The sequence below is a fragment of the Desmodus rotundus genome, chromosome 13, assembly GCF_022682495.2.
Source record: "Desmodus rotundus isolate HL8 chromosome 13, HLdesRot8A.1, whole genome shotgun sequence".
NCBI classification, from domain to species: domain Eukaryota; kingdom Metazoa; phylum Chordata; class Mammalia; order Chiroptera; family Phyllostomidae; genus Desmodus; species Desmodus rotundus.
In genome coordinates this window covers 59,139,909-59,211,997 of record NC_071399.1, presented here as the reverse complement: position 1 = coordinate 59,211,997, position 72,089 = coordinate 59,139,909, and the positions used below count along the sequence as shown (strand labels likewise).

Below are 72,089 nucleotides of genomic sequence, written 5' to 3'. Positions count from 1 at the left end.
ATGATTGTATGGTATATATATATTTATATATGTATATATTTAAATATATGTGTGTGTGATATGCATGTGTATATATGTATATATGCATGACATGCATATATACATATATGTGCATATATATATACGTGTGTGTGTGTGTGTATGACATGGGGCACTCATGTTCCCATAGGATTATATGATTTAAAAACACTTAATCAAAGTTAATCAAATTTACTGCCGAAATTCTCCTTGCTTGTAATATGCTACTTGAATTATGAAATTAAAAGAGGGATATAGAATTTAAGATCTACAACTCATTTTAATCAAGTATTTATCTTCATATGTGGTTCATAAACTGAGAAAAATTGAAAATTCAATATGATTAAATAAAACAACTTCTTTTGGAGCACTGGAAAAGATTTCATAAACTGTGTAAACTATGAAAGGAAGGCACCTAAGGGATCATGGAATCACATTTTCTCATTCAACTGCTGAGGTCACTGAGAATCAGATACAATAAGAATTGCACCAAAAGGCATGTAATGTCAGAAAGAAAACTGCAAGTAATTTAATAACATGAACTTGCATTAGTGCTTTGCTATTAAACATCTTTTGTTGTTTGCTTATTAACTTGACTGAAAGTTCCCAGATGACAGGAATGGCATCTTTCACTTCCTCTATGTTCCTCTGTGATTGAATTAATCCCAGGCCCAGAAAAAGCATTGAATAAAAACTTGTTCATTGATTGCTGGATGCATGTCAGAACAAACTGAGCAAAGAGAGCCTGAGCAAAAATTCTCTGAGTGTTCCATTGTAGCAGCAGGTAAGGCTCGCCCAGGAAGTTCAACTGTCAACCTGAGCCTGATTTCCTGTAGGGATTCTTCACTGCAGTCACAACCATGTCATGGATTCCATTCTCTCATGCTCTTGTTTAGTAACAAGTTGTGTTTTAATAATTGTATTCCCTGTGCCAATATTTGAAATCTGCTCTCAGCCATTCATCCTCCAAAGCACCCAGATATTGACTCAGGGATTTCCAACAGCTAGATGGACCTATGTGTTTCTCTGGTCACACACACAGAAGATGCATCAAGGGAAGAGTGGATGGCCATGGCTGGCATAGCCCAGCTGGTTGGCCTAGGTTGCAGGTATAGTCACTGGTCGAGATGCATAAGAGAGGCAACCTATTGATGTTTCTCTCTCATATCAATGTTTCTCTCTCACTCTTTCTTCCTCCCATTCCCTCTCTTTAAATGAGAGAGAGAGAGAGAGAGAGAGAGAGAGAGAGAGAGAGAGAGAGAATGTAAAGTTGTACCTATTATAATATCCCCCAATGTTCTAAGGGATCATGAACTGCAGGTGGAAATGCTTTATAACTTATATGAAGAGAGAACAACTTGCATTCCGATTATACATCTTTGTATTCTCTGTAATATTCAATTTTCTCCCTTGCATTATCTTTGACATCTTCATCACCTTCATCATTCACAGTCCAGATTCTGATATAAGTTGATAGGCACATAAAAATGAGCTTATTTTCATTTTACTCATGTTTTCATTATGCATGCATTTATGTCTTGTATTTGGTTTGGATTATTATTTCAATAGCTGAAAGTTTCCAGCCTTCGCCAGGCCATGAGTACAAATGAGATCAATTTAATAAGGTATCACTTTCTTATAAGACCCCCACTATGGAAAGATAGTAGCTCGGATTCCTGTTTAAGATACCTTCTCTGCTTGAAATGTCTGTGTGTGTCCCAGAATATGGATCACCCACTTTTGTTCGTCAATCCCAGTTGTTTCTTACGATACTGACTCCTGCTGGATGCTCTCTCTTGATGCTTGCTCTGCCTGGACTGCTCTGCTACAGTGGTGCCACCCTGCCTGGAGCTCTTCTCCAAACTCACATCAGCTTTCGCTGTAGTTACGTCAAGCACCATCACTCAAACCCTGAGTAGGATGGCTGCTGAAGCCAACTCTGCCACTAGCGTTCAATAAAGACCATCATTTACTGCATATTGCTTCTGTAATCCTTACAGTGGATGATGGACTCGTGTTTTCCAGTCTCTCATGAGGTTACGACAAAGTCTCTCTGGTTTAGTCAGTCTCCTCTGAACTTCATCTCAACTACGCTTCATCGTTGGGTGTTTGTATCTATCCTTGCAGAGCCCAGTTTTAGCAAGAATCTTGCTGAGTCAGTTTAGAGACAATCCTCCCACTCCCAGTAGATATCTGATCAAATTCTTTATCCCCTCATCTCCCTGTTGTTATCTGATCACCCTGGCCTGTCTCAGCAATAGTTCTGTTAGGTCACTTCAGCAAGAATCCACTACCCTTGATGTCTTGTCTTTGCAATTTTCTATCCATTGACCCGTTGGCTATAAATCCTCATTTTAGTTTGTTGTAGTTAGAATTGAGCTCAATTTCTCTCTCCTGTTGTGAACTTGTGTTACTACTCTACCTATCACAGTAGTCCTGAATAACATTTTCTTGTCATTTTAACATTTGAATATTAGAATATTTTTAACCGTTATGCTCTCTGATAGGTTTACTATGATAATTGTGGGATAACATATAAAGCGCAGAGCTTTCTTGAAAGGGCATCCCAGTTAAATTCTATGGCCTAGAAAGGAATCAGAAGGTGACTCAGAAAGCTCACTAGATCACGAACATACTCTGAATAATTCATGGACTGCTGGTAGTTTTCCTGATATGAGACCTTATTAATAGGCTATATTTATTAATACCTATCTACGCATCTGGCAATAAGCATGCACACATTTCCAGAAATAATTTCTTCCCCGTTTAGATGGATCTCTAAGATAAATCTCTAAAATTCTAAAACAGGGGAGATAATGACAAATATATTGACATTTGCAGTATTGAATCAAACTTTCTTACCAATGAGAGTATACAGAAACATAAACACACACATATATCTGATTCTATGAATACCAACACACTATTTCACAAATACACATTAGGGACATTCATATATGGTTTATATACGTTTGTGTGTGTATACAATGGTCCTGTAATCTTTCTAGAATCAGTGATGCATACAGTATGCAGTATTTGTTTTACTGTGTTCACTTTCATTTCAAAAAGGGCATTCTAAATAAACATTATTTAAAGTAGCAAAGCATTTAAAATTACATCAAAGTAGAATCAGGTATTTTTGCTGTCATAATAAAGCAGAAAAGCTGCATGGATTGAACAAAGGCTGCACAGCAGGAAATTTATGCTGGTGAAGAAACAATTCACATCTGTGAACTACTTTGAATGGAATAAGACACAACACCAACCTCTCCATCTAAATACAATGCTAGTTGCTTTGGTTTACTTTAAAAACCCTATTATCCTAAAGAGTTTTTTTTATCAAAAATAATTCATAAATTTATTGATGCAGTTTCTATAATAATGCAAAAATATACCTAAACAAAGAAAATGTGGCAAGAAGAAATGCAAAGACAGAATAGTGATTAAAATACAGCATGTATTTCAACGGGAATTAAAATGTGAAGAGCCATGTATTCGCCTGCCTTGTTGGAATAAAATTTGTAACATTGAGTTAATGGCTAGATAAAATATACCCCACCCTCAGAATCTAGAGAAGCACACAGTTAAAAATAAAACTCTCTATGCCTATTTAACAAGTGAAAAAATTTCTGTCACTCAACAAGGAAAATGTTTGTCCTGGTGGTATTTTATCTTAACTGTTGTTGAACCAAAATTCCTTACAAATGAATGGTTGCTGAAGCTGCAAGAAAACAACAGAAAGCTTCAAACTCTGAGCATTATTAATCTCATGTGAGTTTTTTGCACTTTCACTTGGCTTTAGTTTATTTTAAAGTTATTACTCAGTCCAGATCCTTGCATGGATATTTGAAACTGGGAGCAGTCATTGTTCACACAGACTGAAGAGTTAAAAGAACAAGGAAGAATGGTACTATTAAAACAAAATAGGTGAGACAGAGAGCTCAGAAACATTCTTATCCAGGATAACAGGGAAAGAAAGGGAAGGGTCATCAAGGAACATGTATAAAGGACACATGGACAAAGCCAAAGGGGGGAAGGATTGAGGGTGGGAAGAGTGGGTGGGGTGGAGAAAGTGGTGGCAGGAAAATGGGGACAACTGTACTTGAACAACAATACACTTTTTTTTCTTTAAAATGCATTTATATTTGACATTAGTCTTCCTGTTATTATTAAGAACTATTGTACTGCACAACGTGTTTCATGATTATGCGGCACAGCCCTTCGCTCAGAAGGTCTCACCATAAGAAAACAGCTATCAGGGAAAGACAAGAAGATGAAGGTTTTCTCCTCTGTCAAGCCTTTTCAACCTCCAAAGATGGGTGATTTACCCTCTCCTTTTAAAAACTAGCCATGGTGTAGAAGAACCAAATTACTCTATCACAGTTTTTTAGGTGATCCTCCTAATTAGCTTCATCTATTTTGCACTCTTTTCGTTTCCCTCAGTCCTTACTGTGACTTTGGATATTTCCATCCTGAAATTGATTCAGTGGGAAGTTATAAAGATATGAGCAGAGTAGAAAAAGTAAGCCAGGTATAAAAGGTTACCAGGACTGAAAGCCCTGGGTGCCAAACAACAGGCAAAACTAGGCTGGGACCTCTCCCCTAGGGTAAACTTTCCCCCACTAGCATATCACTGGCTGTATAGCTTGGACTTCCTGACCTTTCTTTTCATATTGCTGGTCAAGTGGTTCAGACCCCTCCTGTACCTTTTCTCCCTTGGCATGTCACTAGTCATGTGATAGACCCCCTTAGAGGAGGAACAAAGAGGTCAAAGAACAGAATAGCCTCATATGACTGCCATACAAGCCCTTTAACAACCACTCACTGAAGCATTAAGCCTTAGAGAAAACATTTACCCCTCAGTTGTGTTTCAGCTCCAGGCCCAGAATGTCAAGGTCAGGAGGGGTGACCCCATGGCTAATGTCAGGACCAGCTGAGATGCCTAATGATCCCAGGCTCTGGTGCTGACCAATCAGTGGAGACCACCACCCTGCAGAGACACACCTGAGAAGTTGATGAATATTCTATCATGATGCTCCCCTGAAACCTCCAGATAAAAGCCCTTAAGACAAAGGACCCAGTGTCTGTGCTCGCTCTCTCTCTCTGTCTCACGTGTCAGCACCTTTCCCCCTCTCCTTTCCCTCAAGGCACATACATTTGCTTTCTTTCTCTTAAGCTCCAAGGGCCCTTCTTTTGCTTCTGTGTCTTTTTCCTTGAGCCCATGCAGCCCAGCTGGCTCACTTCCTCCATGGCTCAATTCTTCTTCCTCTGTGACTTTCTAAGTAAACCTTTACATGTATATGAGGCTTGTCTCTGAATTCTTTCTTAGCCAAAACTCAAGGACCAAGCTCTAATATCTGGTGCCATTTGCCATCAAAAAAATGATTTCTCTCACAAAAGAAAAAAATGTTTTATTTTTCAAAGTGGATGTCCAGCCCTGGTTGGTGTGCTGACCTGCAAATCAAAGGTTGGCCGGTTCGATTCCCAGTCAGGGCACATGCCTGGGTTGAGGGCCAGGTCCCCAGATGGGAGTCCATGAAAGGCAACTACAGACTGATGTTTCTCTCCCATTCTTTCTTTCCTACTTCCTCTCTAAAAATAAATAAATAAATAATAAATAAATAATCTTAAAAACCATGGATGTCCATACTGCTGAGATACCCTACATTTAATCATTTTAGATGAACCTCGGTAATACTGCAGAAACAAGGAAAAACAATGGCACTGTGAAGGTAAATCTCATGGTCAATATATGTTTTCACATGAGCATCATCATTTTTTTGAAAAACTTAAAAGCCTTGTGTATTTTTGAATCTCCACACAGACTTTCATTACTTCAATTCTAGCTTCTATGTTTCTAAATGCTCAGGAAACATAATAAAGATATAGGGCAACGATCATCCTGGTTTACTTGAAACTGAGGGGTTTTCCAGGATGGGAGATTTTCATTGCTAAAACTGGAAATGACCCAAGCAAATTGTTTACTATACGAAGATGTCTAGTATAAAACAGTAATATATAACATATAGTAATGCAGTAATAGTAACATAAAGTCAGCAAATATTTAGTATCTGCAAAGCACATATTTAAGCATTCTGATAAATGAAAGTTTTATGGAACAGAAGGCAGTTTCTCTCTGATATTTCAGTGGTCCTAAGATATGAATATATAACCCTTTGATTTTTAAGGTTAGATTATTTGATTAATGCTAGAAACTTTGTGAAAATTGTTTTCTGGGGATTGCTGTGGGAGGTTTGGTAGAATCCTGACAAAGGGTGTGTAAGATATAATATGTGAGATGAAACATAACTAATATTGGCACATTAGTACACCAGAGATGTTATTAGTGTTTAATTAATAATACTTTTGTAGTGTCAATAATAGCTTAGTGGAAAATACTGGACACTTTGGTTAAACTGCTTATATTTAAATATTGACTCTGCTACTATAAACATTAATTTCATCTTTTTTATTTTTCTAGCTATACTGAAGTGTAATTGACAAATAAAATTCTATATATTTAAGATGTATATCATAATGATTTAATATATGTATACATCATGAAATAATGACCACAGCCAAGCAAATTAACACATTCATCACCTCACATAGTTACATATTTGTGTGGGGGGAGGCTGTGGTATAAATATTTAAGATTTACTCTCTTACTAAATTTCAAGGGCACAATACTATGGTAGTAACAGTAGTCATCTTAGTATACATTAGATATACAGAACATACTAATTTTACTACTGAAAGTTTGTACCTTTTGAATAACATCCCCCATTTTCCCCACCACTAGCTCCTGGCAAGGACCATTTTACTCGCTACTTCTGTGAGTTCCACCTTTTTAGACTGCACATATAAGTGAGATTATACAATATTTGTCTTTCTGTTTCAGGCTTTGTTTCACAAAGCATAATGTCCTCCAGGCTCTTTCATGTTGTCACAAATGAAAGAATTTCTTCCTTTTAGATGGCTGAAAATATTCCATTTTATATACATATATTTTAAATATATATGCATAAGGATACATATCCTTATATCCATATCTATCTCTCTCTCTATATAGTCACATAGAAATCCACATGAGATTTAATACCCTACTCTTTCTATCTTAAAATTATTAACAATTTTTGAACAAGATCACCACATTTCTGTTTTTCCACTGGGCTCCACAAATTATGCAGCCCATTCTTACTAAATCTTGGGGGTTACCTTTGTGTAGATCCAGGCTGCTGAATTCACTAAAGTGAGAAGACATTGCTACATGGCCTAAAAATGGAGATTGTTTTAGGTAGTATGTGATTTTGCTTCAAAAGTTGAAGCCTTGACTCTCATGACTAATTTAGCTGTCGAAAGTGGTAGATTAAATGAACATTCTGACTGACCTAAGCTCAATATTTTCCAGGCAGTCTTGGTAAAATTTGCTGGTAGACTTGTGGAACTTCACTGGAGTACAATAGGGTTTACTCCAAAAGATATGATGATAATTTCTATTTTAAAATCAAGGATTTTTACTTGGATAGACAAAAAATAATGGCAAAGTTTATGCTGAAAGTTTTATTGACAGTGTCCATGAGATGCAGGGGTGTTGACAGTATACAAGTATCAACCTGGGGTTTATTGCAGGATAGACACAGACAGAGACGACATGGAATTTAATCACACCAAGGACTGTCTGCACTAAAGCTAACAAAATGGATGGCTATGTATAAGTATCTGGAATGGTAGCCAATTCAGATGAATGGGAAACTTACTGTTCTCCCATAGCAGAAATTAAACTTTATTTTGTGTGCATATATTCTTTTAAAGTAACTTTGCCCCCTCTTTTTCTAATTTTCTTTGTTTCATGAAATTTAATTTTCTTCACTGACATAGATCTCTTTTCTTATATTTCAAGACTGCTTTTTTAAGAAAAACTAGAGGTTTATAAGAGTAAGCATGTACATTTCATAGATGATTTTCTAGGGATCTAGAGCCAAATGTATTGTTTATGTTTTTCTTTAATAGAAAGGAGAGGGAAACATTTACCTGCATTATTTTAGTCATCTTTGCATGTTTAAGTATTATATTTACACACACATACACGAGTGGGACTCAAAAAACTTAAATTTTTAATAAAATCGTGTATTTATTCTTGCATGTTTAAACTCAGTCACCTTGAAAGTACTCCCCATTCTATCCAACACACCTATCAAGACATTTTTTTCCACTGCTCTAAACGGTTTTTGAACTTCTCAATTGTGATGCCTTTTAGTGCTTCTGCCATTTTTTGGTTCACTTCTTCCACACTGGCAAAATGTTTCCCTTTGAGGACTTTTTTCATCAGGGAAACAAAACAAAAGTCATTCTGGATGAGACTGGGTGAATAGGAAAGGTGAGGCATAGGGGTCATACCTTTTTTTGGTCAAAAACTCCTCAACACTCAGCGTGGTGTGGGAAGGTGCACTTACCTGTAAATCACCCACCATGAAATGGGCAAATGTGATGAAATAGTCTTCAAAATTTTTTTTCTGAAGCCAAATACATCCTCTCACAACAACACCAGCTTGTACACTGAACCAGGTGGGTTCCTAGAACACTCACCTAGTGGGGGAAGCCCGTACTACAAGGGGCCTGCCCTGCAGAAGATACTTCTGTTTTTTTAGGGGGCATCTCCCCTCATACACATACATGTGTAGTAAGGGAGATGGAGAGACAACAGTAATTTGAAGTGCGGATGGCTCCAACTACTTGTCAAAACCTCCATCCTAGTTCTTCCACTCCTAATTAAATACTATTCCACAGTGGATATTAATCACAAAGAAATTCATGTTAACTATACTTAGATGCCAGGGCGAAGAAGGAAATGAACATAAGTGGAAGACAGCTGGAACAAACAGAAAAAGAATAATTACCCAAGGAAATATGGCATGATTTCAGATAACTAATTCTCCGTATTCCAAATAGGATAGTAGCCAACACAGTCTTGCTTTTCAGAAGCAACCAAAAGGGATACATGGTTTCAAGGATTTGATAGAAATAAAGGAGACTCAAAGTGAGGCTAACCTCAGGAAAGAAAGATAAATACAAATAAAAATATTAGCACATTCCAGAAATATCTACTTCATTAAGTAGAATAAGTAATCATGTCTTAACATGTACTAGAGAAGGGATTTACAGAATAGAATAAATATTCCTGGAACCACTTTAAAGACATGGTGTATGGGACAGAGAAAATAAGAAAATTGAAAATGATAAAGGCAAAAACAAATGTGTTGAACATAAAAGATGTAGAGGGAAAGAGATGTATAATCCATTGGTGTTCTTGAAGAGGTTTGAAGATACAGTATGCCAAATTCTTTTTTTAAAAATACTTCTTAAATTTGGAAGTCTAATTTATCAATTAACATCACTTGGAAAAATAGCAAGTGTAATTTATTTTTTCTTGTTCAGTTAAACTAGAAGTATTTCTAGAGTATTATTTTAAGTATAATCTCAGTTTTATTTTGTGTTAATAAATATAGGATCTTGTTAGAATCTTTTTTTTTCAGTAATGCTTACTTATAGACAGTTGGAGTTTGGATGATTTTAAGCATCCTTTTTTCAGTTTTCTATATTAGTTTAATAGTGAATGGGAATCTAATTTTCTTTAAAGAAGCAAGTAATAATCTCTGCTAATGGCAATTGCCATTGTGGTAAATAATTATTTAAAAGGTAGATAATATCTCTTAAGTTCTCGCAAATATGTTAAGTTTTTGTTTAAATGTCCTAGGTGATTTTGTAGGACCCTCTGACAAAACTTAAGCCTCCTATATTTAGTTGTTTAATATAGTCATATTTACACTCTGCATTGTAAAAACCAAAAGGCGTAATATATTACTAAACAATTTAAAATCTGATTATTTCAATTATTATTATTTTTCTTTATGGTAATATAAAACGATCAAGTATAAGAAAATTTGACTATGCTACATGGGAAAATATATAAAATAAACAAAACCAGTCATTGTTTATATTTTTCACAGTAGAATGGTAAAGAACTTTCACATCTACAAGGTAAAACAGATATTAAGTGCAAAGGTTATATTAGTGAGATTTAAAAATAACCTTTATTAGAAAACTTCCTATAATATATACTTTTGTAAAGACACCCAATTCAAAAAAGATGTTTCTTTTTATTCTCTATTTTAAAAAAATATTTTATTTGTTTATCCATACAAGTTGTTTTGGCTTAGCAATATTGAAATTCCACACATTGTATTTTGCTGCAGTTTTCACAAGTGAACAAAACTCTATGGCAGCCCTTGTTTTATTTCTTCACATCACTTCTGAGCTCACCTCCTATTACAGTATTGTTTCCTTTCTGCCTTCTTTTTTTTTATTTTTTTATTTTTTTTATTTTTTTATTGTTATGCAATTACAGTTGTATGCCTTTTCTCCCCATCCCTCTACCCCACCCCAGGTGAACCCACCTCCCTCCCCCCTCTCCACCCTCCCCCTTGGTTTTGTCCATGTGTCCTTTATAGTAGTTCCTGTAATACCCTCTTCCCACTATCCCCGCCCCCACCCCCCACCCCCGCCCTGGCTATTGTTAGATTGTTCTTAACTTCAATGTCTCTGGTTATATTTTGTTTGCTTTTTTCTTCTATTGCTTATGTTCCAGTTAAAGGTGAGATCATATGGTACTTGTCCCTCACTTTCTGCCTTCTTTTAAAACCAACGTAACTTACTTTCCTTCTGACAATTCTCTTTGAACACAGTTGGTTAAAATGAAACACGTTTATAGGTAATAGAGAATGTAACAAAATCCAGCTCACCGTAATCCTCCATAACCTGGCTTCCCAGAATCTGTCCCTCTCCCCAGCATGCTACGTTATTTCTGTTTTCTCTATATTTACCTCAGACCGGTAGGTGACACTTTGGAAGATTTAAAATTCACTAATGCCATTGAATGGTATTTTGTGAGATGGAATAAATAAATAGACATGTTAATATGTTGTATGCTTACCTAAAAGTAATTAAACATTTTAAAGCTGTAATTCACATACTCCAACCACAAAGTGGTGTATTTCTCAAAACATAATCCTACAATGTGAAAATCATTAAACTTTCTTTGTATTATTTGAACAGCATACTGTAGGAATAGAATGGGTATACAGTTCAGAGAAAAACAACTTTATATCCTTTTCGGTCCCTTTTCCTCAAATATCTCTTTCATAAAAAATATTCCCCAGTACATTTTACCTAACTCTTGCCCCCAAATGCTCTGTTTTTCTATATTGCCACATGTTCTCTCCCATCTGTACTGGGTCTCCTTCTCTTCCTTTTTGACTCCTACAATATAATAACAATCTAGAGAAATCCATAGTGGTAGGTGATAAAATGCTTTTCAGAGACAGACTGAATAGGTGAAGAAAGGAACCTCATTTTGAGGGGACATAAAAAGTCCAATAATTCTACTCTTGCTAACATGGTTCAGCTGGTTGGAGTATTGTCCTGTACACCAAAAGGTTAGTGGTTCAATTCCAAGTCAGGGCACATAGCTAGTTTTTGGGTTCAATCCCCAGTCAAGGCGTGAATGAGAGGCAACCAATCAATGTTTCTCCCTCCCCTTCTCTAAAAATCAATAAACATATTTTAAAAAATTATTACAAATTCCAGGAAGTCTCAAAAGAAATGTTTGCTCCATCACACTTATTAATTTTCCAGTATTATTTTACTTAATAAAATGTTTAGCATATTTTAATTTAAAACTCTTAGACAGAAACGAACAGTAAAATACATGACTTCTTTGTGAACAAAAATGGTGTTAATTACAGGCTCTTAAAGGTATTCAGAGAAAGTGAACATTATGAAACTTCTTTTGTTCTCTTTCTAAGTATAGAACTAAATGAATGAAAAATAAGAACATTATTTCATCATGTTCCTAGTCCATAAAAGCTACTCGCATCAAAAATGTAGACATGTCAGCATGTAAATATGGTTTTCTTCTCCCTGTAGGTGTCCTATGTACAGTGTGTACACGGATGCTATATCAATATGGGCTTGCCTTCTGTTCCCGGAAAAATAGAATCCATTCATTTCTATGAGGATCACAAAGATACATCCTTACCATTATGAAGGCCACAAAGTTTATATACAATTTCCATTCTTTTCATTATGGGTAAGTCTACATTCTAGGTAAAGACTAACCATGATCATTAACATTATGTAGGAAATTGGTTCCAGCTTTGGGGAAAAGGTTTTGGGAGGAATAAGCCACTCAAATTATTTGCAGTTTAGTGCTCATTTTCTTTACTAGTGGGAGCTAGGATTCCCACCAAATGTCCAAGCAGATTTTGAAGACAGGTAATGAAAATATTTACATGGTATACTAACACCTACTGGTCTGAGTGGAATTGGCTAGGCTGCCTTCCCAGAGGGTTTTGGTTAAAAAGAAGGCCTGAATAACAACCAATCAGAAAACAAGAAATATATTGAGTAAAGAAGGCTCCATATTCCCGGGATACCAGAGAATAGAATCCTTCTCCATTTCTCCTCTGTTACAAAATAATGGTGCCCAGCTTCCTGGGCTTCTTCACTACTGAAGACTTTAACTTTTGCCACATGGGCCTGGTTCAATAATTGGGCCATGGTATGACACTTTTGACAGGTCTTTAGTAACAAGAGGAGCAGAAAGCACTCAAGTGGCTGCTGCTTTGGTGCTTCAGAGGGGCACCGCTCTGTTAACATGTGGGTGTGTAGGAAAAGCTTTATTGCGTTTGTTGTAATGCATAAAAGCCTTTGACCAGAAACAAAGGAAAGCTCAAAAGCAACAACAAAGAGATTCAATGGTAATTAAACCCAAAAAGAAAACAATCATTTAAATCATTTTTTCACATTCTAGAACTACATTAAGTCTCTGTTTACTGGTTTTATCAAAGCATTCACTTCTTTATTTGAAGTAAAAAATAATCTCAGAGCTATCCAAGTTATAGTCAGAAATAATGATGCATTACTAGGAAAAGCCTGCTTTGAAATGGCCTCCATTAATCAACATGGAGTTCTAAGAAACTTCAATTTACTACTCATATTTTTGTTTTATTCCATCCACTAAGAATCTCCATATATAGGTTCAGTGAAATTACCTTCCCTTGTGAATACTTCTATTATATGGCATGTGTAGGTATCAATACTGAGTGCTACGGGGTCTGGCAGAAGTAACACCTGCCTGAGTGTGGTTGGTAAGGTAATAATATGGGTGTAATAACTTATGTTTTAATTTGAACATTTCACCTAAAATGTCATGTGATGTGCTTAAGTGTGATATTACATGCTTATAACATTGTAATAAAATATGTTTAATAAAAGGGGTGTTATTTGTGTCAGACCCTGTATTTTGAAAATAATAGAAAATTGCCATAAATATTAAGAATTTGCTTTTTCTTAAAGCTATTTTAAAGATCCCCTATCTATCGATCAGGGGCTGTTCATAATAGTTGTCCATAATAAAATTCAACTTGGGATATGAAAGAATTGAAGAATGTTTTTTACCCACTACAAATCCATCAGTTATGTATATCTCATATATCTTCAGCAAAAATTAGTTGCTAGTAGAAATCATATTAAATAAAACCATACCAATAGAGTAGCACAGTTTCTCAATAGCAAAAATATATTGAAGACACAGGGACACATAATCTAGCCATTTTCAATAGTCACTTTTCTGGCTCTCACTAAAAATTTATAGTAGAGTTAGCTATTCCTCAAGGCTCACCAATGCCATTTGGATAAAACATTCATTAAAGACAGTTCTAAAATGTCACTTGTCTTCAAACGTTAATCCGTATGCTGTGGAGTTACAAGAGATAAGCAACTGCAAAACACCTACTGTAGTACTTACTGCAAATATGATTTGATTGCTAATATTTGCTATATTCTCATTTTTTCAATTCTTATCATTCATAGGCCTGCTGAGAATAATGCATCACAGTTTTATCAATTGTATTTTAATTAAAATATATTTATAAACATGATGGCTATTCAATCAAATTATTATTAACACATGCCCCAAATATGTTAGATTTCAATTAGCCCACTGAAAAAGTTCATTGCTACATTTTAACAAACAAAGTGATAGAAGAGTGTAACAATGAGTCAGAACTAATAGATGTGAGATATACTGATATTTAGCTAGTGTAGAGAAAATGGAATTTTGAAATGCAACTTATTTGAAACATGATTTTTAAAACAAATTATATTAATTCTGAAATAACTTCATATTCTAGTTTGCAAAGCATTGATGCCATCTGAGTGTACCCAGAAGAAACAACCTCTTCTCATTCTATGGATGTATTATTAGACTATTATAATATTAGACTATTTCCTTTTCTTATATTTTAGAGAAATTTAAGGTTATATATGAAGTTTCTTTTCCCATCTACTTCCTAATATAATCTTTCTCTTACGTAACACCTTTCATATGCAACCTGCATCCTGTGGAAGTATCATTTTCAACTACTCCATTAACCTTGATGCCTTCAAATCTATCACCAGGCTCACTTCCAAGGAATTCTTTCACTGGCACACTTGCTGAAATGTCTAAAGTGACACTTAATCACATTTTATAGAGGCTAAACAAAATCTCAACTTTGTATCCACTCAATTATTTTCATCAGGGTAGTCAAGCGAACTGGTTAATTCAAGTCTATAGACATGTATTTGCACATAGGTTATATTGTTTAGTTATTTATACATGTTAGCTGCAACATTACCAAATTACGAAACTTTGCATTGTTACACTTAGCCCCCAATTTTCAAATGGCAATATTAAAAAATATATACATTGCTGAAGCATAAATCTAATTAGCTGTTAATTTCTTCATTAGGAACATGTATAAAGGACACATGGACAAAGCCAAAGGTGGTAGGATCAAGGGTGGGAGGTGGTGATGGCTAGGACTGGGGGGAGTGGACAGGGGAAAATGGAGACCATTGTACTTGAACGACAATAAAAAAATTAAAAAAGTAAAAATTCGTTTTCAATGTTGGCCAGTATAAACACAGTATTTTTTAAGTAATTGACATGAATTTCACCTCAAATTTAGAAACAAGTATTTTATTCATCTACTTATGAGAATACTAGATCTGATAGCCACTTTTGATTTTTATAATTTTAATCCCTTTTTGATGTACCTTTTTTCCCCAATTTAACTTTATGTGTGCAATCACCCACAGTCCTTCATGGATTTTCTTTCATTTTTGCAACAATGTTTGTGTTCAATATATTATTTCAAATAAATCAAAATCACGAAGAAAAGCCCTAGCTTAAAGAGAAATTTCAGTAGCATTGTTACTATGTTTTTCACAAACCAATATTGATTGTGTATGAGATATTTTGCTGTTGCATGTTAATAAAAATAACTGAAGCCAAAATAAGACTGGGAATAAAACGATCCTTAATTATTCCAAATGTTCAAGTTCGGCATTCAGGTAAAACTGAGGCCAGCTCTGCCTAAAAGCAGAGAAAACAAATGCTGTTGTGTTATTTCTGTGTTCTGTGCTTTTCGTGCATGATGTGATTTAGATTCTTTCCGAACCCTTTACACAGACTTACTTCTGTGTTCTTTTAATATCTCTGAAATGAGTGTTTTTCTTGTGAAAAACAAACTCTATCTTTGATGTTAATTCTGGACAATGTTCCTGACAAAGAATTTATTTGTTCCCCGGCCCACATTTGTGAAAAAGTTGACATTATTAAGATGCCATTAAAACAAAATATGTTTAAGATATTTTCAAATTTGAATTTTTATTATGTAAAATAAGTACGGTGAAACATCTAAGAAAATTTATCTTTAGGCACAGTTAAACCATATGTATGAAAATTTTGCTACTGAATACATGTGATTGGAACAGGTCTTGTCAAAAAAAGTTTCTTCCTTTACCTTTAAAACTGTGTTATATGAAAAAATGTGAATTTGGAATTATTGTCGAGATGATGTTCTTTTGAATTATACAGGGAGAGTAGCTGTATCTATGTTATAAACTTCACCAGTGTCAGAGTGACTCTGATGTTCTAGCTTGTCAATTATCCATAAAATAGGACTGGAGGGTCCTGCCTAATTTGGTGTAGTTGAATTTACTGAAGGAGATTACTGAAGGAGGTTCAGTGACCAAAAACAGAGATACAGCTTCCTCAAAGTCTTTACATAACACCAACATGTAGTTTGGTCCCGGAAGAATATGATTTCATATGTTATTTTATTTTCATTTAGTATAGTTGGTTTGTACAGGAAAATTTTACTTCTTCATAACATTTTGTATCATGTCTTTCAATGCAAACCAAATTCTGCTTGGTGTAGATTATATTATAGTATCAATAAAACCATATGTGTTTGAAGTACATTATGACATTGGAATTTCTAAAATTTTTCCTTTTCAAAGTACTATTTCAACTCACTTTACACAGAAAATCTTTTTATTTTATCTTTGTCTGTGAAATGATCAGATGGCCTATTTAAAACAGCAAATGGTAATATTTCTTTAAAATAACAAAGTTTAACTATTATAATATTATATATAAGCAGACCAGTTTTCATGTAGTCTCAAGAAGAGTTATACGTTGTCGTTATACTTAGTAATTATGTTGGAAAAATATAATTACACATTATAAAGCATTTTCAATAGTAGAAGTAATTAAATTGAAAAAAACAATTATTCTATGAATAATTCATTTTCTGTAGAAAAATCTATGTTTTTAGAAAAGAAGCTGATATGAAAGAATTGTTAGAGACTTTAAAAGGAGAAAAATAGTAGGAATTCTATTAAAACTGTAATAGTTTAGTAGTTTTGCATGGGAAATTCAGAATATTATATAAATAATTCAATTTAAGACTATCTAACCTTAACTGCCATGAAAATCTTACTTTCACACCAATAGACTGACTCGGAATATTCTGGGCAGAGAAAAGGATGTATAGAATACACATAAATTGCATTAGCATTGAGAACCATGTGTAGTCAACTTTTTCACTGCCACAGAAAAGATGCTTTCATCTTCCATATCTTCTAACTTTCCCAGATACTTGTATTGAAGCTGAATGATTTGTGAAGAGTATCTAAAAGTTCCACTACACAACTTAATTTCTATACATTTAGATTTGTGACTCAACTATATTTATTATGCCTTGGAATAAGTGATTTGGAATCATTCAGTCTTTGGAATATATCCCAACTCTTTTTTGGCATTGTCTTATACTTTCTATAATATAAATAGAAATTTTAGGAATTTGAATCTTATTTTACCTATAATACCTGATATATATTTTCTGCATCCTATGTCTTGGAGAGTACCTTTTACATGTATGATATCATTTTTATTCTTACAGAAACCCTAAGGGTTAGCTACTATTATAAAGCCTATTTTTCAGATGAGGAAATTTAGGCTTAGAGAGATTAATTTATTGTTGAAATGATGAAATAGAGTTTGAACACAGGTAGTCTAATATAAGAGGATGACATTTGAACTATTTCATTATAGCATAACCTTAGATTCTACCAAGAATTGGTAGAGTTGATTGAGAAATACCCATGTTAGTTCATTATAACTATCATAGAAAGCCAGGCTATAGCTACATTGTTTTTACTGTCATTAATCTGAGCATATATATCCAGTGCAACTAGAGATACATAGACAGATGATAGATACATTTCTTAGCAAACATTCTTATATACCAATCATCTTTAATTATAAATAGTTTCATAAAAACAGATATATTTAGAAGTACTTATTGTCCTGAACTTTTCATCTTGCATACCCTTGGTTCTCTTTCCACTTTATTGACTCCAAATATTGAACCTGATCACTTTGAGGGTTGAATTCAGTGGTCTTCCAATGATCTCGTTAGGGACCAGCCATCTCTGCCTCTCTCACAGTAGAGTAGAAGGGCATAGGCTTGAAACTGGGCAGACACAAGTTCCATTTTGTATTTTGCTACTGCTAACTTTGCAAAGTTGGAACCTTGCTTAAAGCTCTCTGGATTGTAAATGTAAGGCAATCTCCCCCAGATTTAATTAATTTATTTCTAAAACGTTGATAATACTGTCATATTGAACTATGTGTATAAAATCTATATGGGAATACATTGAGCACTCAGTAGATATCACCTAATAAACAAAATAAACACACTATCAGTTGATGTCTTAAAAAGTACTACATATGTCTTCAAATATGTGTTTAAACAGTCACATTCTCTAATAAGAATATATATGTATATATGTGTGTATATATATGTGTGTATGTGTGTGTGTGTGTATATAGAATTCCCTTGCTAGGTGAGTGCTCTAGAAACCAAGCTGTATCAGTGTACCAGCTGGCATTGTTGTGAGAGGCTGCATTTTGCTTCAGTGAATTTTTTTTGAAGACTCTTTCAATGCATTTGCCCATTTCCTGATGGGTGATTTATGAGCATGTTTGTTCACACTCTGCTGAGTGTTCAGCAGTTTTTGACCAAAAATGGCATGAACCCTGTTGTGCAGTCATTCAAGGCCAGGCAAGTTCACCCAGGATTTGAGCAGATAGAAGAAAATTCACGGAGCCAGGGGGATGTCTGACATGCCTTTATTCTGGGGTGGGGCAACCCACGTGTGCAGTGAGCCTTGAGTCGCACCGTGGGAAGTCCAGACTCCCTTAGATACTAAATGCACACAAAGATGTCAGGGTGTCAATACTGACCTCCTAGTTATATTACAGAGCTTCATTCTATGCCCTACTCAAGGCCACGTGAACACAGCCAACCCACAATCGCCTGGATATCTGGGTGAGGAAGCCTGACTGACTCCATTTTCCCTACATTCCACTTATCCCACCCTTCCATTTACTCAATATAGCCCAGAGTGACCTTTTGTTTGTTTGTTTGTTTCCCCGGTTGGAAAAAAGTCCTCAAAGGGAAACACTTCGTCAATGTGAAAGCAGTGAAACAAAAAATGGCAGAAGCACTAAAAGGCACCAAAATTGATGACTTCAAAAACTTTTGAACAGAGGGAAAAAAAAAATATCTCAGTAGGTGTATTGAACCAAATGCAGAGTACTTTGAAGGTGATTGAAGTATAAACATGTAAGAATAAATATGCAATTTTTTATAAACAAATTCCAAGTTTTTTTGGTCCCTCCTCGTGGGAGAAGCCTGTATTGCAAGGGCCCAGTCCTACAGAAGATAATTCTGGGTTCTTTGGAGGTCCTCTATGAGTTCTACAAACAAAATCTGTTCCCCATTGGTCCTTGATCTTCCAGGTAGAATCAGGCAGTCACTATATTCCTTTCCTTCTTCACCCATAGCTGTGTCCCAGGGCGGAGAGGCTATTTCAAAGAATTAGGGCAATTTTCTTGAGATCTGAAGAAGTATTTGCAGCTCTTTAACAGTGTCCTCACTTGGTGCAGACAGAGGTTTGGCAGATATGTTTTGTAATTTTGATTGCACCCATTATTTTTGGTTGCTCAAGACGAAGTTTTCCTTCTATTTTTCATTGTCTTGTTAAAGAATAAATGTGGATTTCAAAGGCTTTACGAGAAGATTCTCCAGAAATAAAATTAATTTAGAAATTCTATAAATATTTAAAATCAGGCATATGGAAATCATACACTATTAAACATTCCTTTCTGAAGAGACTTAACAGAAGATATATTAAGAGTATAATGCGAAAAACCTCTTCCTGTTATTATTCTTTAACTTGGAAGAATTTCATTTTTTACTAGACAAATACTAATTGAGCATCTGTGTTTGCCTTGTCTTGAACTAGCTGCGGTGTAAGTCACAAAGATGAATGAAGCAGGCACCCTTATCTCTAGGGATTTGAAATGTCATTGTGGAGAAATTATTAGTATTCATATGTCTATAGAGGAAGTATTATGTTTTTGGCTTAAGAAATAATAATTTTTATCACAAATGGTTTTGCTTTTGGCTTTAGCTTAAGGAAAAGAGAATTTATATCACAAATGATATTACTAGTGGCACAGACAGATATGAAACAGAGTAAATCAGGATGAAATGGAAACTTGAGAAAACAATAAAGGCATAAGATATTTGTATATACTGGAAATACACTCAGTGTATGAAGACCCAGAACCTGCTGGGAGGGTGTATGAAATCAGAGCAAGAGAGCCACAGAGAGGTGGGCTCATGACGGAAATTGACACGTGAGTGATAGGGCAGAAGAGGATTGGTGGAATGCCCAGGAAAGTTACACCGTAAGTGAAGTAAAATGAAAAATATTCATTGATATCTGAGGAAATAGATGTGTGTTACAGTTATGCAATAAAAAACACAAGTAACCTGTGTAAAACTAGGCTCCTAAAAGTCTTTCAACATGTATTTGTCATGTTTTTTCAAAAAGTATTTGTCATCCTCACTATAGAAAAAAACCCCCAGAATCCTCTCTAAGTAAATAAATATGATAGGAATTTAATTTTGAAACTACTGCAACATTTCTTAACATACTCCCTTTCACTCTCAGTATGTCAGGGCGTCCTCCTCACTTGGACTCTCCAAATCCTTCTGTAGTTTCCTATGCCTTGTGGGTTTTATTTCTCTTTTCTCCTTGTTTCCACATACTCTCCTTTTCTGCTGTGGGTGGCTCTCTCCAATGCAAATGAAGTCTTTCCAGAAACTCTGGTTCTTTGCTCAGTTCATCAGTTTACTGCAGTAAAATAAAGTTCAAAACAGACTCTATTATTAAAGATATTTTAACAGTTGATTGAGGAAAGTATTTCAATGTTATTGGTCCTGCAGCTTAAGTGAGCAATGTTTATGACGCTGGTTTCTCGAAGCCTAGGTTTTGAATAATCCCTTTTTGACACAAATATTAATTATGTGCACATTGTGAATGATTTGATTATCTGATAAACAAATACTGACCAGTGGTTTTATCCAATATTTTCACTTGTGTTGTTAGTGATTAATTTTTAAACTATAATGATAAAAGAAGTAATCTTAAATGAAAAGTGGCACTTTCCTGACACACTGAAGCTAAATGATACCTCTGAGGGGTCCTCAAATTATTCAAAACTGAGAAATATTTGAGTAACCAGTTTTCATGCTTCTTATTGTTATCAGACAAAGCCTGGGTCTGAGTGGATCTGCCTCAGGCCGGCCTGTATAGTGTGGGCTCTGGACTTAGTGTAGAAAAAATTTTGTAACTCTAGCCCAGGTGATTTTGAGAGTACATTTATTAAAGCTGGGGACAGTGAAACAAAGACTTAGCGTAGATGACGCAATGGGCCTAGGCTGTGCTCGACTGTGCTTCTCTAGAAATGTTATAGGAGAGGAGTGTGCCAAGGTGGGGCTGTGCTAGTTCATCACCCCGTGAGCCCAAGACGAGCTGCTGCTGCCTGCTGTTCCCCTGGTTGCAAGTCTTATGGGGACTCTTAGAATTTAGGAGGAAGCAAAAAGTTAATGTTCCAAAAGGGGCAAGGGCATGTTCTAGAGCGAGCCCGCACCGGGTCTTTGTCTTGTGGTTTATTCGTTTGTTTGTTTTTTCCTGAGGACAAGACTCTTAGGGAAGGGTTTCAGTAGAATATTCATCATATTTCTAGGTGTGTATTTTTTCTAATTTTTTTTGTATTTTTTTCCCATTACCAGTTATCCCCCATATACTCTCTTCAATATGCTGACACATTGAAGTGAGTGTATGGGGAGTTTGAGCTTAGTCTTTGGTCTACTTTATTGTTTTATCTTGGGTCTATCTAGCTCTAGTTGGGTCTTATTATTTGTTCCCCAGACTCCATCCATCTGTGGGTTTGGCTGGCACAAGTGGCATTAATTGAGTCTCTGTTCTCTATGTCCTCAACCAGGGTGATTTAAGTTATATATTCTCTGGTTACAGAGGAGAGGTATGAACCCTTCACTTTCAAGTGTCCTTGGTTAGGGGAGATAAGGTCTTCCAACTCACCAGCTGGCATAAGTTTTCAAATTTTTTGACCAAGTTTAATTTTCCTGTCTCGGTTTCCCCATTTCACCTGCCTAGGAATTTTTCTAGCTTCTTACTATCCTAACTCAATATAAGCACCCTTTAGAAATTATTCATGACAATAATATTGATAATATATAAATTTTGAATATAAAATGTTTAGTGTCACTTGCATATTTTCTTATGAAATGGGAAACCACAAAGGAATAAAAGGGAATAAAAGTGTGTCTGAGCACGTACGTGTGTGTGTGTGTCTGTAACCACAAGTGTCCGTGTCTGCTAGTGCTGCGTAAACTTTCATGCATCCTGGCTAAAGAGTCTTCCAATAATCTGACCTTCTCACCTTTTGTATCCTGTCTTTTTCCCCCTTCTCACTTACATAATCTTTTCTCTTTTAGTTAAGAATGGTCTACTAACTGTTTACGTGGCTTTGCTCAGCCTGTGCCTTCCTCTCATCAATTGTTTACTTGCCTAAAATAACCTCTGGCTCCTCTGCACCAAAACAAAACAAGCCAAAATAAAAACTGTAATTATGTTTAAGTCCAATATAGACAAACTTTGTGAACATTTTTTTCTCTCTCTTCATTGTCACTCAATTTCTATGAAAGCGTTTCAAGGGCATCTGGTCTGGATCACAATCACAAACATATAAGAACATAGGGATGGCCTCTGAGCTCATCAAGTATTTATCCTGAAGTTCACTTACTTTAATTGATCGCACTCAAACAGGAGACTACCGACTCGGAACTGTATACATAGTTAAGTTTATTGATTTAACAAGATTGGTTGCCTGGTTTGTTGCACCTGACAGCAGATTAGAGCACTTCCCTGATAGCTTAACACATTGAGCTATAATAAAGAAGTAGGAGATAAGAGAGGCGGACCACCAATTAGAAATTAGTCTCCATTCTGCAAATACTCTTAAATATCTTGCAAACTCCCAGCATATCATTCCATATACACTAATAACATAATTATTGCTAATAATAATAACAAAATATAAATATAAGGTATTTATAATATTGTTAATATCTTATTTAAAAGTACATAACAGATATAAAAATAGAATTATAAAATCATCTGTAGTAATTGGGTAGATCACAATATAACCCACTGCAGCAAAAATTTTTTTAATCACTTCTGAGATTTTTCCTTTTCTTGAATACTTCACAAGTCAGCTTATTCTATTGTCTGGCATGTCCAAACAGATAGGAATTTTTTTTTTCAACTGAACCTTGCCTCTCTAACAAAATAATTGATCTTTGTAATAAAACAATTCTCAAAAATATGTTCTTCTTTTCTAAATAACATTTTAACCTTTAAAACAGTTATCTGTTTTAAGAAATATTTTCAGTAGAATTTATTCATTTGCAGAATAATTATTCCCTGTGCTTTCAGTTGTTTATATTACATAAATCACAGATTCAGTTATCATCCTAGTTACCTACTGTTGTATAAATTCTAGTGTGTTAGGATTTCTTTTTAAGATGTAACAAAATAATCTCAATATTGCAAGTTTGGTTCAAAATGTAAAATGAGTACCCTTTCTTCTGATTAATACAATTGTATAAATGTAAACTTTACCTGGAATCATATGGTTCTATTCACTTAGTTTTTTCAAACATCATCATTTTTACTTCTCAATATAATCATTTTCATATATGAATTTAATAGGATTGATTTTATGTCATAAACTGTTTATTACTCATTTTAAGTATTTGATATACAGTGCTCACTTAAAAATATTGTTTGAGGAATGTATGAATAAATGAACCCTCTAAGAATATGTTAGTTTACTGTAGTAGTTTCTTTTTATTATTATTTTTCATCCTGTCCATACATTTTTTAAATATAGTTTTCAAATGTTTTGGAGTTAATTATATTCTCGCTAATCTTGACTTTGTGAAATTTATTTTTAACCAAAATACAAGTCTACATTTATTCTCAATTAAAACTTCTGAGATTTCAAAGTTATTGAGATTATATAAAAATCTTAATTTGTTGTTACACAGTCTTTAATCAGCTGTTTTCTTGAATAAGTACAGATGTGTCTCTCCAATATTGTATTGACCTGTTAAGCAAAAGTTTAATATAATTGTTCCCCGAATGTATGAGCTGCCTTCTGAACTAGATTGAAGGTCCTAAAACCCTGAGGGTGGGTGGGTTCTGCACTGTGTGTCTTAACTAACATAAATCATATAGTTTAATTAAACTCAATTTTACAACTTATATGTTATGCATTTATTTTTAGGAAAAGATTAATCTCTGCTGCATTTCATATACTTGAGAACCCATCATTTATACCATCAAATAAAATAGCACATTTCAAATAAAAGAGGAGTGTAGGGAAAATGGAGTCAGTCAGGCTCCCTCACTCAGATATCCAGGCAACTAAGAGAAGCAGTATTCCCATTACCTTGAAAAAGGGCTTGCCTGCACAGAATCATGCTCCGTTATACAATATCTTGGCTCTTTGTGGGCTTTGTGTGCATTTAGTATATAAGGGAGTTGGGACTTCCTGTGGTGTGACATGCAGCTTGCAGTGTGTGTGAATCGCCCCGTCCGTGAATAAAGGCATGTCAGACATCCCAAGGCTCCAAGAATTTTCTTCTGTCTGCCTGAATCCGGCATGAACCTGCCCAGCCTTGAAAGGCTGCAAGACAATTGGCATAGTTGACAGAATGTGTTGCAGTAAGGTAAGGAGGAGCCCTCGGCCCTCTTGGAGGGGGGCTAGAAGGGTGGCCGCTCACCCATAGGTGGTATCTGGTGGCAAGTCTCCTAGCAGAGTGGGCTCTGCCCCCAGAATTGGCCCGATGTAAGTGGTGCACCTGAGACAGAAGAGAAAGCCCTGAGAGTAGTAGGGGAGACCCTAGAGAAGCTGAGTGGGGGGTGGCTGCGGGCCGTGGGCTGGGTGTTTCTTGTTTTGCGAGCTGAGATGGAGACTGTACTTCACCACGAAGCAAAGTTATGTGGATACCAAGAAAGAGAGGAAGCCTTGGAGGCGAGGATCTGTGCCCTCCGAATGGTGGAGTCACGGTGCTTTCCCTCACAGGTGGTTGCCGACAAGTAAGAGGAGGATGGAGAGGAAGCAAGTTCCCTGCTGGCTCTCCCAGTAGCGCTACAGAAGATGAAGTCGCAGCAGCCCCTGGCACCTGAGGGAGATCTGGCTGGACCTGCCCAGATGGTTGAACACACAACCTTTCGTCTCTACACACACTCTGAACTGGTCGATCCTGTGAATCAGTTTTGTCAGCCATGTGGAGAGCTCTTAACAGCATGGCTCTTATGCCTTTGAGATTTAAGGGTGGATGGCATCGTGTGCACTGATAATGAGAGGGAAAAGTTAGCTTCCATCACGACCCACCCCTCCCTGGGCCAATACCTGCAGAATGGCTGTGGCATGGATGGGGGTAGGGATCACATTCTCTTTTGGAGTGGGTCATGGCAGCTATTCTACAGTATGGGCGGATGCAGGAGACAGGTGAGACACTGAGCAAATGGCAGTGCTTTGCTGGCTTAGTGCAAATCCTGCCGCAGTTTCAATCCCAATACTAAGGGCCCCGATGATGACTGCTTTACAGCAGGGATGCAGGATCTAGTGTTGCAACATGCCCCTTCCACCTCCTTTGGATCTCTCATGGCGATTCTGGCCCCCTGTGTCTGCAGTCACATTAATGATGTCACATTAACTGCTGGAGTTTTACGTCACATTAAAGTCCTGGACTTTAACTGCTTACCCCACACAGGACTCAGATCAGAAAGGGGTAATCGCTGTGCTGGAGCATTTACGCGCTGCTTATGGACGACGTTTGATCATTGAAAGTGATCAGGAGACACATTTTACTGGGGCCTGGGTGCAACAGTGGGCCTGAGACCTGCAGATTGACTGGAACTTCTACGTGACCTATCATTGCTAAGCTGCTGGAATGACTGAACGCTACAATGGTCTCCTAAAGCAGGGTCTGCATGCCGTAGCTGCTACCCCTATGCTGGGGGATTGGATGAAATGCTTACGGACTGTCCTCCAGACTCTAAATTATAGGAGTCAGAGGGGGTGCCTAGCTCTGGTGGGAGCACTGCTCCACTGGATTGCAGCTCTAGTTTATCTGCAGGTACAGACGAAGGATGGTTTTCGGAAACCAAGCCTGGGAAAACAAGGAAATACTCTCTTACCCACCCCTGAGGGCCTGGAATGAGGGCAAACAGTCACCTGGACATGGCCTTGGGAAATAAAATCACCCCACATGTGTTGGGTGGCTCTTATTGCCCCTTGGAGACAAAGGGTGGTGAGAAATTTGCAAATGGTGCCCTGGGTGATTGGGACAAGGCTCCTAATCTTAAAAGTGACATACCCAGGGCCAGCAGACCACGAAATGCTTCTCTGTGGCACATTTGTGTTGTCCTTATGGCCCATTATGAGTTTTCCACTGTTGTTGCAAGTAGATGCTGAGCCCTCAGTTGAGGCATGAAAGGTATGGTATTCACACCCAGGAAGGCCCCCTCTGCCAGCCCTCTGTTGTATTGGCTGACCAGAAGCTTGCTTGTGTATTGCCTGAGACTCATGACTTGCCCTTACTGGTGCCTATAACTGCTCTTTCTGCCCTTAGGGTACAGAATAACATCTTAGTGGACTAGGTTCATACCTATGCCTCAGTGGCTAACCAATCATCAAGCTGTGTCTTCACTGAAATCCCTCTGAGCATGGCTTCCCACCACTCCTCTCTCCAGCTTCAGTCTCAAATTGGACTTGGCTACAGAACCAGTGGAACAGTGCACATCCCTCATGGAATGAGACCTGGACTGACAGCTATGCTGGGGAACAGCAGTAGCATGAGCGGCCAAGGCCAGTAGTCAGCTATTCCATATGGGATGGCTTGGGGTGCCTCACAGCTGAGACTGTGGAGCTGGCTGAACCAGCCCCCCTCAGTACTGAGAACCTCAAAGGACAAGCCCAGGTGGGCTGGACTCTGACAGGTCTGTGTCAGACTCAGATCCTAAAGCATGCCTGGGAGGAGTGGAATGAGGCATGGAAAGTAGCTCTCACTGGCGCCCTGCGGGTGTGTGGCCCACATGGGTGTCCTTATCTGCCTGGAAAGTGGACTGGGTGTTGTACCTGGGGATGGCCCTATTTGCCTGCTCGAGTTCAGAAAACTCTGCCAATCCGGCCAACCAATTGGGAAGCATGTAAGTCTGGACACTGGGTAAAGCATACCCCCTGCTGCTATTACACATTAGCTATTTTTTTTTCTCCTCAAGCTGCTTCTATAGTCACTGAGACTGAGATAACTGCTTTGGCTTCACACACTGCTCGTGTGTTGAATGCAACACATGACTCCTCGAGCCTCTTAAATGAGGAAGTGTGTCTATTGGGAAAAGTAGCCTTACAAAATCATGCAGCTTTAGATATGCTCACTGCATCACAGGTGGAATATGTGCCCTAGTAGGGGCTGAATGCTGTGTATACATTTCAGATGTCTATCACAATGTTAGCCAAGCTTTAGAGGCATTAGCTTTTGAGACCGTGCTATTGAATGCCTGACAGGTCATCCCCTGCAGGAGTGGTGCGCATCCCTGACTACTGAATGGCGGTGGGATCTTGCTGCTTTGGGCAGCAGCACTTGTGCTTTGGTTTCATGCTGTTGCAGTTTGAACTGCTGTTGCGGCATTTGGGTGCAGGGCTCTGTCCTCCTCGCCAAGGGATCCTTCTGGAAGACACCCTTATGTAGATTGTATGGTGAGGAACCATGAAGGGGTGGATTCTAGAGAAAATGGAGTCAGTCAGGTTCCCCCACCTGGACATCCCGGTACCTAGGAGAAGTAGTATTCACATAACATTGACAATGGGCCCACAAGAGCAGAAACAGGCCTTTTTATGTAATATCTTGACACTCTGCTATACTTGTATGCATTTAGTATGTAAGGGAGTTGGGGCTTCCCTCAGTGCAACACGTGGCGTGGTGTGTGTGGATTGCCCCACCCTCGAATAAGGGCATGTCAGGCATTTCCATGGCTCCACATATATTCTTCTGTCTGCCCAAATCCCATGTGAACCTGCCCGGCCTTGAAAGGCTGCAAGACAAAGAGAGTAAAGAATAATAATTTGTGATGGTAATTCTCACCGGTGAAGCGGTATCTCATTGTGGTTTCAATTTGCATCTCTCTGATGGCTTGTGATGCTGAGCATGTTTTCATAGGTCTCTGGGCCCACTGTAGGTCCCCCTTGGAGAAGTGTCTGTTCAAGTCCTTTGCCCATTTTTTTAATTGGGTTTTTTGTCTTCCTGGAATGGAGTTGTATGAGTTCTTTATATATTGTTAAGATCAAACCCTGGTCTGAGGTATCATTGGCAAAAATGTTTTTCCATATGGTTGGTTCTCTTTTCATTTTAATGCTGTTTTCTTTAGCCATGCAGAAGCTTTTTATTTTGATGAGATCCCATTTGTTTATTCTTTCCTTTATGTCCTTTGCTCTTAGGGACATATTGGTGAAAATATTGCTGCATGGAATATCTGAGATTTTCCTACCTATGTTCTCCTCTAAGACTTTTATGGTATTACAACTTATATTTAAGTCTTTTACCCACGTTGAATTTATTTTTGTGTGTGGTGTAAGTTGGTGATCAACTTTTATTTTTTTGCATGTAGCTGTTCAGCTCTCCCAACACCATTTGTTGAAGAGGCCATTTTACTTCATTTTATGCTTCTGCCCCCTTTTTCAAATATTTATTGACCATAGAGACCTGGGTTTATTTCTGGGCTCTCTATTCTGTTTCATTGGTCTATGTGTCTGTTCTTACACCAGTACTAGGCCTTTTTGATTACAGTGACCTTGAATGGCCATCATAAACAAATCAACAAACAACAAATGTTGGAGAGGGTGTGGAGAAAGCAGAACACTAGTGCACTATTGGTGGGAATGCAGACTGGTGCAGGCACTGTGGAAAATAGTATGAAATTTCCTCAGAAAACTAAAAATGGAACTGCCTTTTGACCCAGCAATTCCACTGCTGGGATTATACCCTATGAACCCTGAAACACCAATCCAAAAGAACTTATGCACCCCAATATTCATAGCAGCACAATTTACAATAGCCAAGTTGGAAGCAACCTAAGTGCCCATCAGTAAATGAATGGATCAAAAAACTATGGTATATTTACACAATGGAATTCTATGCAGCAGAATGAAAGAGGAGTTCCTACCATTTGCGATAGTGTGGATGGAACTGAAGAGCATTATGCTAAGTGAAATACGCCAGGTGGTGAAAGACAAATACATATGATCTCACCTATAAGTGGAATGTAATCAACAAAACAAAGAAGCAAGCGAAATATAACTGGAGACATTAAATAAAGAACAAACTGATTACTATCAGTTACTGATTACCAGAGGGGAGATGGGAGGGGATAATGGGAATAAAAGAGGTAAGGGTTTTTAGGAATATGTATAAAGGACACATGGACAAAGACAGAGGGGATAAGATCAAGGGTGGGAGGTGGGGATAGCTGGGGTAGGGAGAGTTGTGGGGGGAAAACGGAGACAACTGTACTTGAACAACAGTAAAAATAAAAAATAATAATTTAACCACTAATAGTTATAACTTTGTGGGTTTAACATTATACTTACTGAATTAATCTATGAAGTTTCTATTAAGCTTTAGTTCTCAGAATCTGATATAGCCTTGAAATTGCAAACAATTATATTTCCTGTCAAATTTGTTATAGGTTCGATAGACATTTTGATCTAATTTTGAAAAATATGTTGGAAAATGTATCTATTGCTCTTTCTTGGCAAGTGAAATTTTATATTCCATTTTTATAAATATTTTTTACCATATGAAAGATCACTCTACACACAGTTTGATCCTACTATCATAAGGTGTGAATTAGTTACGCTCCTGTTAAAGCCTTTCTTCTTAACGAAATCTATGTACTAAGCTCTGCTGGAATGTTACTAATGGAATGCGTAAAGACTATAAACTAATGCCTTAACACTTTGAGAAATTGTTGTAAATGTTGGTTCAGACTTCAGACAATGAGGAGGTAGACTTTGAATTGTTTTTAAAAACACTCGACAGCAAAGTCTTCCCTGAAATTAGAGGACATAAAAGTTTTCCTGGGAAGCTAAATAGGCTCCATACTGATTTGCCCAGGTTGTCTGTTAACCAATGACCCCTTCCTAATTGAGGGAGGAGCCAAGAACAAAGAAGGGAGAAAGAGAACAGCTGGGCCAGATAAGAGAGAATTGGAAAACACAAAGAAATTAAAAACAGAATTGGAAACCCTTGAACCAGACTCTATTTTCAGGCTAATTTTCATATTCTGTGGAAGTCCTTTCTGTGCCTAGCCTAGAAAAAAAATTTTCCACTTCTATGCCCAATCTTTTTTCTTCCACTCACTGTTACAGAATAGTAGTCATAACAGCTTTTATTCTCTGATCCATCCACAACCTCCCTTCATTTTTTTTCATGTTGTGATTTTACAGAGTATCATTATTCTGACAAAGCAGTGGCCACCAATCCACACAATCATGAATTACCTGCCATCTGCCAGAATTCTCATATCCTAGATAACTATATTTGAATTCATAATTTGACCTTTTAACAATCACCAATTTGGGAATCAAGGTGCATTTGATTAAATGAATGAAAAGTATAAAAATCAATTTAACAAGTACCAAAATGACAAAGACACAATTCAGATTATCTGTTTTATAAGACCTTTAAAATTTTCTATGGAATTTCATACTGAAACAGAAAATGCTTATAATGGAAAATATATTAGCTGGCACCAGGTATTAGAGTCCAGGTATAATTTCAGTTTGTAGAGAGTGGGAATAAAGAAAGGCCACCAATTATAATTCAGTTTTTGCAGAGCCTAAAAATTCCATGCAAGGGAAAATTATAAGATAAAACTAGAAAAGTTGTATTGTAATCACATAGCATTTCTTAAATTCCAGGTTAAAGGATTCTGCAGAAAATGAGCAAATATAGTAAGGAACATTTTCTCAGGGAACTCCTTGTAATACAGGGACATCTTGTTTCACTAACAATACTATGTATGGATTCCATTTCAGGTTTCAGAATCTCAAGATATTCTCATTGTAATTGAGGATTATTACATGGGAATATACAAGTAATTTGAAAGTAAATATGGAAAATTGTGTCTGTCAAGAGAGAAAATAGAATATAAAGTAAAATGGCAACAGGGAGGGACTTTGACCAAAACATACCAAGTTATGGTGCAAATTAAAGATTTAAAATAGAACCCAGAGGATAATAATATGCAAAACGAAGAAGTAATAATAATAAAAATTCTTTTAAGAAGACTGAGTACAGGAAAAAAAAGTAGGAAGGAATATCTTAAGGAAGATGGGGACAGTAGATCTTCCTGTCTTGACCCCTCTACCATCAATATCTGTGTGTCAGAAATTCAGATGAGCTGGGAAAATGAGAGAACTCTCAGGCCTAGAGTTGCTAATCAAAGCAACAAGCCAAAAATGAAAGAATCAAGCCTTTTCCCACATCACTCACTGAGATGGTACAAACAGGAGTCCATAACCAAAGAAAATGCCTGTTCCACTTCCCCTGTGGAAAGACATACTGGTGGAGACCCAAGTGGATCAGTAGAGAAGTGAGGGTCATGTCATTGTTAAGGAAATTTCAAATAAAATGCTCTGTCAGGTTTATAGATCCTGAGGTGAAATGAAAGAGACTGTGGAGTTAGACTAGGAAGGAAAATTACTGGGTTCTGAGTCAGAATGGGGAAAAGTGTCTTCAGGATTATTCCTCCATGCCTGTGATAAGGAGCTTCGGCAAAGGAGCATGAAGACTTCTGTTAAAGTCCTCAAATAAAGACACCTAAGAATAAAAAACACCTAGGCTAAGAACGCATTATGTGAAGAGAATAACCAGTAGTGGGGCCTCAGTGGCTGACTGCCACTGTCTTCAGAGACTGCAATGTCATGGCTGTGCATCAAGTATGCTGTGGGAAGGGCAGCTTTCCCTATGAGGCTGTCAGGAAAAGCCTTGTGTAATAGGTTTTCAACAAAGGTCTGGACTCCTCACAGTTTCATGCATTGGGGGAGAGAGAAAAAATTGGTTTCTGGTCAAGATGGAGGTGTAGGTAAATGCAGCACACACATCCTCCCACAACCGCATGAAAATTACAACTGAACAACTACCATTCAAAACCACCTGAAGCTAGCAGAATGTAATTCCTATAACCAAGGATGTAATAAAGAAGCCACATTGATTTTGGTAGCAAGGGCAGAGACAAGGAACAAACTGGTCCCACACCCACGTGTGGCAGACAAACATCTGGAGGGATATCTGGACAGCAGAGGTATTCCTTGCGGAGCAAGGGATTCCAGCTTCCCATCACTCCCCACAGCCTGGGGTTCTAGTGCCAGGAAGAGAAATCCCCATAACTTCTGGCCATAAAAACCAGTGGGGACTGTGACTGAGAGAGAGAACGAGGGCTTAGGAGTCCCAGACATCTCCTCGTAAAGAGCCAACTTACACAGACTCACTTGCTCTGAGCTCTAGCACTGGGGCAGCAGTTTGGAAGGGACCAGGGACATACAAGGAGGAACTTAACTATCTAGCATTAAGACCAGCACTGGAGGGGCAGCGTTCTCCCAGACAGAAGTACTGACAGGGGCTGTTGTTCCTCTGATGAACCCTGCCCCACAAAGCCAGCAGGCAAATGGCATATTAAAGTCTCTGTCAACCTTGCTATCACTATTATTAGCCCTTCTCTGATGATTCCCTGACATCCGCCCCACCCAGCTTGCAGGCCCACCAAAGCTGTTTCCAATGGCTTTTCCATAGGATTGGCCTGCCTTGGCTCATGCTTCAGACTTCCCAAAAATCTCTTAGACAAACAGCACCTGGCATGCACAAGCTCAGTACCTCTCACTAAGTGGCTGTAGGCCCAGCACTAGTGGTAGCCAGTTTTTGTTTGCAGCTTGGCCTCTCCTGGATACCTCCAGGACCAGCACAAATAGCAGCAATCTACAGATTGCTTCGTAACTCATGCCAGGTGGTGCTGAGCAGAACACAAGCAGCAGCTGACCTTGGACTGCAACTTCCAGGTAACCCAAAGCCAGCATACACAGTGGACAGACCACCACAGCTTCAGACCATGTCAGAGAACCACCCAATTACCTCCACAAGTGACACACTCAAATGGTGGACTTGGAGGATACCAGAACCCTACTGAAGTAAGTCCTGCTCTGTGGGGTGGGTCCCTGCACAAATGATCCTCCATGGTAGTCAGAGCTAGTCCTTAAAGCTGGTCAACCTGGAGTTAAAGTCCTCCCATTGATGTGCCAAACACAATCAAGTCTCAACTACAATAGGAGGGTGTACACAATTCATACAGAGGGAGCAGGCACACCTGGAGTGCCCAGCTGAGGTGAATGGGAAGGTTCTGCTACTATACCCTGCAGGGCACCTATTCATCATATAAGGCCATTCTGCCAAGCCTTGGTGACATAGCAGCTCTACCTAATACATAGAAACACAGGAAGGCTGCAAAAATGAAGAGGCAAAAAAATTTCCCCAAAAAACCAAAACAAAACTCCAGAAATGAATTAAATAAAATGGAGACAAGCAATGTACTAGATGCAGAATTGGTTGTAAGAATGCTCAATGAATTTAAGGGAAGAGTAGATGAACTTAGAGAGTACTTCAACAGCATAAAAAAAGGACATGGAAACCATGTAAAAGAACCATTCAAAAAATGGTACACTAAATAAAATAAAGAATAATTTACAGGAAATCAGCAGTAGAGTAGATAAAGTTGAGAATTAAATCAGTGATTTGGAATATAAAGAAGCAAAAAACACCCAATCAAAACAGCAAGATAATGATAATAATAACAACAACAACAACAACAACAATAATTTTTAAAAATGAGGATAGTGCAAGGAGCCTCTTGGACAGCTTCAAGCACAGAAAGGTTTACATCACAGGCATGCCAGAAGGAGGAAAAAGAAAGATATTGAAAACCAATTTGAAAAGCTAATGACAGAAAACCTCCCTATTCTGGTGAAGAAATAGACTTACCAGTCCAGGAAGCACAGCGAGTGCCAGACAAGATGAATCCAAACAGGCCCACACCAATACATATCATTATTAAAATGCAAATGATTAATGATAATGAGAGACTTTTAAAAGCAACGAGAGAAAAGCAGTTAGTTACCCACAAGTGAGTTCCCATAAGACTGTTACCTGATTTCTCAGCAGTAAGTTGTCAGATCAAAAGGGATTGGCAAGAAAAATGCAAAGTGTTGAAACAAGGACACATAACCAGGATTACTCTACCCAGCAAATGTATCATTTATAATCAAAGGACATATAAAGAGCTTCCCAGACAAGAAAAATCTAAAGGAGTTCATCACTACCAAGCTAATATTGTGTGAAATGTTAAAGGGTCTTCTTTAAGAGGAACAAGAAGAAAAAATTGATAACAATATGAACAATAAAATGGCAATAAATACATATTTACTAACAATTAAATCTAAAAAATGCACACACACAAATAAATGAACAAGCAGAAGAGAAAGAGACTCATAGGTGTAGAGAACACTTTGATGGTTGCCAGAGTGGGGAGGGTTGAGGGGATGGGTGAAAAAGGGGAAAGGATTTGGAAGTACAATTTGGTGATTACAGAATAGTCACGGGGATGTAAAACACGACTCAGGGAATATAGTCAATAATATTGTAATATCTGCATATGGTATCAGATGGGTGTCTCTCTGGCACCTCCATGATGTGAATGTTGGTATGCTTGAATTTGTCCCGGAGGCTCATTATACTATCCTCATATTTTTGGATTCTTTTTTCTTTTTACTGTTGTCACTGGGTGTTTTCTGCTTCCTTATCTTCCAAATCTTTGATTTGATCCTCTACTTTATCTACTTCACTGTGAATCCCTGTAATGCATTCTTCATGTCAGTTAATGTATTCTTTATTTCTGACTGATTCTTTTCATGTTTTGTATCTGTATTTTTGTGTTTCTTATCTCTTTGTTGAAGTTCTTACTTAGTTCATCTACTCATTCCTTAAGTTCATTGAGCATTCTTACAGGCACTGTTTTGAACTTTGCATCTTGTAGTAGATGTAATTCATTTTGTTTAGTTCTTTTTCTGGAGTTTTGTTCTATTTTTCTATTTGGGAGATTTTTTTTGTGTGTGTTATCATGCCTCTTTGTGCTTGTTTCCATTAAGTAGAGCTTCTACATCTTCCAGGCTTTGTAGAGTGGTGCTATGTAGTAGGGGGCAGTGGCACAGCCTCCCCTACTACCTGAGCTAGGCATTTCAGCTACACTCCCCTCTGTATGGACTGTATACACCCTCTTATTGCATGAGCCTTGATTACTGTGGGTACCTAAGTGGGATTTACTCCTAGGTCTGTCTGCTTGGTGGACTGGCTCTGACCACTGTAGAGGATGAACTATTCAGGAGCAGACCCCATGGTGCAGGACTTATTTCAGTGGGGCTCTGGTGCCTGCTGAGTTGGCCCCTTGAATGTGTAGCTTTTGAAAGTGGTTGGGTGGTGCTTTAACATGGTCTGAAGCTATCCACAAGAGGAGTTGGCTATGGGGCCCCTCGAGATATGCAGGCCAAAATGTGCCATGACCTGTGCCTTGTCTGGGGTTACCCAGAATGTGTTACAAAGCCATCTGCAGATGACTATTACTTGTGCTGGGCTTGAGATTCCCAGGAGAGACCAAGCTTCAAATCAGGCTTGGCTGCTGCTAGTGCCAGGACTTGGTCATTTAGCCAGAGGTATGCAGATGATGCTTGTTTGAAAGATTTGGGGGAAGTATGAAGCATGAGCCAAGACCTGTCATTTGTATTGATAAGCCACTGTAAAAAGGTTTGCTTGGGCCTGCAAGTTGGTTGGGGTGGGGTCCCAGGGAATCACCAAGACCAGGAGAACAGTGTTAGCCAGGTTGATGGAGAATCAGATAAGGTGCCCACCCACTGGCTCTGTGGGGCCCAAAAAAGGAACATTGGTTCTGTCACCATTTCTGTCTGTGGAAAATCCTGCCCCTTCATCCTGCACTGTTGCCCAACTACTACTCAGTTCCTCTCTGTATGTCCTTGATGTATAAGTTCTGGAACTCAGAGTAAATGAGTCCAAGTAAGTCTGCATGGGCCCTTTAAAAGGAATGCCAGGATTGCAACGACTCCCTTCTCAGCCTCAGTTTGAGCTGGTTTTCACAGCCAGGAGTTGTGAGGACGTCTCTTCATGACACTGAAACCCTGGGATGCGGTGCATAATGTATGGCTGGGACCTGTTACTTCTCAGGGAATGTTTCTGCATCCCAGATGACCCTCCCAATTTTCATCCCAACCGTGTGAGTGTGGGACCAGCCTGTGCACGGCTTTGCCTCTCCTTCCAGTCTCAATGTTGCATCTTCTTCATAGTCTTAGTTACAGGACTTCTGTTTCACTAGACTTAAAATGGTTTTGAATGATGTTTTTAATTTTCATAATTTTATTTACAAAGTTTTAGTTTAGTTGTAATTTTGTTGTGGTTTTGGGAGGACTGGAGTACCACACTTACCTATGCCACCATCCTGACCCTCTCCTATTTGTCTCCTTTTTAATGAACCAGTCCAGCTGCCCAACAGGTTGAGTTTCTTCCTTAATAACACAAGCACACATACTCACAAACAAAGCCATACCACATTCCCCTCACACTCATTCCCTCTCCCTCTTCTTCTTTCCAGTTCTTAGTCTACAAGAATTTAATAAGAATGCGATCTTAGTAAAACCACTTAATAGGGAGATGTAGACTGTTTTTAAGATTCTGTTCAGTCTTATTTTTCTTCTTGGTAAGTGCTTTACTAAAACAAAGAATTATAAGGATCCTAATTAATTGATCAGATTCCCTATTTAAAACATAGTGCCACCATTAATTATTTGTATATAACATCAGAGTAGCTTAAACTATAATAGTAGCTTAAACATATTTATCTTCTTGAATGAAAATTTGGTGTTATATTTTGAATGGGTTGAAAGAGAGAGATATTTGAAGCATACATCAATTAAGAGGCTACATCCATAATACAGTAATGTGCAAAGTAGATTTAAAATAAGGTTGCTTCAGTTGAAAGGAAAAGACAAGACATATGAAAATATTACATCTAAGGTCATTCAATAGAATTTGACATCAACAAGATATGAAGAAGCAAAGAATAGAAAATGCTTGCATATGGGAGAGGAATGTTGCACCAAATAACTAGGAGCGATTATGCCTTCAACAGAAACAGAGGGAAAAAAAGGAAGTGTTTGCTTGGAGAAAGAATTAAATTGTGTATGTTAGTTTGTTGTACTTTCAAAATAATAATGTGGTATCTATTATGTTAAAAGTTTGGGAAATTCAGCTGATCATAAAGTCAGGACAACAGAGATGAATTACATAAACATTACAGTTAAAGGTATAATAGTAGTTTAAATTAAGGGAACATGAATAAAATGAAATAAAAATGTATGGGTAATAAAACTCAAATGAATAAAACAATCTTCATTCTTCCAAATTTGATATTTAGACTTTTGTAATTCCTATCAAAATTTAGCAAGGCTTTTTTAAAGATATAAACAAGTATATTATAAAATTTATATAATAAGGCAAAAAACAGCACTGCCAAAACAGTTTTGTAAAAGAAAAATCAATTGGGAGAAATCACTCTTCCCAATCTCTAGGTTACTATATAGCTACAATAATGGAATCTGTGTTGTACTTGTGAAAGGGTAGAACAGAGATCAATGGGACAGAGAAATGCATCCAGTCCACAATGAGATATCATTGTATACCTATCAAAATGGCTATAATAAAAATAAAAAATGGTGTTTACACTAAATGCTGGTGAAGATGTAGAGAAACTTGATCATCACACCTTGCTAGTGGTAACACAAACTGATGTACTTGCTCTAAAAAGTAGTTTGGTAGTTTTGTACAAAACCAAATGTATATTTACCAAATAATTCAGTAATTGCACTTCTGAACATTTATCCCCCCAAAATTGAAGTTTATATTCACATTAAAACCTGTATATCAATGTTACAGCAGTTTTATTCACAATAGCCCCAAACCGGAAACAACAAAAATGTTCTTCACTGGTTGAACAGTAAAGCACATAGTGTTGCATCCATACCATGGAATACTAATTAGTAATAAATAGAATGAACAACTGACATATGCAATAATTTTACTGCATATCAAGGGAACTATATTAACTGAAAAATATCAATATAAAAGGTTACATACATTGTGCTATCTTTTATATAACATTCTCAAAATGACAAAAATATAGATATGAAGAACAGGTCAGCATTGGCTAGGGGTTAGAGGAGGGAACAGAAAGAGAAGTAGCTGTAGCTCTAACATGGTAGCACAAGAAATCCCTCTGTTAGAAGTATTCTGCATCTTGAATGTGATGGTGGTCATAGGAATCTACACATGTGATTTAATTTGCAGAAATGCAAGGGATCATAAGACTATGATGAATAATTATATGCCAGGACATTAGATAACCTCTTAGATTACAGAATAGAAAAAATAGATAAGTTCTTAGACTCCAGAGTAAGAGTGAATCATGAAGAAATGGAAAATCAGAACAGCTCTATGACTAGTAAGGATATTGAATTAGTAATCAAAAATCTGTCAACAAAGAAAAGTCCAGGACCATATGGCTTCATGAATGAATTCTACTGAATATATAAAGAATATTTATCATCAATCTTTTTCAAATTTTTGCAAAAAAAATTGAAGCGGAGTAACCACTTCCAAAGTCAAAGTCATTAAAAAAACACAACTAGAAAATAAAACTGCAGGCCAGTGTTCCTGAGGAATACAAATGCAAAACTCCTCAATAAAACACTAGCAAACTGAATGTTTTTAAATGTTCAACAGAACATTAAAAGGATCATACACCATGACTCAGTACAAATCATCCCTGTGATACAAGGATGGCTCAATGTTAAAACAAAACAATACAACAACAACAACAACAACCCTGGAATAATGTGGTACCCCACATTAACAACCAAAAGAATAAAATCACATGGTCATCTCGATAGATATAGAAAAGACATTTAAAAAATATAATACCCCTTTATGATAAGAACACTCAACAAACCAGGAATAGAAGGAAATTTACATTATACTCAGTAGTGAAAACTGAAGCTTTCCCCATAACATGATGGATCAAATGTCTATTGATAAATGAATGAATAAAGAAAATGTGATTTTATGTATATAATAGAATATTATTTAGCCATAAAGAGAAAGAAATTCTTTCATATGCTGCAGAGTGGTTAGTTAAACTTTGAGGACATTATGCTAAGGGAAATAGGCCAGTTATATGATAAATTGCACCTGTATGAGGTATCCAAAACAGTCAAACTCATAGGAGTAGAAAGTAGAGTGATGCTTACCAGGGGCTAGGGGAGGGGGAAATGAGACATTGCTCGTCAATGGGTGTTCAGATCCAGTAATTCAAGCTGAAAAACTGCTGGAGATTCGCTATAAAACTTGTACCAATACCAATAGGTAACAATACTGTAGAGTAACACATTTAATAGAGTAAATCTCATGTTATATGTTTTCTCTATAATAAAAAGAAAATAAAAATGCATAGATACAGACAAGCAAAATAAACACAAAAGACATTCATTTACTACAAACCAGATTAACCAAATATTAAGTGTTTTTTTAAATTTTGATGATAATTAAAAAGACATTGTTATTGTTATTATACTTATTGTATCTACAAAGGTAACCGTGACCTTATGAGAGGTAACTGTGATAATTTCTAAAAAGCAGTTATACCCATCCTTACATTCCAGGAACCATGGAAATCAGAAAGCATAATTTTATAGCATTATTTCTTACCTTCTTCCTGGCCTAAGGAAAATAGCCACCTCAAAGTTTTACAATGATTTTTTAGTCCTCCAAAGTCCTCTTGCCTTCTAGATGCAACCCCATAGTCCTTGCCATTGAAGTTAATTTGAGTAATTGTGACTGTGCAAAAAATTACTAGTAAGTCATTTTTCTCTAACAAGAAAGTTATCTTGGGTCCATAAATATGTAAGTAATCTGGGATAAAATTTTTATCTTGAAAGATACTTTCTTGGGGCTACTACTGATATTATCTCCTGTATAAGTCAAAATTCTATCACAAAACAAATCTATGAAAGATGGATTAAGATTTGTTACTGAGGAGGCTACATAAATAACTGTGAGCCACTTAGTGTTTTGTGGATTTTCATTTGATTATATGACAGAGCTTATAATGTCCACTTATTCCACTTTTCTGTGATGCTAAAATGAGTGATTTTAGGTGTTTCAGACTGATTAATCTATTATAACATTTGCTTTAAACCATCACATTGTTCATTTGTTGCACAGTTCCACTTCAAACATTCAGCTAATGGTTTTTGTGCCCTTAGATGATGAACATGGCCTCATTATTTCCTAAAGAGTGGCAAAATAATGATTCTCTAATTCTACTTTCCGTACCAACTACTTGGATGCCTCAAATATGATCTGTGAAGGAAGAGGTGACAAATCCTTGATTCTTTCTCATAATTTGTCAATTTTTTTCTTTTTCATTATATTTCTTTTTATCTTATTTTATTTTTATATTGTTGTATAAGTACAGTTGTCTCAATTTCCCCTCACCACCATCCACCCCCACTCCCCACCCTTGATCCTACCACCCTTTGGTTTTGTCCATGTGTCCTTTGTACACATTCTTTGGCAACCCTTCTCCCTTTTCCCCTCATTATCCTCTCCCACCTCCCCTCTGGTTACTGTCAGTTTGTTCTCAATTTCAATGTCTCTGGTTATATTTTGCTTGCTTGTTTGTTTTGTTGATTAGGTCCCACTTATTAATTCATCCATTTTTAAAATAATAGGTTAGTGTCTCAATAATTAACAATGGAGAGTGTCATTATAAATTTACTGATCTTTTATATATTGTATTTCAACTCATTACCCTCATTAATTCTTTATGTATAAAAAACCTAAAACTCTATAAAAACTATAAGAAATAATAAATATATACAGAAAAGTTGCAGGATAAAACATATCATTGTACAAAAATCCATTATATTCCTATATACTAAAACAGAAATATCAGAAAAAATTAAAAACAAAAACAATTCCCTTTGCAGTTTTGACAAAAAAAAGGATAAAGGACCTAGGAATGAACTTAACAAAGAATGTGAAGGATCTATACACTTAAAACTATAATATATTATTAAAAGCAATTAAAGAAGACACAAATAAAGGAAAAGATATTCCATATCCATGAATTAGAATGAACCATAGTTAAAATGGCCATATTACCTAAAGCAATATACATATTTAATGCAATCCCCAACAAAATCTCAATGGCAGTTTTTAAAAACAGAACAAAAATCAACAGACTTGTATGGAACCAAAAAAGACACTGAATAGCCAAATAAATCCTGAGCGGGGGAAAAAAGGCAGAAGTATAACACTCCCTGACTTAAAATTATACTACAAAGCAGCAATAATCAAAACAGCACCGTAATGGCAGATAAACAGATAAACAGGTCAAAGAACAGAACTGAGAGCCCAGAAATAAACATCTATCTATCTATGTGTCCACAGATATGTTCAAGGTCTGTTCAGAAGTTATCCAGCCACGTTGTATGAAAAATAGAGACATTTAGTGAAGAAGATATAAGAAATGTTGTGCACAAAACAATGACATCTCAGTCCCCTTCAAAGTAGGCACCTTGGGACCTCACATAGTTCTCTCAGTCATCAGCAGCTGCCCTGTCAAATTTTCCTGAATCTCATCAACAGTCTGAAATCTTTTCACTTTCAAATGTTATTTTAGTTTTCAGAAAAGCCAGAAGTCATACAGCATCAAATCTGGGCAGTAGTAGGGCTGAGTCACTTGGGTGATTTGATGCTTCATCAAAAACTTTGCACGAGATGTGATGCATGAGTGGGTGCATTGTTGTGAGGAAGCTGCCCGTCACCAGTTGCCCATAGTTATGGCCTTCTGAATCATCCAAATAGTTTCCACAGAGCAATGTTCAAGCTTAATGCAAAATTCGATGCAGATTCATTGTTCTACTCTCTCAGTCATTTTGAATGCACCAGCCACATAGTACACATGCTCACTCAAACCTGTCTACCACCCGACTCTGACTACTACAGTGAAGTTGACATTGGTCACACATCTGCATTCCAGTCCACTCTCCTTGGCTGCTAGGTTACATCGATGCTACACAAATCCTTCTCATTATATTAACAATGGATGGACTTTTTCTGGACAGACCTTGGGTATGTATGTATGTGTGTGTGTTGTGTAGGATCAGTGAAAAGAAAGGATTGTCTGTAATATCTTTTTGTGAGTTTACAAGGCCACTAGTATCATTTAATCCAGCATCATTAAAACATCTTCCTATTTTTAAGATGTATGTAGTACACATCTATGTAGCACTTTTATAATAGATGTAATAATCATGATCATTTATTTCAGACCATTCTTTGTAAGTATCAAATATTTTGAAAAGTCACAACCTGGAGAAGTGACCTAGTGACTCTTTTGCTTGCCTTGCACTTCACTGATCTAGACAGAGATTTACTAGGAGTTGTAACTGGCTCTTCTGATGACAGTGAAGAGCACTTTTCTTACTGCTTTGACTCTCCTTGTGGATTGAAAAATGCTGTGAAATATGGTAGTACGCTGAAGTGAAATTGGCTAATATAGGGGAGTGTGAGCTAATGACTTACTAAGCACTACAGGGTGGCAGTGGAATCATTTTATTTTTTGTCTCAATTCTTTACTGCTTCATTTTATCCTCTTTTGGAAAGGTTCTTAATCTTTCCAGCTCAATCAACAAAATAAGAACTATATTTACCTGACATATGATACATGACTTGGTTGTAATGGGCCATTTTTGATGGGAAGAGACAGAAGCCATTTGTTAAACGATACCCTTGGCTCCTAGAAAAGTTAATAAAGTTTCCCCAAAGCACTTAACCTACTTCAAATGAATCATTTGTACAGTAGGAGAAGCTGTCTCAATGATTATCAGCAATAGACCTAACACTTTATAAAGTAGATAAAGGATACCAAATTATTTGATTAACTATCAAAAATCTCCACGAGAAAATTTTATGACAGACTGGTCTTAAATTAATTTTAAATAATTGGATTCTGAACAAGATACAGAATGATTCATGTTTAACAACATTTTTTTCTGCAAAGGAATACCTCCATAGTGAATGTTTTTTATAAGACTTTAAGGCTATAAAGTAACTTTCATTTGTAAATATTTAAGCTACAATTACTAATTAGTTTTTACCTCCTTATTCTTTTGTGTATGTATGTTCTTTAATCCCTATTGTCTCAGGAGAAATATAAAATGCCAAAATATTTTTCCCCAAAGGCTTATTTTCATCAATAATACAATTAGAGATAAAACTCACAAATTTGGTAACTTGCTTACTTGCCCTTAGTACATAATTATATATAAAGAAATTCACAAAGACAGAATGCACATGTGTAAGACAATATATACAGATGTTTGCCCTTTCCTTCCTTCCTTCCTTCCTTCCTTCCTTCCTTCCCTCCTTCTTCTTTCCTTTTTTCCTTCCTTCCATTTACTTATATCTAATCTTTACTGTATGTGTTATATTGCAGATACTGTATGGCAATGCCTAGTAAATGCTATTGCGTGCTCTTTAAAGTAAATGGTTGATTTTTAGATATCAAGAAGTTGATATCATTTGCAATAAATCAGATGTGTTTTTGCTTGGTTATGGAAAGATAGAGAGTAACACACTGGAACAAAAAGCTCTGCCATTCAACTAAATCAAACACTGAGGAAAATATGACCAGTTGGGGCAAGGCTACATCAGAAATTATTTTTAAATTCCAGATGATAAATGTGAGAACCACTTGATTTAGTAATTGTTTACATTTCTCAATTACAATTCCCCCTTTCACTATTAAGGGAAAAAGCAGTTCAAAAACAGAAAAATAATCATTTTGATGCTTTTCAGTTCATATCACATATATATACATGATCTTATTTAACTTCATAACATCCTCTGAGGTAGAGAAAGCAGACATTATTATTGCCATTTGCAGATGGGAAAACCATATTTTGGATATTTTAAATTATCTGAAGGCACATAAATAATAAGAATGTGTTAGAATAGTGTAAACAACATCTTTGGCCTCAATTATTATCTTGTTATACATATTGCTGACATTACTGCAAATATATGAGTTTAATGACAAAATATTTTGACTTAAATGTAAAAGTGCAGTTTTCTTACGCATTTACAAAACATATGAGCTATAACTATATTTTCAATCAAAAGTAATGTAATATTGCATACCTCATCTCTTCTTCAACAACAAAAAAATTAAAGAACAATTTGACTATAGATTAACATAATTGTAGTTTAATAAATTTCATAATTATTTTTTAAAATCTAAATCACAGACTATAACTACATAGCATTTTCTCCTTTATAGATATGAAGTAAAAATTTGTGAGCTGGGGAAAAATGCCTCTACTTTTAATACTGTGTTAAAATATGCTTCTTTTATTTCTTTACAACACTTAATGCTAGATTACTTTCATAAATATATTTAGAAAAAGTGCTATTTTCTTTCTTACAAGGCACAGAGAAAGTATGTATCTTTCCTAAGCATCAAAATATTTTAATAACCATTACTCATGTTTTAAAATGTACTTTACATCTTCCTTAAGATACAAGTATGATTCATGTTAAGTAAAAACATATCATAGGTAGCAACAACTAAACACATACACACCCAACTAGGTAAAGAAGTAATGTATTTTTTGTTTTATTTTTAACAAATAACTTTCTAGAATATATTTGCATTTCTAAAACATTTTAAAGTTATGAAATACAGAAAGTTTCCATACACTCAAAACACAGTTTCCTTCTTATTAATATCTTGCACAGTATGCTACATTTGCCACAGTTCATGAATTTATATTGATAAATTATTATTAACTAAAATATATATATTCAAATTTCCTTAGTATCTATTGCCAATGTTCAATTCTAGTATCCTATCTAGGACACCATTTTACATTTATTCTTTATGTCTACTACTATGATAACTTTGACTCCTCCCCAGCACACTAACTGTGTGTTTCTCTTCACAATCAAATATAGAACCACTATACATACCACTATATATATTTATTTGCCCAGAAATTTTATCACATCTATCAAGGTGATGTCCCAAATCATTTCAGTAGCTATGAACTTCCATCTTGGCGCTATTTAGTTGTCATTATTTGTTGCTGTAATACTGAGAAATGCATAATGTCTAGCACTATTGTAACACACTTGTGTTATCTTCACTAGAAGGTAGATCATTACATTTATGAACAAGTGTGTTCTTGGATGTTGGCATGAGGAAAAATCATAAGTAAAAAATATTTAGCTCTTTTCTGGTTTCTGTGGCAGGAAGAATCATGAGCAGCAAAGTTCCCTGAGACACCGTCTAATAGGTGGTGCACTATGTCCTGCATGGGACATAGTATACATGGCACAAGTATAGAAGTTTTGGGAGAAGATGGAGCTGCAGAGGAGCTTGAAGAACCATGACCTACAGAAGACAAACACTTCTCAGGCACTGTCAGGCTTAAGTCCACTCCCCACCCCAAGTTGTGCTCTAGGGGGCCAGCAGCACTATGATGAGGCCAGTAGATATCCCCACATGGACACTGAGGCACTGAAGAAACTCAGTAAAAATAAGAAACCTGTCAAGATGCTGACCAAGAAGTATGATGCATTTTTGGTTTCAGAGTCTCTGATCAAGGTTCCACAAATCCTGGGTCTGGGCTTGAGTAAGGCTGGCAAGTTCACTTCCTTGTTGACTCAAAATGAGAACATGGTGGCCGAAGTCAGTGAAGTGAAGTACACAATCAAGTTCCAGATGAAGAAGGGGCTGTGTCTGGCAGTGGCTGAAGGCCACATGAAGATGACACATCATGAGCTTGTTTACAACATCCACTTAGCTGTCAGTTCCGTGGTGTCATTGCTCAAAAACAATGGAAAGAACTTCCAGGCTTTGTACATCAAGAGTACCATGGGCAAGCTCCAAGGCCTGTACTAAGGCACAGCTTAACAAACCATATTGCTACCATTAAATATAATAATAAAATATTTATTATTATACATGTCAACTGTTATATTGTACAAACTGCAACCCATTTTATAAGCATATTTTTGAAAAGTAATATTTGTTGATAAAATTAAAGGTTAAATTTTTAATTGTTCAGATTATTTTTAATTAATTTTTCAAAATTTAGTCCAGGTAATTGTTCTGCCTTCAATAATTAAGGCTTTTTTAGTAGTATTTTGCTTTTGTCAAGGACTAATGTCTTTTGCTAAAAAAGCATTCAAAATTGCCCACTTTTTCTCATTTAACTCTATTATTTGTTTCTTCACTTGACATTTTGGCTTACCTGTAATTACTTTGTTCATGTGAATCTTAATGACTCAAATGAATGTGTAATGTGTCATATCTATCTTGAGTGGACATCAGACTACATAGTTCTCTCTTTTTTTTGACAAAATCATACCCTTTTGCTTTAAAACTCTTTTATTGAATTATAATATTTTAATAAATTTGAAATGAAAAGCAGAATTGTGGAATGACAAGTAAAATCAAATTTTTAAATGCTGTGTGGTAATTTTATACATTAGATTCTATATAATCCACTTAATAGTTTCCTTCACCTATCTTCCCCTCACCCCCCCGCCCAGGTACAGTGAACTTTATTGATAGTACATGACAAGATAGGGCTCCCCAAGCCCCTCCACTCCTTTAGGGGGTTTGGGATAGAAACTGTGGAGGTCAGGAGATTCATAGTGTGTTAGGGGATTGATGTGGGGCAAGGAGTTTCCAGCAGCTGAGAGCCTGTCTTCCTCTTGCTGGAGCTGGTGATCCAACAAGTTCTTACTCCTTGGAGGCCATGTAGACCATGATGTCTGCCACCCTGTTTCTGAAGTCAAATTCATTGTCATTCTAGGAAATGAGCTTGACAATGTGGTCTTCAAAGGTGGAGGAATAGGTGTCACTGTTAAATTTGCAGGAGACAACCTGGTTCTCAGTATAGCCCAGGGTGACCTTGAGGGGACTCTCTGATGCCTGCTTCACTACTTTCTTGATGTCACTATATTTGGCAGATTTCTCCAGGTGGCAAGCCAAATCCACAGCTGACACATTGGAGGTAGGGACACAGAAGGCCGTCCCAGTGAACTTTCCATTCAGCTCTGGGATGGCCTTGTCCACAGCCTTGACAGTGTCATTAGAAGCAGGGATGATGTTCTGGGCATCCTTTCTGCCATTATGCCACAGTTTCCCACAGGGGCCATCCATGGTCTTCTGGATGGTAATGATGACATGGACTGTGGTCATGAGTCCTTCCTTGATGCCAAAGTTGTCATGGGTGACCTTGACGGTGGGAGCAAAGTGATTGGTGGTACAGGAGGCATTGTTAACAATCTTGAGGGAGTTGTATTTGTCATGGCTTACACCCATCAAAAACATGGGAGTATCTGTAGAAGGGGCACAGATGATGACCCTCTGGCTTCACCCTTTAAGTGAGCCCCAGCCTTCTCCAAGGTAGTGAAGAAACCAGTGGACTCTACAACATATTGACAACAAGCATCACTTCATTTGATGTTGGCAAGGATCTCACTCCTGGAAGATAGAGATGGGCTTTCCATTAATGACAAGCTTCTGGTTTTCACACTTGACTGTGCCTTTGAACTTGTCATGAGTAGAATCATATTGGGGCATGTAGACCATGTAGTTGAGGTCAATGAAGGGGTCATTGATAGGGACAATATTAGCTTTGCCAGAGTTAAAACTTCCTAGGTGACCAGGCACCCAATGGCCAAATCCATTCACTCTGAACTTCACCATCATGTCTCAGGGTTGCAGCTGGCAGTGAACAGGAATACATGGCTGTCTGTCAAGAACAGGAGAAGCGGAAAGCCTCCATTGCCTATCTTAATGAATTTTACCCAAAGCTCGGTAGTCCAGAGAAGACATTTGGGAGTCTAGACTGGATTTTCTACTAACATGACAATTGAAATCCAAGAGTAGAAGCAGAAGGTTTCCATTCTTACAAAACAAACTCTAAACAAGAATTGAGAAGATATGATTGGAGGAATGAAGACTAGTGCTTAGATGTTTTTCAATTATCTAGATGACTTTGGGCCACTTAAAATCTCTGAAACTAATTTTCTTCATTGTAAAATAGTATTGATACTTCTTATTGAGTGATGTTAAAAATTGTATTTAAAATACCTTAGATAATCCTGACATGATAGGCATTCGAAAATACTATTTATTCTGTAATCCTAGAATATTTAAAAATAAATTATTATTGTAAGTATTATATTGAATCTTTAAGGTCAAGATACATTAATTCTATAAATATTTACTAAGTACTTCCTATGTACCAGCTGCTAAATTCTGCTCCCTTAGAACTTAGGATCTAGTAGGAGTAAGGAGTACAGACATATATAAGTATATGGTAAATAAAACATTCATAATAACAATATATAAAAACTGCTAGGTTGACACATGACAATGTTTTATAACAAAAATAAATTAAAAAAGGGAAATATAGAGTACTTGATGAGAACAATGTATGGAATTTTAAATGAGATATAAAATAATTCACCAATACATGTTCTCTAATGTTGTAATATTTTATTCTTGTGTTTATTCATATTTTCTACTTTTTGAATAAAATAGAAATTCAGAATAAATAAAAGAATAACAGAATCAATACCTTCTCAATTTTTACCTAGAAACATCATTTAACATTTGGCACTTTTGCATCCTCTTTCTTTTTGAATATATATATATACATATACATATACATATGTATGTATGTATATATATATTTCTTTTTTGACTGAACCATTTGGAAATAAATTACAGAGAGTAGGACACAAATTTTTAATTTGCAAACAAAGATCTCCTAAATATAATAATATGCTCCTACATATGTGTAATACCAATAAAATGTACTCAAATTTTAAATTTTGAATATGATTTCCATATATTCAGTCAATATTCAAATTAACTCATTGTCTAAACAATATTGCCTAAAACTGTTTTTGGCTTGTTCATTTGTATAAGAGATCATATGATATTTTATTATTTCTTGATACATTAAAACAATTTAATATTTTGATGCTAAAATCAACAACAATTTCCTGTTTTACATGATTCTGTAGGTTTAGTATTTGGCCAAAGCACAGCTGGTTGGTCCATTTGTTGTGCATAACACAGGCTGAGTTCACTCATATGGCTGCACTCAGCTGGGAAATTAGCTGAGACTGGACTATCCAAAATGGTTTCTAAAATCATTGGAGCTTCTTCCATGTGGTCATTAATCATTTGGAAGTCTAGCTTGTACTGTCCTATAATATGGCAGTTGAGATCCAAGAGCATAAGAAGAAGATTTTTGGCCGAAGAAACTAAAATTTAAGCCAAAAGCCTTGTCTGCGAACAGATACCATCTTACTTCTGCTGGAATCTATTCAAAGTAACACATGAGGTTTAAGGGAAAGAAAAAGAAAAGTTTCACTACTTGATGGAAGGAGGGACAAATAAGCTGTGGCCTTTTCAATTCTATTATATCAAGGATCACACATTGCCTTAAATTAACAGCTCTCTTAATCTAACTTTGATCTAGAACAGCAATGTTCTCTCTTTTAAATTTATTTTATAGCTTATGGTATTATAGTTGTCCCAGTTTTCCCCTTTTTCCCCCTCCCCCCAACCCTCCCCCTTCCCACAGTCAATCCCCACACTATGGCCCATGGCCCTGGGTGATGCACATATGTTCTTTGTCTAATCTCTTCACCTTGTTTCAGCCAGTCCCAACCTCCCCACACCCCTCTTATAGCTGCCAGTCTGTTCCTTGTTTCTGTGCCTCTGATTCTATTTTGCTTGTTAGTTTATTTTTTCCCTTAGACTTCAGTTCTTTGTTAGGGTTTCTCTTTGTGACAGTACTTTTTAATAAAATTTTATTTTTGCATATATAAAACATGCATAAATGACAATAGTCAATACTATATAATAAAGATTATTATGTGGGTTCTCAAGACTAACTCTCTAGTCTATAAGAGCAGTTGTATTAATTCTTTTAAACATTTCTAGTGTTTCTTTTATCAAATGTACATGTACAGAAGTGAATTTACATATATACTTTTCCCTCCCTCTTTCTTGCAGAAAAAAAATAGCATACAATATTTATTTCTATGTCTTCTGTCCTTTTCACATTACAATTCCACCTGCATCTCATTCCAAGTCAAGGTACAGATGTTTTCCTCCATTTTTTAAGCCAGCGGGGTGTTTCAGTGTGTGGAGGAACCATGGATTGTTCAACTAGTCTAGCATTCATAGACATTTGGATTATTTCTGAACCTTTGTAATTAAAAATTATACAAATTAAATAACCATATGCATGGGCTTTTTATGTTTTTGTAAATGTTTCCTAGAAGTGGACTTGCTGGGTCAAAAGCTGAATGCATATGTGATTTCTTAAAATACTGGTAAATTACACTTTATTCGAATTGTACCTTTCTTAAAAATATTTTTTGCAAAGCATGGGTTTGTCTTCCTCATGGCCTCCCCAAAAGAATTTGAGGTCAAACTTTTGAGTTTTGGCCCATCTGTCAGATGTCATTTCTGAGTAGTATTCTTTATATTACTTATTTGAGGAATGAGGTTGGCCCAAAATATTGCCCAGTTTTAAAAGTAGATAGTCTCAGCATATTCTCTCCCCCACTCATTCCTTTTCCTGTATCTTCAGCTCTGAATTTTTCTTAGATAATGCATCAAAGTAGCGTCATAACTTCCTCCACTCCTGACACCTCTTTGTATACGTACCTTTATACTCCATCTTAGAAAGGTATGGAGACAGTGCCTTATTCTCCTAACTTAAAAACCAAGCAACCAAAAATTTATTTCTTGACCCCAATATCCCTTCTAACTGCTACCTATTTTTCTTCTTTATAAAATAACTCTTCAAAAACTTATCTACTTCCCCTGTCTTCACTTCCTCTCCCTCTGAAGTTCACTCTTGTCTTTTCACTGGATGTAATCTTGTCAAGGTTCCCGATATCCTCCATGTTACTAAATCAAAAACTCAATTCAGAATTTTTCTTATTTGACCTAGCAGCATCTTTTGACCTAATTGCTTACACCCTTCTCCTTGAGACACTGTCTTTGCTTCCAAGACAGTACAACTTATTTTCCTATAAAATGTTCTTTATTTTTGCCCTCAGCACTGATGTTTTTCTCAACATCTTTAACTCTTAATTCTGGCTGCTCTAGAGCTCAGTCTGTGGACGTATTTCATTCTTGCCTGGCTTTATTAGGACCACATCCAGTTTGCTGGCTTTAATACTAGCTGTAGGATGATTAGTTACCATGAGAGTCAGGCAGTGGGGCTAATGGGCACCGGCTCTCACTATACATTACTAGATTTTTGTCCTTGGAAGAAATATTTATGTTCCATATGTCTCAATTGTCTCATTGTAGAATGTTGATAATAATACTGCCTCTATCTCATAAAATTTTGTATAAAATAAATAACTTAAATGCTTAATAAAAAACAGTTCCTGGCACATAGTAAGTGCAATATATGCATTAATTCACACTATTATTTTAGTTTTGGAGCAATTCTCTTCTCATGAAACTGCAGACTGGTGTATTTAGTTGTGTTTTGAACACCTTCACTTGGTTGTTTTGTAAGGACTACAAACTTAGCTTATACAAAATACATCTTATTGCCTCAAACCTGTCTTCACGGTCTTCCCCTTATAAGTAAAGGGAAATTCTATTTTTTCACATGAACAAATCTTTCTCTCACATTCCAAATCTGATATGTTGTGGAGAACAGGACCAGTAACATGGCATTGGTCCAATCAAGATAGCATAAAGTATTTCAGACAAAGTGGAGTCACTTAGTTATATCACTTATGTCAACCAAAATGGCTATTAGTCAGCCATGACACTTGCGTTCTAGAGGGAAACTACCTAAGTCAGAACAGACACCTCTGGCAAGGACACACACTAATCTGTCCATGTTGTCAGAGACACACTTAAGATACCTGCTTACGTGATCAGAACAGCCATGTCTGCAGAGCAGGCCCACCCACAGATAGGCTCCTGGGGAAATTCCACACTTGGCATGAAGGGTGCAAAGACATTTATCAAAAGGCCCAGAAGGGTGGAGTCCCCAACTTTCAAAATATAACTGAGACAGGCTCCAGACTATTGCTGAAACAGCCGAGCTCCACACACCAGAGTGCACTCCATGCTGCACTGATCGCCCTTGGCATCGGCCACTGGAGGCTCTGCCCTGATGGACTGAAGACTTTGTCTGCCCTCCTGCCCACCTGGCTCCAGAGATCCTTCCTTGCATGACACTGACAACTCCCTTGCCCACAGTGCTGTCTCCCAGACCTGTAGACTGAGCCTTTGGGACTTGGGTTCATTATCCCTCAGTGATTGCTGCATGTGTGTTATAACTCTCTTAGATTGTTAGAGTGTGAGTGGGATATTAATGAATATTGATGTTCTACTCTGAGTGAACCTGAATTCAATAAAAGCTGAATGAATAGCATAGTTACTGTGTATGACTCTTGTCTATTCATTGATGCTGGGCTGCTCAGTTGGCAACTAGCTGTGCAGTTGCCCAGCTTATAGGAAAGACTATATCACAAACATATGCTCATGATGTATGTCATCAAATCCTTTGGACTTTTCCTTCAAAATGAGTCAATAATATGACCATTTCTCTCCACCTCCAGTGCCACTACTCCAGTTGGAGTGATCATCATTGCCCATCTGGATTCTTGCTCCTCACTGATCACCCTGCTTCTGCTCCTGGTCCTCTTTATATGTTTCCCTACAGCAGCCAAGGTGGCCCAGGATACATATAATCTCTTCTTCTGCTTAAAACCCTCTTAGAACTGTTCAACTCAAAAAGCTAAACTCAAGATCGCAGAGCATATACCATCACATGCCTGGCCTCTCCAATTCTAGGACTTGCCCCTGGCTCTCCCCTCTGGCCTCACATGTCTCATTCCTATTCCTGAAACATTCATCCTTGTTCTGACTCAGTAATTTTTTCCTGTTGGTTTCTCAGTCAGCAATGCTTTCTCCAAAGACATTCTCACATGGCCTGACTTCCTTACAATCTTCAATTCTTTAGTCAGAAATCAACTTAATGAAAAGACCTTTCCTCATCAGACTATTTAACATTGAATTCCCTCCCTCTACCACCTTTGCACATCTATCTCTATTACCTGTTTTATGATAATGGAGATCAAAGTTCATGTTTAGCACTCCTTGTATTTTCCTGATTTTTCTCATCTATGTTATGACTTTCACTAGAATGGAAATTGTATGGATACTCAATTTTTCTCCCACTGTTACTCCTATCAGAATAATGTTTGGTACAAAGAAGACATTTATAAATGTTATCTGAATAAATCAATGAATTAAGTAGGTCACTGATTGCAAAATTATAATTTTTGAAAGCCACTACATACATGAAAGGCAATTGTCCAGAATAAATCAAACTAAGGTAGTTAAAAGCATTTGTTCACATTCATATTTAATCAATTAAACTGAGAGAGGAAACTAAAGACATGCTTTGTTTCTACACAGATACATATATACAAATAATTTTATATACATTCTAAATGTATCTGTATACATAACAGTTGTTTCTAATAGAAAATTCTAAATTACTGTGCAAAAATAGCTTGAAAAACAAAACAAGTGAAAAACAGTTCTTTCATCCAAAAGTCACTGTTGTAATTTTAGTAGATAATTCTATTATTGTTGTCTGTATATTTTAGGGAAACTTGAGATTTTTATGAATGCATAAATCCTCATTATAACTGAACAATGTATTTCCATTTTGGCTGAACTTGTGCGAGATGTGTACCACAAATTATTTTATATTTATCCATTGTTTACACAAAGAAAATTATACTTTATTACCTTGTTGAATTAGATGAGACCAAGAGATGAACTCTGGCCAGTGAAATGTGAGCAGGAAAAATGTGCTTTATGTCCATGATAAAGAAAATAAATGATGCCCTGGCTGATATGGCTCAGTGGATAGAGCATCTGCCTGAGAACCAAAGGGTCACTGTTTGGATTCCCAGTCAGAGCACATGCCTGGGTAGTGGGCCAGGTCCCCAGTAGGGGACACACCAGAGGCAACCACACATTGATGTTTCTCTCCCTCTCTTTCTCCCTCCCTTACCCTATGTCTAAAAATAAATTTAAAAAAATTAAAAATAGAAAGAAAAGAAATGCCTTTTAAATTCTTCTCTTTTGTGCTTTGAGGAGTAATGAAACCATTAGAGAAAAGTCTTAGATCTTTGAGTCCACCCATGGTTTCCACACTGCCCAGACTGCCGTGGATTCTGTGTGAGTGAGAAATAAACTTTTTTTTTTTTTAGTTTATTAAGATATATAGCTTGCTGGTTATTTTTGCTTAGTTTATATCTTTTTAACCAATACACCCATAATGACATTTTCTTCAAATTTTACTTATTTTTCTATATAATTATTTTAATTTTCACATATCATTCTCTCATAGATGTGCTAAATTCTAAATGTTAATGAGGTGATAAAGACAAATGATGAGATTTAATTGCTGAAATGCTTTTTTTCTGGTTTGCTTAACATTTTGTTCTTAGTCTAAAAAAGTTGTTAGCTCTCTTATTCCCATTCTGATTCCTGGCCTTTGATATGAAAGCACATTTTGGACTCTCAAGGTAGAATGTAAAATGTTTATTCTGTATTTTTATATGACAGTACTTCGAGATCTCCTTGGATATGAAATTGTAATCATACTCTTTCCCGGTTAAAAGAATATAATGTACGAATACGGGAGAGCCAGTATTAATGGCCTCTGTGACCCACCTGCAATGGGGGATTTTGGCTTGGCCCAGCCAGTTTCTTCCCCTCCCTTAAATTTGACCCAGACCCTTTCTTGAGAAACAAGTTATTTCTAGCATGGAAGTACAGAAAAAGCAGAAAGAAAGATGGAAAAAGCCAGAAATTTGCTAGATCAGGGATTGATCAGTGTTTTTTCAAGGATGCATAGTACCACAAGTGTTAGCATAACTGTGCTTGCTTCCTGAAAGAAGAAATTGAGAAAGAGAAGATTGTCTATGTCTCTGTGTAAATATTTTTGTATCTCTCTCTCCTGCTTATGGAATTTGATTAATTCAAATAAATAGTTGCTAAGAAATTAATTAATATTTTGGGGCTCTAATATTTTGATCAAGATACAGAGTTGAGATGTAGGTATATTTCACAATATGTGAGAGTCTCTTGCTCTTTCTCTTCTATTCATGGTTCAAACATTTTTTTATGACTTATGCTTTTGTTTCATTTATATTGTTCAAAACAGCTTTGCAAATACATCACAATTTATCCAACTCTACCTCAATTTTCTTTTTCTTTTTCTTAAACTTACATTTTCTATTTCTATTATACCCATACATAAAAATGAAACATATAACCTAGAATCCTAAGAATCATTGTCAGAATATAGTCATTCGGATAACTTTATTTGATACAAGGCCTAATGATATGGTGAGAATGAGCTGCTTTGAATTTTATTAAATGACACAGTTGTAGCTTTATAGTTGTGATTCTTTTCTCTGGACAGAAAACAAAATTCTCCATTACTAAATGTAATTATGAAAAATTAAAACAAATTCATTTTGCTTTGATAATTTAATACTGGTTTTGATTTAAAAAATATGATACTACCAGCAATCATAAAGATGTAAACCATTTTTGTCTTTAGAAAATCTCTTGGAGACAGTTGAAAGATATCTTAGTGAAAATACAATTTATATTGCATCTTCATTTTATAGCTTAAAGGGAGAAGTTGACTACCTATATTGCATTAGCTTACAGATTATATGATTAAGTAAATTCACTTTCAGATTAGTTCAATATAACAAAAATGTTTATTGTAGAGAAAATACAAATGATAAGTAAGAATGTAAAAAATGCATATGCTAAACCATTACTTAAACAAATGCAAATAAATTCAACAATATAAAACTAGTTTATTAGTGAAATTAGTAATAGCTAAGGAAAAGTAATTCCTGTTTTTAGCAAAGTGTAGAAAAACTTAGACCCTCATGTAGTTAGTACAAGTGCAAATTTTTAGATTTTTAAAAATGTGTTTATATATATATAAAAACATCATGTATGCATTGACTCAGAAATTCTACATGCAGAAATTTATCCTCAAAGAAAATAAACATGATTTGTGTAAATATTTTAAAGCTATGATGTTTATCAAAAGTAGTTTATTATCACAAAGATTTGAAAAAATTAAATAGGTTTTAACAAAAACTGAGAATGATCATTAAACAAATAATCATTGAAATCTAGGAGAATGGTCCTGGCTGGTGTGACTCAATTGGTTGGAGTAACACCCCATAAACTGAAAGGTGACATACAGGTTCAGTTCCCAGTCAGGGCACATGACTGGGTTGCAGGTTTTATCCTGGGTTAGGGTGTATGTGAGAGAAAACTGATCAATGTTTCTTTCTCACATTGATGTTTCTCTCCCTCTCTCTCTCCCTCCCTTCTCCTCTCTTTAACATCAATAAGTATGTCTTCAGGTGAGAATTTTATATATACATATATACATATATATACAAAATATATGTGTATGAATATATTCATATGATGCAAGACTTTTATTAATGTCATATTATAGATGAATATTTAATTCCTTGGAAAGATGCTTCTATTACATAAAAAGGTAAGCCATTTTGTTGTTATTCACTGAGCGAGAAGAGATTGTGTGAATATAATAGTTACATAAAATATTGTTGATAATGATTATGTTGGTATTTGCATTATTGGTTATATTAATTTTCTTCTTTTAGTGTTTATCTAGACTTTAACCATTGAAGGTCAATTGGAGCCTTTGCTCCAAATTACCTTCATCATTCCATGTCCTGGACTCATGGAAAAGCTCCCGTTTTGAATGGTTCTGTTTCTTCGTGCAAATAGAGAGAAAAATTACGTGGCAGAGTATCCTGTGAGCTCTTTAAGGTGTGTCCAAAAGTTATGCATGGGCAAAGCAGGTCTCAGAGCCACTGCTAAGTTCTATAGGCATGGAGGTGAGCCATTCTACCCAGCAAGGGCCTAGAAGAATAAGCACTTTGAGGTATTATGAACAGAATTAACGACTCCCACACTTATATGATTTAAAAAAAGGGCAGGAGAAGAGGGCAGGTAAGCAATAAGACATTTTGATTATATGTTTTTTACTGATAGTAATTTATTACTTGTATAGTAATCGCAGCTCTCTCCCTGAAATTTTTCTTTTAACTAGTTCAACTTCCCTTGGTGGTTATTGAGACATTTAGCACTACTTTGCTTGCAGGTTCATTGTCGGGGGCTTTAACACAGCCCCCAAGTCTGACACGGATGAAGCCTCTTATCTGTAAAACGCCTGGGGGCCTTACCATGCCTTGCCCCTGTCCCTGGGGGGATGAATTTCCGTCCTCTTAGGCGTGCCGTCCATGTCGATGGTGGCTCGAAGCCTCTGGTCCTTGCAGGTCCCGAAAATCCTCAGGTCCCTGTTCTGGGTGCCAGATGTTAGGGGGCTTTAACGCAGCCCCCAGGTCCACCATGGATGAAGAATAAGACTACCAAGACATGATCTGCTTGGGGAGGAAAGGTGGCCGCTTCTCTCAAAGGAGAAGGGCCCAGAGCCTCTCTCTCCAGGGGCTTTTATTAGGTTCATTCGCATAGGAATGCAGATAAAACTCATCAATCATTGTCAGCCAGAAAGGGTTAAACAATACATGATTTACAGAGAACTCTGAGGGCTTATTCTGAGTTACAGCCAATTAGTTAGAGGGCCATAAAACTTTAGGAGCCAGACTCATCTCAGGTCTGGACCCTTATCTTTTAAGCTGAGGGTACAAATTAAGTAGGTTTCACAGGAATGTATGTATTTTTCTTAGGCCTGATTCCCCAGGGAATCCGCCCCTCCCAGCACAGGACTGCACTGCCCTCTGTTATTGCTTCAGGCTTAAGTCAGGCAAGGGAAGTAAGGCAGCCAAGAGATTAGGAGACTTCTTGCAGACAGAATGAGGACTCAGGCTATGTCAAAGCCGAGGGGCGAGGGTCCATCACCCCCTTTTGCCACAGCCCCCCGAGTCCTTCCCTGCGAGTTTATTCCTGGTGACCAGAACCTGTCTTAGGTTGATCCTCCCTTGAGGATTCTTACCCGTCATTGGCTAACTGGCTAAGCTCAGGGCCAAGCAGGGTGAAGTGGGCAGAGGTGGCACACCTGCCTGGGAGACAAGCTTTGTCTCCTTAGTGGCTTATGGTCCCAATTCTGACTCAGCCTTAACCATGGGGGTTACAGCCTCTGAAACCAGGCAGGGCGGTTCCCAACTGTTCATCTAACAGAAAACAAAAAAACAAACACCTCATTGAAATCAACCCAAAAATGTTAATGAAAGTTAACAGAAAATATGGAATTTTTAAATAAAATTTTGCTTAGTATTTGTCATTCTCTCATACATGTGATTTTCAATTTTGTTATGGTTTCCTTTATAATCATATAAATCATATTTAATGGACAAAAGAGAGTTAAAGATAAAAGTGCTAAGAGAGTGTTCTCCTTTTCTCTGCCAGCCCACAGCATTTGGTATATGGCTACTTCGATTTAAAGAAAGAGAAAGCATATAAATACATGTTTTTCTTAGTTTCTTGATGAGAACTACCTTCTTATGGAACTACACAGAAGTTAGCTGTTTTCTACCCCCCCAAAATAGATTTTCTTGTGGGCTAGATAAATATTATCTCCTGTAACAATGAAGGACAGAGAACAAGCTGTCCTATGTCTATGTTGGAAAGACATAGGCACCAGAATGAATCATAAAGGGAGTATTTCCCCAAAAAAGAAGCTGGTGGTGCAATAAAAAATGTAGTCACATTCATGATATAGGATCCAAAGTAGCTGCGGGGAATATAAGAACTCAGTGGCAGCAGAAGTCAAGGTAGTAAAGAGTGCATGGTGCACAGATAGCAAAAGATGGAAAAATTAGGTCTGGGAAATAGAAAAGAATAATTTAAAAGGAAAACAAAAGTAAAGACTAGGAGACCAATGGGTTCTTGAAGGTTTGACCAAATACTGCAAATCGTGTAACCATAGCCAGAAACACTTAAGAGAGGGTATTTAGGAGGGCTGCAACAGATCCTATTGTCAGCAGTGTTTCTACAAGAGATCAGTGTAGCCAGGAGGTGGGGATAATATGGAACCTCATAAAGTAGGTAAGCAAAACCCACAAAACAGAGATTTAGATACCAAATTAGCCCACATGTTAGAAGAAAAGAACTCACTTGAGGGTTTACATATATCGATAATTCATGTTTATATGTTTAATTTGATTACTCATTAACATAATTATATAACAATGGGCCCATGAAATAATGTAGTGAGCTCTTGGTCTTTAAAAGTTGAGTGTAAGTAACTTACTTTAAAATAGTTTTTAAGACAAAATCAGTGAACCTGGATGAGTCCACCTGATCCCAGGGTAGGATCTTCTTTCACACCTAAAGCAGGAAAAGAAGGCTCAGACTTAAGTTAAACTGAGGCAGTTTGACTTAGCATACGTCCTCACTGAGAGAAGCATGAGAAATGTAGCTAATGTGAATTCCCTCTGGAAATGAATTATTTGTGTGGCTAATTATTTGCCTCCTGGAAAGACTGCAGGCAGCACTGAGTGCCATGTGGCTCCCACAGGGAAACATTTATTAGGGACAAGGACACAAGATGATAATGACATGCAGGCATCGGTCCTAGAAATGCAATGTTCCAAATACATGGTCTATTATGGTTGGCAGTAAAAATATCAATGTTTTTATGTAGAAAAAATAGGAAAAGTTAGATTATTTGATGTTACCAAAAGAGTCACATGTTGGTAGTGAGTAATATGGTGATTATGACTAATATTATTATTAGGAATTATAATGCCATCTCAAATAGAAGAGCCATTCCAAATTCACCATTTGGAAAGACTGTATTCATCTAATTAGGAACTTTAGGGTTTTATTCACACAATGAAAACACATGAAATACATGAATAAGACTGTTAATTACGATATATTTCAGCTTCTGAGAGACTTTAGCAGGAATAAGGACACCAAGGAAAGTGTTAAATTTAAATTAAGGTAATTAAGAGTCACAAAGGATTTCTTATTTTTGTTCTTTTTAAAAAGCTACAGTCTTCCAGTGCACAGACTCCTTCTTGGAATAAAACTTTATATTTTCTGGAGATTCTCTTAACCCTTTCTAGTTATGACGGCTAATACAGCGTGGCAAAGCATCCATTTCCGTAAAACTGTCCAGTGGGATACTTAAAAAGAAAAAAAAATGTTTTCTTGACAGTAAAATACTTTCAATTGAAAGACAGACTGGTTAACATATTTTTAGGGATATATTAGTTGTCAATGTCAAAATATTTCACTAGTCTTAAGAAAAGCACAAACCATCACTGATGATTTTGTATTTTGGTTGACATTATGCAATAGTACTCAGGGATTTTTTTTTTTTTTTTTTTTTTGCTAGCCACCTAATGCATTCTGATGCTGCTGACTTAGTGTCATAATTATGGAGGCCTTTGGGAGCTGACTTTGCATCATTAATGTAAAAAAGGGATGTTCAGGTATTGCTTTTTCTGAATTAAAGGCATGTAATAGGAAACCTCATAAACTTGTGTCTTTGAATCACACTTTCAGAAAGATCATTGATAATTTTAAGACTAAATATTGTTCTTTGAGAAAGACCTGTATTAACCTTCCACAAGAACATTGCCAAAATGTATTTGTCAATGTCTGAGAGTTAGAACTAGAACCGATTATTCATAAGCAATTGTTATTGTTGAAGAGACGAAAAGGCCTAAGACTAATTTATCTAAAAGTGTCCACCTCTTTTAGAAGACCTCTAAAGAAAATATGCAGACTTTTTATTCTCAGCTTGTTCAAATATAACCACACCCCCACACTGAAAACTCTCACTTCCGAACCCAAGGGCTCTTCTTCCTTCCTTCACATGCGTCATGGTTTCTCATGCCCTAGGAGGTTGTGTATCTCCTTTCCCTCTGCTCCTGGACTGGAGGGCACGTTCTTCAGAGGGCACTTCTGGCACAGATTCCTCAGTGAAGAACAGGTTCCTCTCTAACATGCTTCTAGCCTCTTTCTTCCTTAATTTCCAGGCTCTTAACAGAGCTACATGAAGAGGAATTAAGATAGTATAATATGTATTTCCTTTTTTGCTAATGTCTTTTCATTTATCCCAGTGGTCTGTAAACCTTGTAAGAAAGCTGATGGACCTTCAAGGACAGGACATCAGCAGAAAGTGGTGATGAATGTCAAGAGAATGTCACCTGGGGCTCCAACTGACACATGGATGGCTAGATAGAGCTCAGGCAGTGCTAGGGTGATGGGACAACTAATGGAATATAGGGAATGGTTGACTCCAAAAGGATAAGAATAAAGCTCCCCAACGCTCCTATCTAAGAATCTACTAAAAGGAAAGGAAAATGTAGAACTAAAAACCTTGAAATTAACTCAAGAAAAAAAATAACTAAATAATTGGATTTACCCAGATATGAGTAGTTCATTTTTCTGTATTAGAGATAGAGATTTGATAGGTAATTCGATTGTAGAAAAATGAAAAAAAAAAAACTCTGCATTTGTGCATCCGATGTTAAAGGTTTTACAATTTTATTTACCTCAAATATACATTTGTGAGATTTTAAATTAATGTTTGTTTCCCTCAATAGCTTATAAAAATTTATGAGGAATCATACACTATTTTATTGTTCTTAAATGTTATTTCTCTCTCACCTGCCCTTTTAGCACAGCAAATCACACATCATACAATCTTAATAACTATTGATTATGGGACATAATTTATCAAAACTATAATATTAGATATTGTCCATAATTATAGTAGGAGTTTGTTCTGATTATTTAAAAAATAATTAACATTTCCAGAATTTTTTCTTCAGTGTGTTTGATACAGGGATGTACCTTTCCCCCCATATGGCTACTAATTGACATGATACTATATATTGAAGCATCCATATTTTTACCAAATTTAAAAAAATTTGTAGAAATTAAATTTTATATTTGTTCAGCTTTATACAAAGTAGCTATATGGATATTCACCAAATTTAAAGAGTATTTTTATGAAGTTTAGCTTAAATGGTAGCTTGTATTTATGATTACCAATTCAGTCTGATCCATTATGCTAAGTGAAATAAGCCAGGCCGTGAAAGACAAATACCACATGATCTCACCTATAAGTGGAACCTGATCAACAAAACAAACAAGCGAGCAAAATATAACCAGAGACATAGAAATTAAGAACAAACTGACAGTAACCAGAGGGGAGGTAGGAGGGGATAATGGGAGGAAAAGGAGGAAGTGTTGTCAAGAAACGTGTATAAAGGACACAGGGACAAAGCCAAAGGTGGGTAGTATTGAGGGTGGAGGTGGGGATGGCTGAGGTAGGGGGGAGTGGTGGGAGGAAAACGGAGACAAGTTTACCTAAACAATAATAAAAGAGAGAGAGAGAGAGAGAGAGAGAGAGAGAGAGAGAGAGAGAGAGAACAACAAAGAATTGAAACAGGAAGTCAAAGAGTGAGGCAATGAAAACCAGGACTAATAATTAGTTGGGCTCCATAGTCAGGGTAATAAAATCCAGGTCTTGAACTCTTCCTTAACTGAAATGTGCATTCCTCCTATTAAATTGTAGTTACATATAATTTAAAATCAAATTTGAAAACCTTATAATAATTAGTAACATCAAAAAGCACTGTTCCTGGCTTTACAACAAATAGAATATGGTTTGTGTGGTAGGCCAAATACTAAGATGACCCTCAATGAACCACACATCTATAATCCTCTTGCATTGAGGGTGATGGGACCTGCAACTTGCTTGTAGCCAACAGAAAACAGCAAAGGTAAAGGGATTTTGATGATATAATTTAAGTCTCTGATCAACTTACTCTAAATTAATCAAAGGGGAGATTATCCTGGGTGGCCTTCCCTAATCAGACAAGCTCTCTTGTAGAAGATCCAAAGGTCACAGTCTGGAAGCAGAGCATCTCCATCTCCATCTCCATCTCCATCTCCATCTCCATCTCCATCTCCATCTCCATCTCCGTCTCTGTCTCTCTCCTCTGACTGTGTGTGAGCACCCTGCAACAAATTCTACTTCTGTGAAGAAGTGAATTCTGCCAATGACAAGGAGTTTAGAAAGATGTCCTTCCCTAGATGAGCCTCCAGGTGATAACCCAGCCCGCCAGACACAATGAACACAGCCTTGCTGAGAGCCTGAGCTGAGGACCTGGCTAGGCTGTGCTCTGGACTCATGGAGACTGAGTAAAACATGTATGTTGTTTTAAGCTTCTAAATTTGTGATAGTTTGTTGCACAGCAATTGAAAGGTGATGCTTTGCACTAAACTAAAACAATATGAGCGAGATTGAGTTACTGAACATTTAGTAATGGTCATCAGATAGAAGGAATCATTCCACTGTGGGGATCAGACACATGAAGGAAGCCCCAAGTTCATGGTTTTAGAGCAGCAATTTCAACCTTTTTCATCTCATGGCACACATAAACTAATCACTGAAATTTTGTGGTACACTGAAATATATATATATATTTTTGCTGATCCGATATACAAAATAAATGTAATTTTGATTCATTCCCACCGGACACCTATTGTTGTGTTGGCTGTTATCATTATTTTATTTGATAATCTAAGGGAAAAGAGGTCCATGATCCTGACTGGTCCGGTACTGCACATTTTAAAAGTTCTTGTGGCCCGCCAGTGCGCCTCCTGGGGCATGGTGGTTGAAAACTGCTGTCTGGCAGTAAAGCCTGCTGGTGGTTCTGTCTACCGAGTGACGCTACCTGGCCTTTTCAATGTGCACTCAATATGATTACCTGAAAAGGTCATTAGTAATTAATACTCAAAATGGCATAAGGAAAGCATTATCACTTGCCTATTTGCAAATTGATTGTATTATTTTTATCATCACCTTCAATAAGAACACCATACTGCTTCGGTCAAAAGCTATCTGTAAACAACGGTCTAAAAGAAAAAAAAAACATTAATGTACATCAGAAACATTAAGAGGAAAAGTGGAAGAGTTAAATATTGGTGAGCCCCAACCCCCACCTCCATAGGCTCTAAATATGTCACAGGTCAGGTTTATTGGGAAGCAGACACTGAGACCAAATGTGGGCGCACGGAGGTTATTGTGGAGTGCTCTTGCGACCAAAACCTGAAGGGAAGGGAAAGGATCAGAATGGTTGGAGCAAAGTGAGAACTTATGCTGCTGTGTAACCTCAACAAAAACTCAGCTGGTCCATGGTAAACTCTAAAGGTAAAGTGACATTTTAAAGATGTCCTGAACTAGGGCCCCGGTCTCCCCTACAGAGACCTTGGATGCTGGCTACAAGGCCATCAGCTGAGGGCTGACATCCTAAAGGGAATGAAGGAAGAATAAACATGTTCAGGATTTGCCATTTAATATTTGGTTATATTTCAGGCTAAGTACATTAAGATGGAAATTGGGAGTACAAAGTAAATCAGTCACTATTTTCTAGCATTCTAAAACAAGAAAAACTAATTTCAGTTTTTTCTTGTTTTTCCTATATGTAAAATGAGAATATTAGGAGCTGTGCTCCTGATGACCTCATGGTATGTTCCTTGGATTTAAAAAAGAAAGAAAAATGCTAACAAATCTTCATGGTCTTTGATGAAGACACAATAAATCTGAATTATGCTGAAATCAACAGTAATAATTTTCTATCAAATAGTATATTTTAAACAGCAGACTTAACTTCTTAGAAACTTATTTGTGATTGGGCATTACAACTGTGTGACATCAGGGTTTCAGTTAAGCCCCAGACAGCCTTGTGTTTCTGAATAACTTTATTGATCGCTGCACTCTGAGTAAAAGAAAATTCAGTGTTGGCCATGGAATTTCTAGCGTGGCAGTCACAGTACAGGTGATTAAGAGCCTTGTCTTTCACCTTAACAGTTACAATTTTGCCCGGGGAGCTTTAACACCTCACCCCAAGACTCAGTCAAGTCCCAAGTGACTGTGAATTGACATCACAAACACACCTACAAATTTAACAAAGGAGTAAAAAGAAGTAAAATTGGGGAGAAAATGCTGTAAGAAACTTTTGAGTTAGGATTACAGGACAAGGAAAAACTTAATGAAATAATTTTTAAAGGTCATTAGGAAGGGAAACAAAACAAAACACAATTCTCTTGTGACTGAAGCTCAGACGGCCAGGGGAGAGCTCAATTGTGTCCAGAAAAAGTATTATCATCCTTTACCTTAATGAACTCTGTACTGACAAGTCTTTTATGACAAATTTTGTGCTCTAGCAGCAACTTCAAATCTATGAGAGACTTGGAGCTCCATTTAAAGCCTTATCGGGCCCTGTCACGCTTGTGTGACAAGTTCTCTCCGTCCTCATCTGGGTCACTAAATGGAGATCCCAGGATAGAGAAAGCCGACATCCCATCCATCTTGCTTTGCATGGGTGTGCCTCTGTCAGTGGAACTACACAGCAACGTTAGTTCTATACACTCTCCAGGACTGCGGCCATGAATTGGCTTCCAACAGCCCAATCAGAAGCCGCTTGCAAGTGTCAATTTAGAAGAGGGTTGCTCCCTTTCATCAAAATAAATAAAGAAAATAAAATAAAAGCCTATAATCCCTCCAACCCTATAGCAAAGGTATACGAAGCTGCTGTGTACCTTTTCTCTTTACGTTAAAGGGAAGATTAATTGCTCTCTCTTCTTTGAAACAAAGAAAAAACATATTATATGAGAAAGAAATTATTCAAGAGTAGATGGTAAAGACAGTTCATTGTGCAGTTAATTAAATTTTATTAACATTTCACTTCAGTTACTTGCTCAAAGAGAAGGAAAAAATGTCAGCAGTTAAAACGGGAACAATTTCCCCTTACACCTGTGGCAGGCTTTGTTCAGTTGCACGTTTTCCAAATTTTTCCTGTCGTTGTTTTTATTTGTAATGTAGGCTATTTCATTTTCCTCAGAGCAGTGCGTAAACAACAAAACAAAACAAAACCAGCACCTGCAACCTTAACGTTTTCTTTTAAGACCTGAAACATGTCAGCGTAAGTGAAAAAGTTGGATCTCTAGGACTCCATAAAATGTCCTGCAGGTTTTAAATAAAAGTTATCTTGCTCTAAGTAATTCCTATATAGTATGAAAATCAAATTAAAGGTTATATTGTGATCTATAAAACAAAAAAAGACTCTTGCACATAATTACAAAGATCACAAAGTCTTCTCTGTTACTTCATTATTATGGCATATAAGGGAAATCATATGAAAATGTGTGGACCTTTATGAAGCTTGGAAATAATAAGTAGAATACAACCAGGTCTGTTTAATTGTAAATGCTTATTAATGATCAGCTTACAATAGATTGTAAAATTACTGGCCTCAAATAGTAATAAAAAGAACAACAATTGAAAAAGATAGAGTGACAAGTTTAACTTTACTGTTACAAAAAAGGTGACCACTGTATTAAAAAGGATGGGGTTGCAATGTCTCACACGTCGAAATGTCTTTTAGGAGTAATATATTTTCCCCTAAGATTTTATCCAACACACATTTTGTTATAATTCTTTTTGACCTCTTGCCCATCGAGATGGTGGTATCTGAAGAGGAAATTTCATAGAAAGTATCCCCTTGAAATGATGGAACTACTTACTTTTGCCCTTCAAAGATATAAACTATATTAAAACAATATTATGTTGCTCAGCAACATTTAATATACCAAAATACAATCCCACCCTTCACCTGGCTCTTAAAAGCAACAAAATTTAATTTCTTAACTATAGCTTCTGGTATCTATTTAGTTTAGATTAAATGAAGGTTAAAGTGTAATCTTTCTGTAATCTGATCACAAGTCCTAACAAATAGGATAGCTAGGGGTGGGACATGAAATAGAAAATTTCAAATTGTTCTAAGCATGTTCATATCCAGACCGAGGCATAGAGTCCCTGGTGGCTTCCAGTACCAGCTTTGCATCTTCCAAAAGACATGGTTAACTCCGAGTGAACTCCCTCTGAACTCCACTTGTCAAAGTAATGGTGAAATAACATTGTCACATAAACAAAACAAAACCAGTAGCTGGGTGGCTGCTATTCTTAGCATCATTAAAAATTAAGTATGGCTGATTTAGAGCAAAAAATTAGTGCTGGTGATTCTATATTTTGCTATGGTTTTCTTTTACCATGTAGAGTTGTAAAATTATATTTTAAAGCAGTATTTTATTTTCTTTGTCCTACTCTTATATTTTTGTTTTATCTCACAGACCATGTTATATATGAGACTTTAGATTTCCTCTAAGTATATCACATTAAAATATAACACATAATCCCCTATAAAATACAAAAGCTAACATTATTCCTTTTTAAAGTATCTGTTAGATATATGTATTAAAATAGTTATATACATAATAAATGTTTGCACAAAACTTCAAATTAGATTCTGAGATATCAAGAAAGCCATGTAAGGTGTAACTCACGTGTTGAAACAAATTTTTCATAGATATATAAGAAAATACCTTAAAAAGCCCTATTTGTCAGAGGTTAGTTTTGAGGTCTTCTTGCTAATCATATGATTTTCAAGCCCAGTGTACATAACTATTACTGGGCTTACTTTCGGAAGAAAAATGACACTTAGTCAGCTCTGACAAACTGGAACAGGTGCTCCACGTCAAGTTTTCTGTGTTCCCTCTCTATCTCCATTAAGTATGAATAGTTTACGCCACCTATAGTACAAATATCAGTAAGGTTAAAGTATTAGAATACTAGAGGCATTTGCATTTTGAAGATTTTTAAACGTACCTACAGTCAGCTGGATGAAAGTATAGTCATGAAATCTGAGGGGTTTTTACGGTCACTGTCAAATTTGGCTGATGTAGCAGCCTCCCAGCAACTGTATGAATAGTCATGTGATCGGCCCTTCTCATGTTCTTTTGGCCTGTTAAAATAAGAAGGAAAATTCTCAAGCAGCCACAGATTTTACAAATGATGAATATAGAACTAACATTTACTAAAGAGATTATAGACTATGTATGTTTCCTCTTGGAACATAATTCTTCCACTGAATCCAGGTCTTTTGCTTCAGTGTTCTTCAGTTCATAAAATTATACCCGGCTCTCTTTGTAGTTTGTTTTTTTGCACATCCTATTTCCTATATTTGGAATTTTCCCCCCTTACCTTGCTCTTGGTAAAACCCTGCACACACTTCATTTCTCAGGTTAGATGCTCCTTCTGCTAGGAAGCAATGTACATGCCATCTGGGGCAAAGTAGAGGCTCTTCCTATGCCCCGAGAGCAACACACCCTTCTCCAATCAGAATACTTTCACGTGGCATCATCTGAGGACCTAGAGACCATTTGTTTTATTCTTCACTGTGATATATTCACACAATACTTTGGCACATAGTAAGTCCTTGACTGAATAAGTGCCACTATCTGCATTACAGTCCCATATTTTATGACTTCCTCCCTTGTGCTACGTTCACTGGTCTTTTGGAATGATTTGTAACCCTCAATGTTCTGTGGTCTCTCCTATCGCTAAGCCTCAGCCCCTTTTACTCAGAATTGCCTTCCATCTTTCATCTCCTACTGGGCTCATGTGGCTGGATCTGACTATATGCTTCAGGATTCAACTCAGCTATCACCTCCTCTAGGAAGCCACTCACAATCTTTCATCAACCCATTGTTGACAAGGATGCTTTTCTAAGTGTTCTTTTGGTATCCTCGATCAGATATCATGTAAATAATACTACATTGAAATCAACCAAAATTTTTGGCTCTCTGACTTGATTGACATATGTTAAGAGCAAAGGTGTTGACTTCTTTCTACCCTATACTTGATGTTGAGGCATGGAAGATGTTCAAATATATAGAAGTTGCACACATGGATTTATTTGCATTAAATAAGTTCAGGCTCCGAAATTTACTTTTTATATAATTTTGACAAGTGAGTTTATATTTTTAAACTTTATTTTTGTTACTTTGAACTGGGAAATATAATACCTCATGGGTTTGTAAATAGACAGCCTCATTTCCTCTGACATCATGTTTCCATGTGGATAGGTTTGTTTACTTCTCCCCACCCCCTTACTCACCATCCATGTCAAAGAAGTGGATTATTTCATGGTGAATCTGGGGTTATATTTATTTTATCAATCTTCCTGATGCTCAGTGTGTATTATCTGCACTTTGGTAAGAGATGTCCCTACAATTGTCCACACTTCCTGAGACTGTGTGCATAAGATTATATTCTTCACAGGTAAAGAGTAAACAAGCCCCTCTGGCCCCATGTCTGAAACTACATCAACCAATAAGCTTTCTTCTCTATAACGGTAAGATATTTTATCTTGTTGGTTTACCACGTCTGTGATAGCCCTCCAGGAAAGGATATTATCACTGTATTAGGAGTGCAACAGATTTTTGAGTGGACAATACCTCTAAAAGAAATGTGGTTGCAAGATTGGACAGTTGGAACTCTCTTACACCAATACAGACTTGAGACCATTTGTGTAAATCCCAAGGGAGTCCATTAGGGTGTCAGTCACCCAATGGGCAGAAATAGCTAGGCCATTGCTGAGGTACGGCTGGTGTCTGCTCTGCAGAAGTGAACTTGTTTTCAAAGCTGAAGTGTACCCAGGACTGAATTAGCCAATGCCTAGGATTTTTGTTTCATTCACTGCTTTATCACCAGTTTCTATAAGAGAACCAAGTATAAAATAGCTCTATTTTCATAGAGCTATGAAAATATTTGTTGAATGAATAAATGCATTTTTTTCTGATTTCTATGTCCATCTCTCATTTTGTTCTAAATATTGATCTGGAACAAAATGAGAGATGGGTTATAATTTACTGGATCCCCTAAAATTCCACCATGTACAGATTCATTAGTAAAGATCATATCCAATAAAGTAGACAATTGGATACTAAAAATGACAAAGCACTATACAAATGTCCACAATTAATAAATTTTAATATTAGTCATTTTAAATTTACTTTCTGTCCTTTCCTTCTGTTTCTTTGTATTTTATTGATATATAATTTACATAGCATATTAGTTTTAGGTGTACAACATAATAATGTAAATATTTGTACATATTGAGAAATGACCACCACAGTGAGTCTAATTAACATATACCACACAAAGTTATAATTTTTTCTTGTGATGATAACTTCTAAGATCTATTCTCTAAGTAACTTATAAATATACAACACGGTGTTAGTAACTACAGTAACCGTGCTGTACATTATATTACCAGGACTTAACTTCTTGTTTTCATATTAACTGAGTTTGAGAAGTGCTTATTTTTGTGTTTCATTGTATCCCCTATTACCCAGTACTTCTTGTTGATTTATTATAACTTCCAAAAGAAAATAGTGGTTCTATGTGAAAAACAATAGATGAAATTCAAATTAGGAATTCTTTTCCAGAACAATTTATATAGACTATTTTGGTGTATGAAAACTTTGAAGCCAGTGGCTGCAGTGTAATGTTGAAATGCAAATTTGTCACTGATAGCCAAAATGAACTTACTTTCTTGTACTCAAAATAGACGACCACCTACTGGTCCTCTATATTTTTCTAAGAGGCATCATTTGAATTCAGCCTTGACAGCTGGACACTTGCTTAACTGCTTTTTCAGGTGACAGTCTAAGCTGCCTTGACCATGACCTCTTTTTTTTCCAATTGCAGTTTACTTTCAGTATTATTTTGTGTTGGTTTTCAGTTTACATCATCCTGATTAGACAATCATATTCTTCACAAAGTGTTTCCCCAGGTATTTCCAGTACCCACCGGGCACCATACATAGTTATTACAGTATTATTGACTATATTCCCTACGCTGTGCTTTACATCCCCACAATTGTATTGTAACCACCAATTTGACCTCTCTTACATGTTCTCATTGCCCATGACTTCAGCAACCTTAGACCTTTTTAATTACTTCTAATGCATCTCTTTTTTATCTAAATATATCTAGAAACCTTAGTAAAACATTACATGAAAAATACCAATTAAAGCCAATTTTTAGAGTACTCCATATAAATTATCCTGTGTTCATTTTCTTCTTTCTCTCTCTTTCTTTCTTTCTTCCTTTCTTTCTTTCTTTCTTTCTTTCTTTCTTTCTTTCTTTCTTTCTTTCTTTCTTTCTTTCTTTCTTTCCTTTCTTTTCTCTCTCTTTCCTTTTTTCTTTCTTTCTTTCTTTCTTCTTTCTTTCTCTCTCTCTTTCTTCTTTCTTTCTTTCTCTCTTCTTTCTTTTCTCTCTCTTTCCTTTTTTCTTTCTTTCTTTCTCATATTTTCCACCATTACCATTTGCTGCTTTTATTCTTTTCATGTAATTCTCACAACACTACTGTGAGGTAGGCATATAGTTAATGTTCTCTTGATCTTACAAAACACAGAAAAAGAAATGTAAAAGAAAAGTATATTTCCCAGGTGATACAACTACCAGGTACTTAGTGAATATCTGAATCAAGGCAAAATAACCTCGGGGTCCATTTTTCTAATTGAAATACTAGAATGTCTAATTAGTTATTACTGTTATTTTTTCAAATGTAGCTTATTAGGTCACCTGCTTTAAAACTTTTAATACCTCTTAGTTATTAAATAAGAAACACATTCACCTGGCATTCAAATTCATCTACAGTGGCACAAACTTGCCCTTCTAACGTCACCTTCTATTCTTCTCATTCATATTTTTCTCAACTACCCAAATAGTCAACTAGCCATCTTACTCTTATATTTAAATGTCATTTTTTCACTTTTCTCAGAGAGCTCTGAAACTCTACCATTGTTAATATAATGAGAACAGTTTGCACAACCTTGATGTAACCTGCCAGCCAAGGAGACAGAACTGGAAAGCA

The 72,089-nt window shown here is 36.5% G+C and overlaps 2 pseudogenes; one reads left to right on the top strand and one right to left on the bottom strand.

The window, feature by feature from the left end:
* The first annotated feature begins 45,540 nt into the window (after positions 1-45,540).
* Positions 45,541-46,113, top strand: LOC112311032 (large ribosomal subunit protein uL1 pseudogene; annotated as a pseudogene).
* An 846-nt stretch (positions 46,114-46,959) lies between these two features.
* On the bottom strand, positions 46,960-47,871 carry LOC112311363 (glyceraldehyde-3-phosphate dehydrogenase-like; annotated as a pseudogene).
* Positions 47,872-72,089: the final 24,218 nt, after the last annotated feature.